The sequence below is a fragment of the Corythoichthys intestinalis genome, chromosome 19 (genome assembly GCF_030265065.1).
Source record: "Corythoichthys intestinalis isolate RoL2023-P3 chromosome 19, ASM3026506v1, whole genome shotgun sequence".
NCBI lineage: Eukaryota > Metazoa > Chordata > Actinopteri > Syngnathiformes > Syngnathidae > Corythoichthys > Corythoichthys intestinalis.
In genome coordinates, this window is record NC_080413.1 from 16,196,705 (window position 1) to 16,267,987 (window position 71,283).

Here is a 71,283-nt window from a genome sequence, read left to right on the forward strand (position 1 = left end):
TTATTTTTTATTTGTTTGTACATTCATTTGTTATTGGGAGGAATAAAGTGTTTTTTATTTAAATTATAATAATAATTAAAGGTAGTTGAAGTAGCTACTTGCTAGATCTAGCGATTAATGTGCTGATTCAGCATTGATAGCTACTAGTAGGTTGAAAACAAGTAACCTTTGAACTGCACTTTGTTGCTCCCGCCAGCAGAGGGAAGCAGTGACAGATTATCTAATTTGGCTCTACAGAAATGATGATGATCACTGTTGTTTTAATTACTGTATGTTTACTTTTAATACATTCCAAAAGGTAGTTGTTGCATGATTATTGGGAGGGAAAACACAATAAATATGTTTTGAACACAATACTTTGAAAGTGTTTCATTAATTTCCCCTATGAATTATCATTAGACATTAAAAAAAAAAAAAAAAAAAAAACATTCACAATTAATTGAAATTAACTATGTATGTGGTCGGTTTTAAGATTCTAGAGTTTCTTACAAGTAAAATTAGTTCAACTAAAATGATATTGTGTCAGTTCCAGAGGTGGAGAGAGTATCCAAAAGTTTTACTCAAGTAAGAGTAGCTTCAAAATAATATTACTCAAGTAAAAGTAGTGATCCAAAAAATGTACTCAAGTACAAGTAAAAAAGTATCCAGTGAAAAGAATACTCAAGTTAGGAGTAACATTTTGAGTAACTGCTTTTTTTTTTTTTTCAACAATAGTATTTTTTTTTTCTCTCTGCACAAACTTATCTATATGAACTGTTGTTATAATGATACTGTACAATAACCCATTACATAACCATATTAAGCCAAAGAAATAAATATATACATATAAATATATACTGTATATACACACACACATATATATACACACACACACATATTAGGGCTGTCAAACGATTAAAATTTTTAATCGAGTTAATTACAGCTTAAAAATTAATTAATCGTAATTAATCGCAATTCAAACCATCTATAAAATATGCCATATTTTTCTGTAAATTATTGTTGGAATGGAAAGACACAAGATGGAAATATACATTCAACATGCGGTACATAAGGACTGTATTTGTTTATTATAACAGTAAATCAACAAGATGGCATTAAGATTATTAACATTCTGTTAAAGCAATCCATGGATAGAAAGACTTGAAGTTCTTAAAAGATAAATGTTAGTACAAGTTATATTAAAACTCTCTTAATGTTTTCGTTTTAATAAAATTTGTAAAATTTTCAATCAAAAAATAAACTAGTAGCCCACCATTGTTGATGTCATAAATTACTTACACAATGCTCATGGGTGCTGCAGCCTACAAAATCAGTCGCACCCAAGCGCTAGCAGAGGGCAGCAAAACTCCATAAAACACAATTAACAAGTGGGCACTTCACTGTACTGTCATTTAAATCTGTCTGAGCGGGGCATGTGCGTTAATTGCGTCAAATATTTTAACGTGATTAATTTTAAAAAATTAATTACCGCCCATTAACGCGATAGATATATATATGTACAGTATATCATTAAAGAGAAAAAAAAATAGTAATGAAGCATTATTCGTCCTAAGAGCATGAGTGCCCTCTAGTGGAGAAAATTCTTCCTAGTTTGAATAGTGAATACTGTAGTTCTTTCATAGTCAATATTATGAAATAAAAAAGGATCATATCTCTGGTTTTCCGTGGTCAATCGGTGCCATATTAAAGCTGCGTTAAATCCGCGTCTTCGATTCATGCTGAGGGCAGCACTCTATATCAACTACTTCATTTGTTTTGGTGCTTTAAAGACACGTGATTGAACAGGCCTGCGTGATCGTAGAACGGCAAGCTTGCATCTGATTGGTGTAATGGAGTCATGTGATTATTGTTGCGACGTCTAATTGGTGAAATTAGTAGCGCTACTCTTGGCAATAGCATCGCTAGCAATAAAATCTAATATATAGAATAAGAGGAAACGAATGTAACGACTCTTGTGTAGCCCAAAGTAGCGGCGTAAGTGTAGAGTTTTTTTCTTCACAAATCTATTCCAAATCTACTCAAGTAAATGTAAAAAGTTACTCAAGTAAATGTAAAGGAGTACATGAACCGCGTTACTACCCACCTCTGGTCAGTTCGTGATTAAACACAACGTTAATTAAATGTTGAATAGACGTTGATATTGTGTCCGATGATTGAAACACAACATTGATTAAATGTTGAATAAACTTTGATATTGTGTCACTTCATGGTTGAAATACCAATCAGAGCAGACTATATGTGTTTGTATCATGTTACACGGCATATTGGATGTAGTGAGCAATCTGAGCCCACACACACGTGTGTCAATGGCAAGCACTAGTATGAAACTACACCTTTGTTTTCCACTGAACACCGTTGTGCCTTTTAGCTGTTGAAACGGCTGCTTTATACACAATATCATGTCAGGTTTTTTTTTTTTAGTAAAACAATTTAAATCAGAATTATACGTGAACCCTTCGGAATGAAATTTATTTCTGTGTGAATTCATCATTAAATGTGGTCCGATCATGACTAAATTGCAATGTAGAATTTTCTGTTCCAGGTCAATGGCTCGCCACAGGTAAAAAGAGCAGGTTCAAGTAAAAGCGTCTGTGTGGTTACTGTGTAGCTATGAGGAAGTGGTGCCATGGGGAGGTCGTGTGTGTGTGCATAGGCGGTGGGGGGCGTAATTAGGGTGTCACATGTCACTTACAGAAGAGTTAATGATGTACCGGAGTCTCGGCAGGAAGCCGCTTCGATGCTTTCTGGCCGAGTGGGGCATTGCACCATGGGGTACGCTCCTCAATGCCGGGCGCCGCAGTGAAGGTGAAAGGGGGCGTCGGCGGCAGAGGGAGCGCGGGCCCGGACTTGCTGGCGCCCCCCAGCAAGGACCTGTTGAGGAGTTTCCCCCACACCAAGCGGGTGGGCTCATACCTGGTGGGCAAGATGATCAACAAGGGTTCCTTCGCCAAGGTAATGGAAGGCCTCCACCTGGACACAGGGGAGAAGGTATGAAATGCTTTCTCACTTTTTTTTAGCTCTTTTGCTGCCATTGAAAGAAAAAGATGTTCAGTCCATTTTGATTGACTATTTTGACTTTCCAGTCAAAATAGACTGGACATCTATTACCGTTAAAGGGTGTTTTCAATTTCGCTTTGACCAACCACAACACATACTGTGTGAATACTGTACATATACCTGCGATACCTTGGCATTTTATTTCATTTCATTTAAGAACATTCATATACATTGAGTTACAAGCTTTGTCACAGGATGAATTCAACTTGTAAGTCAAAGTCATTTCTATAGTAACAAGCAAACTCACTGCATTTGTGTTTATATCTGATGACCTTTGAACTTGTTTAAAGGTGGACCTTCACCAGGAAGAACATAATAACAGTAGATTAGACGATATGATTTATATTTTGTGTTTTTTTTTTCTTAAAGTGCCCAACTTTTAACATAGCTTTACGTGATTTGTATGTATCGTTTTTTTTTGTTTTGTTTTTTTGCTCCGAAAACTATCAACACTGACTTTAAATATTGTAACCAGTGTTATTTTGGCAGCCCTTATAAATTTTGTGTTAGTTCTTTGGACCATAATACTATTTATTAGTGTTAGTCATATTTTAGTCATCTCAAAATGTGTTTGTCTTCGTCAGGGACGGCCCTAAGCAATTTGTTGCCTCAGGCAAGATTTTTCCTGGCACCCCTTGGCCGTGGTGGTTGTGTGTAGTGGGACAAATACGGCACGTGGTGGGCCTTCACTATGTACTCTCCACAATCAAAAATCTGAAATATGGTATTTACGCAAGAATCTTATTTCAAGTGGTTAAACACAACTGGGCGGCACGGTGGCTGAGTGGTTAGCACGTCTGCCTCACAGTTCTGAGATCGAGGGTTCAATCCCGGGCTTCGGCCTTCCTGTGTGGAGTTTGCATGTTCTCCCCGTGCCTGCGTGCGTTTCCTCCTCCCAAAAACATGCATGGTAGGCTGATTGAACACTCTAAATCAGCGGTCTCAAACCGACTCCACAAAGGGCCGCAGTGGGTCCTGGTTTTTGTTACAACAGATCCAGCACAAACAGTTCAACCAATGAGGTTTCTACTAACATAAGCAGCACCTGATTGCAATCAACTGATTACACTTGTAAGAAACCAGATTGGTGAAAAGGTATTTGTCTCGTTTGGTTGGAATGAAATCCAGTACCCCCTGCGGCCCTTTGAGGACCGGTTTGAGACCACTGCTCTAAATTGTCCATAGGTGTGAGTGTGTGCGTGAATGGTTGTGTGTCTCCTTGTGCCCTGCGATTGGCTGGCAACCAATTCAGGGTGTCCCCTGCCTACTGCCCGAAGTTAGCTGGGATAGGCTCCGGCACCTCCGCGACCCTCGTGAGGAATAAGCGGCATGGAAAATGAATGAATGAATGAATGAATAAACACAACTGCTTTAAGTAACTGCTAAGTTTTCTTGATAAAAAAAAAAAAAAACATATGTTTAACAACATACCTTACTGAAAGCAGCAGCAGCAGTAACCTTTGAATTGTCAAAACTTGCAAATTTTAGGTCGCCGTTCAAACGAAATATGTATATATATATATATATATATATATATATATATATATATATATATATATATATATATATATATATATATATATATATATATATATATATATATATATATATGAGTTAGAGTGGAATCACTAATGAAATAATAAGACAGCACAAAAAATGCACGTTTAGTAGGAACACAGCGCCTCCTGCCCCCGCTGGCGCCCCAGTCAACTGCTTGGTCTGCCTGATGGCAGGGCCGCCTTTGGTCACCGTCTAGATTTGTCAACAAAAACTCGACTAATTTCGTCTAGTTTAAAGTTGCCGTTTACTAAAAAAATTTCCGTCTGAAAAAAAAAAAATCCTCAAAAAAACCATCAATACCGGTAATTAAAGGTTTCCAACTACAGTATTTTGAATTAACATTGACAGACGATCGCATATTGTAGCGTCTATTAGGACAACGCGAATTTGGTGATTATAAACACTCAGCAGGAAAACAGTACATTATTTTCAATTAATTTTAGCCACCTGGACACCACGAACTGCTTGTAAAAACAAGTTGTCCGAGAGTTTAGAGGACGCTCGCCGTTATCATTAATGCTAACGCTACAAGTTACATTTCGTGTCTGATGATCACTCAGCAAAAACTTTTAAAGGCTAAAGCAACAATGCATATTCACTCTGGCCATGAAAAAAAATCTTATCATTTTGCAAACCTGCATGGAGACTGGAGACGACACACTGGTGAGTCGGGGAAGCGGGGTGAGGGTGTGCAGCACGTCACGAGTGACACAACCAAACACTGCTACTTTCAGGCTATCACATGAAATGTCACATATTGTGAACATGACGGAAACTGTTGCACATTTTCGTCTTGTTCTTGTCTCGTCAGACGAAAACTGGCATTCATCTCGTTATGTTTTAGTCTTCCAAGACACGTTTTTAGCTTGTTATCGTCATGAAAAGTATTCAGAATATTTTCGTTATCGTCATCGTTGACGAAAACAACGGATCGTAACGGTCAATTATTTTAGTGTAACTTATCAAGTTATTACATTATTATTTATTTTGTAACTCCTTGGTTGCCGCTGAAGGCAATGCCCAATCCTTTTTTACAGGGAGTTACAATGGATTGGACGTCTATCACCGTCATTTGCAGCGATTTACTTATTATGTGTATTTTCCTTACTTTCTTAAAAGCTTTTCAATGTAACTTCCTGTTTGTGCTTTAAGGTGGCCATCAAGGTGATTGACAAGAAGAAAGCCCGTCAGGATTCTTATGTGCATAAGAACATGAAGAGAGAAGCCTACATCCATCAGATGATTCGACACCCAAATGTCGTTGTTCTTTTGGAGGTATCCAAATTAAATTATTTAATTTTAATGGAAATACCGACCAATCTCTTCTGTGAAATGCATGTGTGTGTAGACCCTAGAAACGGAGAACAGCTACTACATGGTGTTAGAATTGTGTGCTGGCGGCGACCTGATGGACCGCATCTGCGACAGGAAGCGTCTGCCAGAAAAGGAAGTCCGACGATACACGCGGCAGATTTTGTCAGCGGTGGCGCATCTCCACCAGCATGGCATTGTGCACAGGTGATTCTCTCACAGGTGCACACAGTGTAAAAGATTGCAAAAGTGCTCACATAATGTACTCTTTGAAAATATGAACCCACTTTCAGGTGATTTTTGTTTTGCTTTGGCTAGCAAATGCAGATTTGAGATTAAAGTGGTTCAGATGAACTCACTTCATAAAAATCAGTTGTTTGCCAAAATTTAAGTTGGTTAAGAAAATTATTTTTCCAGCTATTTATACCACCTACAGTAGACATTTAATGTCATAAACATTAACTGATTACCTGCCATTGACACCGATGCCCAGATCGCATATTTTTGCATCCAGGTCCGAGTCACCTGATTTTGAGATTCTGCCGATACCGATCCGATACCGAAAAAAAAGGTTTATTTTTTTTAACAAAAATTCCAAATATGTTACTATCCCACCGTGCCGCCTTCTTCATGTGAATTATTTTTCAACAACAATAACGTAGGAAAATGCTTCTCTTTATTAAATGCTTCAAAGGGTGAATCCACTCACGCTACAGAGAACAGCCTCTCACTTACACAATGAATTGCCAAAACACACTTATGCAAGCTTAATGATGATTGACAGATTTGTGCCTTTGATCGTAGAGCTATCAAGCTTCTCTGGCAAGATCAAAGCAACAAACCCGTCAATCATTGTTAACTTTAAGTACCAAATGCAAGCTGGACAGTTTAGCCGCACTGCTTAGAAGGAGGGAGGGTGAGAGGCTGTGGCGCTGTACAGGCATGAAGCAGCAACACAAATATATTTTTTAAATCAACAACCAGATCCTTTTCACCCGATTCTGATCCTCTGAAAAATGGCGCAAACGGCCCGAATTCCGATCTCGTGATCGAATCAGGACATCCCTAGTCTAAATCGTCTAAACTGGCTATCAATGCTCGTCTTTCACTATCATTGACTACATGTACAATTCATTGAACGATCGATCCAAGTCAAAATGAATTTGAGGTCAGTTGCCGTCAGTGGCAGCGATTAAGTTCATTTTTAACTCATTGGCTGGTCTGAATATCAAATGTAAGGAAAATAAGTCTTGAAAATACTTTAAGTACTTTGTAGAGGGATAAAAAAAAATCTGTAACAGTAACAAAGTATTAAACTCTATACGTCCCGCCACAGATGCGTACAGACACAGGAAAGCATACGCACAAAAATGTGGCGGCAGTGTGGGACGAGAAGGTGTGACTTTAGTGCACACACACACATACGCACACCATGGCTTTCTTTTAAGAGATTTGGCTCCTCCAAAGGTGGGAATGTGATTACCAGGCAATGACCTCATCACGCTGCGCCGGCGCCATGATTCACACATCATCACGACATCACCGACTTCCTCTCTAATGAAGTCCCACAACGATTGCCAAACACACACATACACACACAGAGGCCTGATTAAAATGGATATAAATGGAAAGTTTGCACTTAGACACACTCCCTGCTCCCCCATGTTCAGGAGGTTTACCGCAAACCTTTTTTTTCTCCTTGGTGGCGACGTCTGCACTTTCCTCAGTTCTTTGTCTTCCGTCTGGCTTTGTCTCATTTCGTCCCTTTCTCAGCATCTGTTGTTGAGATGAATGAACTTGAAAGGACCGCGCGCGATTCCCAGGCTGGATGACGAGCGCAGATGTTCATTTGGCTTCAAATTCTCTGTGGGTGCTTCTCGGGACACCCAAATCAGAGTTTACACCCTAAAGGAAGGTCAAGTCAGATTTAATGTTTGAAAATAATTGCTCAAAACATATATAGATTGAGAAATGGAGAAAATGGATAAAGACACAAGTAAATTAAGCATGGTCAGGAAAGGAATTACACCATATCAAGAAAAATAAATTGGGAATATCATCAAAATGTGAGGAAAATATGTGACCATTATGTGTTGTCCTGTGTGTCAGAGATTTGAAGATCGAGAACTTTCTGCTGGACGAGCACAACAACATCAAGATCGTGGGTACGTCTGACAAGCATTACAAAGTGTTGAGAAGCATTAGACTGCTTTCAAAGTTAAAACATTAACTGTCATTGTATAAATAAGCATTTGAAAGTTGCTCAAAGTATTTTTTGCCAATGGCAAATTTTTAAAGACTTTTGATAATAGAGGAAATCATGTTTAAACATAAAAAATGCCTCCACTTATGAGCATTTTGTGACATCAGTTATACCCACGCACATACATACTGATAAACTAAAACAGGTACATGTCATAACGAGTATTAATGATGTCACAAGAAGGAGCAAGCAATTTGGGATCCTCACATTTCATTGTCTACAGTGGTACCAGCATTGATCAAATATCTGCCCTTCAAAAAGTTTTTTCAATTCATTAAACACCTGATGCCTGAATTTACATTTAACAAATACCAAAAGCATTAGATAAAGACATACATATAAATATTAAAGAAAATAATATAGAAAATAAAAAAATAAAAAAATAAAAAAAACATGCAGCAAGCAAAAATCCTAATATATAAAAAAATAAATAAAAGTAACTTTTAGATTTAAAACATTTTAATTAAAAAAAGTGATACATGAAAAATTGTTTATTATTTATTCCCCCCAAAAATACACTTCATTTTTTTAAAAATTAAAACATTGTTGTTTGATTTCTATTTTTAATTTTTTTTTTCTCCAAAAATACGATATCAAACCGATACCACTTTATACGGTTGAGGTCTTAACATTTTATGGCTAATTGTATTGTGATGCCCCACTGGATACATTCATAATGATAAATGTGACTTGAAAGGTTTTCCAATAAGCATTCTGTGAAATATAAGAGAACAACTTCAACTGAAGTTATGGGAAGAAAAAAAAACTAAATTCCACCAGTATATTTGTTGTTGTATTTAAAATATTGCAAACATCAGTTTTTTGGGGGGGTGGATGATGTGCAAGTGCAAAGGGCAAATAAGGCACTGCCAATTTGTGCCAAATCACCTATGGCTCACACAGTGTTTCTGGCTCAAAATAACAACAAAGGCACAAAGCTTAAGTACAGTGAATGATGTATGAGTATATAATTCATTATCTTTCAATCATTTATTGTTCATTTAATTTTTGAACCATCAATGCAAATGGTCAGCTCACATAACAAATCCCAAGCATCTTACTTTAGAGACATCTAACGGTCAATCAGCATAATTGCTGTGCTAGACTGTGACCAGATGCTTTTATCGGCCAATATTATCGACTCTCTTATCCCATAATAATCTTATGTTCTTACCCCGGCAACCCGATACTATCACCCAACTCAAATAATGTAAAAAAGTTATTAAAACCATCAAGTTAACATAATTTTAAATACCTCAAACATTCATGTTTTTATGCTTTTTAAGGACTAAATTTTGAAAAACCATTTACTTGTAATGCTTTTTAATGACCCGCATAAACCCTGTGCTACGTGACACTATTGACATCATTCTTTTCCGCTTGCAGACTTTGGTCTGAGTAACACGCTAAGGTCGGAGTCTTTGCCTGCCGAGCTGCTCAGCACCCAGTGCGGAAGTCCCGCCTATGCGGCCCCTGAACTACTTGCCCACCAGAAGTACGGACCCAAAGTGGACGTGTGGTCCATGTAAGTCACTCCGTTATCGTATTATATGCAGTAGGACTTGAATTTCAATTCTCATTAAGTGATGTGTGTTGTCAGAGGCGTGAGCGTGTTCGCCATGCTAACTGGCACTCTGCCGTTCACCGTGGAGCCCTTTAACATCAAACAACTGCACCACAAGATGGTGGACGGCGACATCGCGCACATACCGAGTGACGTCAGCAAAGGTCTGCCACCACAAATACTTTTATTCAGAAGTTACGTCTGCAAGCTGTGGCTCAAGAACCACATGTGGCTTTTTCCATCCTTCTGCTGTGAATTCAGTTTGTCATTAAATAGACGTCCAATCTGTTTGAAGTGGGAGGGTTGACAGTGATGGCAACCCTACCACTTCAAATGGATTGGACATCTAGTGTCATCGGCTGGCAATAAATTTAAGTTGTGGTGAGTGGGATCCAGCACCACTGGACTCTCATAAGGATAAGAACCACAGAAGATGAATGAGTGGATTTTAATTAAATAAATTGAACTCAACATTTTAAGTAAACTGGACTTAATTTTTAGTAATTAAAAAAAAAAAAAAAAAAAAAAAGCGCCAACAGGGATTAAACCCAGGCTGCCAAATATGGCAATAGTGCGCTAAATACTGACTTTTCAGTTGCTAGCGTGCCCTTTTGAAGGTATCAGGAGTGAGGCTAAGCCACACAATTTATCAACAAACTTGATCATGTCAGTTAATTTAATCAGATCCACAATCACAATTTAATAAAATTAAGAATACTGAATAAGTCACTTAAGTGGACTTTAAGAATCTGAGTGAAGTCTACTTAAAATCTTAAATTATTATGACTAATGGGAAGATATTTCTTTTACAGTGTTTGTCTGAGTGTTGAATGTTTCTGTTTTGTAAATTGACTTGCATTTTTTCATTCTGATCTCAAAGGCGCAGTGACATTCGTGCTTTCTCTGTTGGAAGCCGACCCTGACGTCAGACCCAGTGTCCGAACCGCCATGGAAGCGCCCTGGATCAACCAAGGTTATGCCAAGAGGCCACTACACACGTTCTGGCACAACAACAGGTACACTTTGTGTGCTCCTTGATTGCCTTTTTGTACGGGTTGCAAAATATCCATGTAATAGTACTGTAGTTTCCGCACTATAAGGCGCCACCCACCGAATTTTACATGAAAACGACATTTGTTCACCGATAAACCGCACTGGACTATAAGACGCAGATGTCCTCACTGTATTATGGAATATTTACACCAAAACATTAACCGGCAACACATTATTCGACAGCGGCATCATAAGACTGTCATAACACCAAATGAACCAACATGAAGCTTCATTTGGCAAATCACTGCTCTCTTGGGAGAGACAGTCAACCTCCGCTGCTACTGCTGTCAACACTGTTGTCGTCCAACATGCCTACAAGCATGCATTGCAGCGCTACAGATGTAAATAACAATCAAAATTCATGTTCTGTGCTAATTATTTCTTCAGTTACTCTTCTAGTTGTTTCATTATTAGCTAGTTATGGAATTTGTGACACTTTGACAGTGGTGCCATAAGACTGTCATACGATCATCATAATTATGACATGAAACTGCAATGAGCATTAATAAATGCTTATGAAAGACATCATTTTGTGTCATCTGGCAAATTATCTCACTTTTGAATGGATGTAAAAGATCCCAGCTAGACATAAATGGAGTTAGCGACATAATTTGTCAGATAGTGACATCTGTCATTAGCATTCATTAATGCCCATGATAATGTCATGTCACAATTATGACAGTCTTATGGCAGTCTTTTGATGCTGCGGTCAAATAAAGTGTTATCTATTAGCCCAAATAAATCAAGGAATACACCGCACTGGACTACAATCCGCAGGATTCAAAATGAGGGGAAAAAGTAGCGATTTATAGTCCGAAAATTACGGTAGTAGGATCAATTCATTCAAATTGATTGGAGATTCCTGGCCTTCAAAGGCATCGAATATGTGGACTATGTGGACTGAGTCTGCTAAATCCAGCCTGACGTTAACATGTATTCTTCCTCTTGGTTCCACCACAGAAAAAATGCATATTTATTGCTGTGGTGGTGTGAGTTTTGTAATCTGAGAGCATTGAGCAAAAGGAAATGAAGGCAAATGAAAATTGTTGTGGTCGTCGGCGTGACAGCTTTTGTGTATGAAAGTGTAACTTGAAGGCTTTTATGGAAGCGTGTGGAAATGTCATCAGTGCGAAGCCTACTCACGATGCAAAGACGCCTCTTAGCGGCAATGTTGTGGCATCATTTCTTTGATAAGTCCAATAGTTTGGAACCAGAAAGTGTCTGGGGAGAAATTGTACTTGTGATTGTTTCGTGTCTCCCGCAGGCTGCACGCCAAAGACGTGGACGCCTCGGTGCTGGCGTACATGACAAACATGCTGGGCTACTCGCCCGCAGAGGTCACGCGCACGGTCGCCAGCAATCGGCCTTCCGCCGCCATGGCCGCCTATTATTTGTTGCTATCCATGATCAACAGGATCCCAGGGGGGCTTAAGGTCAGCTAGACAGACAATCCATTGCTTTGCCAGGTTCATTACTTATTCTCCTTTTAGAGTGACACTGTCAAGGAGAAAAAGTCACCGAGCGGACGTCCAAAAGCAAACAGACTAACAGGAGAGCGGCAGAGTGGTGGGACAAGAACCCATCAGACGACACTAGGAAATGATGAGGATGAAGTCGACGGTGGAGCATCTTCTTCCTCCTTTCCAACTCTCGGAACGTCACCTGAAGCCGTCGTCACCTTGAATACAAGGGGGCCTTTGCTTCTTCCTGACGGTAAAAAAATCAATTTCTAAATGGTATACAGTATACATTTTTAAAATTGACAAATGTTTTCTGCCATGAATTTTTTTTAAAGGAAATTATATAAAACAACTAGTCCTTCTGAATAATACTACTTAATAATACACCAGTATTCTGTATTTTTCGGACTATAGGTTGCAGTTATTTCTCATAGTTTGCCCATGGTTGTGACTTATGCTACAAATACTTAAATGTGAAATTATTAAAAGGAACACCGATTAAAATGGCCTCCTAGTTCTAAATTATTATGTCTGTTCTTGGTGTTGGACCTATATCAAAATACATCTCAACCCAAAAACATGACTTATACTCCAGTGTAACTTGGTTTTTTATTCATTATGCATTTTTTTTGCTGGTGCGACTTATAATCTTTATTTTATAAAATAAAGTATTTTTTTATGTGACAAGTTTTCAAGGAAATCACAAAACAACTAGGCCTTTTGAATAATAGTAACAGCGATCCCTCATTTCTCACAGTTAATGGGGACCAGAACACGCTGCAATAAGTGAAAAACCGCGAAGCAGCCCCCCCACCCCCCACCCAAAAAAAAAAAAAAAAAAAATCTATGTGTTCAATGTACTGTACTGTATTTATTCAGGTTTAGCACTGGAAAGAGATACCGGTACATATAACACGTTTTTTCACTTTTTTCCCAAAGTGTAATTAAAAACAAAACTTTAATAAATGTTTTTAAGCACTTCAAATGTAATAATTATAAGTTTTAAAAATGTTACTTTCCCACCGATTTTTTTTAAACATGTAAAAAAAAATGCATGGCTTTATTAAATGCTTCATTGAGTCCACTCAAATCTGCTCAAGCTGCTCACTTACACATAATGAGTTCCCACAGCAACTGTTTAACAAGTTGAAAGATGATTGATGCATGCGGCGCTTTGAAGTTCGCGTCTCTGGCAAGATCAAACCCAAATGTCTGTCAATCATCGTTAACAAGCAACTCCAGTGCACTGCCTGAGCAACAAGGAGCAGGGAGAGGGAGGGACATATCTGTATTTATTTTTTCATTTGGAAAAAAATCCGCGATGGACTGAGGGTGCGAAGTAGCTAGGGATCACTGTACTATACTTAAAAAAAAAACCTCCCACACAAAATTCAGACTTTTTCAGAAAAATTATATATATACTTCAGCTCATATGCTGCCATTGACTGTGCTAGACGTTCGCTGCAAGCCCTCTCACTTCAAACGGATTGAGCGTCTACTAATGTTTAACAAATTTAAACTCACAGCTGAGGGACGTCTATAACCTTCAATGGCAGCCCCAAAAAAAAAAACAATTAAATATTTTTTACAAAGAAAATCCAGACATAAAAATACTTCTCTTTTCTTTAAAGGGTTTACATTTTGTCCTTTTTAATACTTTTTTTTCCCCCTAAAACATTAATCGAGATGTTTTGCCTCTTTTTTTGAAAAATGTTATTTTAATTACTTTTGGTAGCTAAGTTGCTAATAATTTCTATTTATCTCCTAGTGTTGGGAGCAAAACAGCCGGTTATCCATCTCTCTCCTCCAATAACTACTGCATCACACCTGTGTGACTCCGCCCCTTCCCACGTGCCCACCGACCCACCAGTAGATGGCAGCGCGCCAAAGCCAGTCCGACCTCTTCTCATCGGGACGTCGTGTTCCGACGGCGGCAGAGGACCACCGGAGGCCGTCCTAAGGTCAAAAGCGCTGCGAAAGAGCGCCGCCTCTCCCAGAATGCAACTGGACCCCTCGCAGGGAGCTCCGCCCACCACATTGCCACGCCTATGCAACCCAGGGGCGAAAAACGCACGAGGTGGGAAGGTTTTGTGGGCACCGCTGAACCCTCCAGGGCCCACCGGGCTCCGAACGAGCGCCTCCAAAACTCACCCTTTGGCAGGGAAATGCGGGAAGGCGGCGGGAACCAAGAGGACCTCGAGACGAAGGATAACGGAGCTCAGTCTGCCGCTACTTCCTGCCACGCTGCGACGTAAATCGGACAGGAAGTTGCATAGCATCAACTGCTGAGGCGTCTGCTCTTAAATGCAAAAAGATTTTTTTTTAACCAAAAAACAATTTAAAATTTTTATGATATTACATATAAAAAATCAGCTAAAATGTATCATAAATTTGAATACAAATAGTACAAAGTACTCTTTTTATTTTATTTTATTTTATTTTTTTTTTGCGAATATGACAAATCAACAAATTTACTGAAATGTTTGAAATAATTGTTTTTCTGGAAAAAAATCCTAAAAAAAAAATCTGTAAAATGGATTTCTTCGGAAAAAAATTTGACAAAAGAAAATTACGCTCATAAAAGATACACTTCCCCCAAAAATATTTTAAAAATAAATAAAAAATAAAAAAGAAAAAAACTTTGAAATTTCATTTTTTTCTAGTTTCTCTTTTAAAAAATACTTTCCTGCCATAACAAATCTTAATGTGTTTTTAAAACCTTAAACTTATTAGCTGATATTGGCGGTGATAGACCAATCTTGTGGCTTTTTTTCATCCTTCAGCTGTGACTAAGTTTATACTCGTTCATTCACTGCCAATCCTCCCACTTCAAATGGATAGGACGTCTATTGTCATCAACGGTAGCCAATCAGTTAAAAAGCTGCAGGTTATTTTTTTACCTAAAAGAAAACTAACCAAGATAACTTCATTTCCCAAGATGCACTCTTGAGCTACTTGTTGCCACGCTGCACTAAAGGAACTTTACCTCAATTTTACCCATGTGTGTCTGTGCCTCTTCTTACAGAACGATGACGCTAAAAAAGGTGTGGTGCCAAACGATTTGGAGTTGAGGGGTCCTCATGAAATGAATTCCCTGTGTGTTTCCAACATACTTGGCCAGTAAAGTTCATTCTTATTTCAGTTTTTCACTTAGAGCCAAAGTAAGAATTGTATATTTTGGAAGGATTATAAAAAGGGAAGCAAAAAATAGGCCGAAAGAAAGGCAAAGAAGACACTTTCACAGGCTGGAAAGAAAAAGAAATCCTTATCAAAGTCTGTAACAGCATGTACTGTACACTTTTCAATGGTGTTGTCTCTTTAGTCTTCATTTTTTTACTAATCTTGCACTTTTGTATCTTTATTTCCAAGTCATGTCTGTGCACACGACTGTCATTAAGCCATGCTGCTAAATCATTCATCACGCTACAAGATACTGTGCGTACTCTGTACGTGTGTGGCGTACACTGTGCCCTGTAAGGACAGATTGAAGGCACTCAGGTGGAGACACCTACACTCCAGTTACTGTCGACACACACATGCACTAAAACAGATTAAAGACTAAACAATGGTTGGATGTACACTTGCAGACCACACAAAACTACAAGCTCAATAATAATAAAAACATCTTCTTGTTAAAAGTGAGCGTTATTTTTGTTTCGGTGTCCCTAATAAAGTACATCTCATAATACGTGGCAGATTGCATGCACTTAAGTGGCTGAAGTACATATGGAAAATGCATGAATAATGTAAAGAGTACAGTGTTGATGTGTCCATGGTAACATAGTGTACACATAAGGCAACAATTGACATGGTCATGCCATAGGGGCACATGAAGGTCTCAAAACAAGTAAGAGTGCGGAGAAGGGTTTCACTCAAGTGGAAGTATTTAAAAAAAATTTTTTTTTTTTTTTACATTAATTCAAATTAAAAGGTTATTTCTTACAAAACTATAAATGTATGCATTAAGTCAAAGATTTAAAGTATTCATATTACTGAAAAACCTTTATGTAATAAATCAAATGCATTGTGCGGTAATCAAAAGATGTAAAACTTATGTCCTACAAAACATCAGGTTGTTGAAAAAAGTACAGTTTTTAAAAGATTGTCTTACTGTAATGTCATCTAAACGTTGCACTATACAGCTGTCATTAAGAAGGTGACAATATGTACAAGAAGTGAACCAGAAATGCCCCAAAATCAACAGGAAATGACCTCATATCTACAGGAAGTGACACTGGAATACCTAGAAATCAACAGGAAGTGACCCAATATATCCAGTAAATGATGTGATTATCACTTGATCAGTATTTTTTTTTCTTACATTTAAAATACAAAACCAAAATTGTGTGTACATTGCGTTCAGGGTACATTGTGTTCAGGGTCGGCCTTGGGTGACTAGGTGCCCTCGGCAAAGTGTAGCTAGGCAACCCCCCCAAATGACGACATATTCACAACTCAAAGCGTGCACGTCCATCACTGTTTACGATTCAACTGAAACGAGTGAGTAAAGGTTCCGACCAATTGATTTAAAGAGCATACGACAGGAGAAAAAAAAAAGTCTTAAATAGCATTATTATGTAAATTCGAATCATATTTTGAGACGATTCGGCTATATACAACAATTTAGCAAAGCGCAGATGACGAGAAATTAGTCTTTTAATCTGCCGGTTAGCTACGCCTACCATTATAGGGCTCAAGCGTCCCCAAGAGGTGGATGACGTCAGCGGGAGACTGGGCTCATCAGTTTTACTATACAGCCCAGTGAGGGGGAATTATTCAGAATGAGGAAAACGCGACGAAGACAGCCGCAAAATGTAATTGTTTCAGTCTCTCTACTCCAATATTTTTACAGGATATTCTTTTTATCCAAGTATTTTTCCCCAATAGCTAAATAAATGGCTTGAGAAGGACCAGTCAGCTTGTCGAGGGGGAACTATTCACAACGAGGAAAACGCGACGAAGAGATCTGCAAAATGTAATTGTTTCTGTCGCTTTACTTCAATATTTTTACAGGATATGCTTTTTATCCAAGTATTTTCCCCAAAGGCTAAATAAATGGCATGGTCATGACAAATAACAGTCTTGTGCTAAATGTAATATGAAATAATAAAAATGCACTTATTCAGGACGACATGGCAAAATTACTCCATAATGGTCAAAACTGTCGACTTTACCTTTACTGTCGCATGATATTTTATGACACCTAAATCGGACATATGTCATTTCCCTTCCCCGGCTTGGGAGAATGTTTCTTAAAGCAGCACCCGAGTGCTTGGACCTTTTCGCATTAAATGTCTTAAATGTCATATTAACAGCAACAGAAGTAAGACATTTTTTATCAATAGTGCTAGCCGCTAACTGATCCGCAACCCACCCTCTTCGATTTGTTATAAAATGCTCTGCAAGTGTAGCATGAGAATTTTTTTTTCCCAGTATTTTTTCCCTCCAAAACAATTTGGCGCCCCCTACGCCAAATGACACCCTAGGCCACCGCCTGGCTTGCCCATGTCTGTTAACCGGGAAAAATTGCAAAGTTGAGTTATCAGTCGGTACCAATCAAAGCTAAGCATTGGAAGCCGAATGACAGTTGTACCAAATAAAGTGTCAATTGAGAGCCTGTTGTATAATTGATGTCTCAAATGGTGGCTGAAGGTGTGCCGCTTTTTTCATTTAAGTGGGTGATATGACACCACAATAATCGTGTGAGCTGTGTGTCCAGTTTCTAATGACGCTCATTCATAATTGAGCGCGGCCTGCAGAGTGGATGCGTGTGTGTGGAGGGGTCACGGCGGCTAGGAGGCCATCTCGATGGACTTGGCCGTGACCTTGTTAAGTCAGAAAGGGTCAGCCGCGCACTAAACGTCCTAGCGTAATGCAACCTGAAGCCAGAGCTGTAACACACTAAACTACCTGACAAACTCAACACTATCAGATCAAATGCAGCTATTTAACAGAATGTTTGACCACATTATCAACCTGCATGTTTTGTAATGTTTAATAGCTCAACCAATTCCAAATAATGACCTAATGATACTTGCCTTATTTTTGATACCCAAAGAAACATCCCCCCAAAATTATTTTTTTGTAACCTCACAAAGGTTTACTCTTTGGCTTCCATTGACGGCAATAGGTGTTCTTAATATCAATTTCTGTCTTCTGCAAACTACCACATACTTTGTGAGCAAATACTTTTGAATAGATGTCTATTGTAGTGACCATGTTCCCAGGGTTAAATTCTACAAATTAACGTGATTATTTTGCTTTTCTGGAAATAATTCATGGTTAACTGGCACTAGTAACAAAGCTTTTGACAGTCGACGTATTTCTGCACTGCAAATTTATAATGTCTTAAATGATTTTCCTTAAATCTAGTCAAATAATTTTCTCCATCTTGTTTTGAGTTTTAAAGACTAGTTAACAGATTAACGCATCAGATTATTCCAATTACTTTAAATATAACTATTTGTTCTTATTAAGTTCATACACCTAAAAGGTAATTTTTAAGAAAAGTTTGCTTTCAAATGTTTTGAACAATATTCTTGAAATAAGAACATTACTGACATTTCAAAGCTTTTTATTTCGTAAAATAAATCTGTTGAGCTTATTTTCAGATAGCTATTTTCCTTATTTCAAGAAATCTAATTGAGCAAAATTTACTTGGAGCACAGGCAGATAATTTCACTTATTTCTAGTAGATTTAGATTGAAAACAAGAGAATTTAAATATTAGGAGGAATTTAACCTTTTAAAGAGGTGTCTTTTTGCAGTGAGTTCAATCAGAAGTCTCGGCTAACGTAGAGAAAATAGTCGTTAAAAAGACCGTACGGTGCAGTTGTTAAAATTACGAACGCTAGAGGGAGCCAAATAACTACTTTGTAATGTGACCAACAGCCGATGAGACAAACTGGACACGTTATACAAAAAAAAAAAAATACTATCAAATACGTTTAATGCATTTACGCTTTCCAATTAGTGAACTGTCACAAGATGTAAATTTGCCAAATAATCAGTTAAGGGAAGATTTAGTAAATATATGCCAAATAATCTTTATTTACATGCCCATTGTAGATCTACAGCGCGATCTGCTGACTAACTCGAATAATGCAGCCTCTATTATAAATAACGCCATCTTTGGCAATAAATTTCAGTCCAGTACTAGCTTAATAAATTATTTGTCCACACGTTTCAGTTTGAGTAGCATTTATTCAGATACTTCCAGGAGTATAAAGCACTGCAGACATATTCATTTGTTCATATTTTAATAAAAAACAAACACACAAATAATAGTGGTGTGTCCAACACAGTTAATAAAAAAACAAAAATCACTACCATGGACATTTTCTTATTATGGAGTGTGAATAGCACCACACAAATCAGCCATGTACTGATCACACTTGCTTATGACAAAACTTTACTACATAAATTTGTCAGTTTCTTTTTCCTTCACTCGAGAAGCCCAACATACAAACATCCACACTCAGATTACGGGAGACTAACAATGTGCATCATTCCTTGTTAATCAGTGTAAGAAATAATATACGACAGACACACATATAATTGACAAACATCCACTTGAGCTTCCTTGATGTGCTTGAAATGCATGCAGGTTTTCCTCGACACTTGCCAGACATTACTAGCCAATCTGCAGATATCGCCACGATCAGGCGGCGGCGTGCAATCGCTTGCTTACGACACCGATATTATTTTTTAAAACGGTTTGTTTTAAATGATTAAAAAAAAAAAAAAAAAAGCATTTGGGCGGCGTGTGCTCGCTCCCTTCAGAATGAGTCCTTTCCGTCACACGGCTTTTGGGACGCACTCTTCATTCAAGCGGCCGCCATCGCCGCGACGAAAATGACGAAAAGAAGAACGAATCGGCGTGAAGGACACGGCGCTTCCCCGTATATCACCCGCGTCCGATCACCGTCGGCACAAAACGGTTTGAATCTTAACCGCCTTATCCAGAAGTCAGGTCCGCTTACAAACAATATTAAGAATGCAAAAATAATTAATTAAGAGGTAAATGAAAAACCTGTGTCTTCTGAGAATCCCATGACAGCGTGGCTTTTTCATCAAGGCTTGTTAATATTATTATACATTCATAATACTGTAATAATGTGTGCCTGCCTGAAAGCAGACATTGTGAAGCTGTGTCTGTGACTTATGTGTGTTTGTGTAGCGGCTTCCACACCCTTAAATGGAACACATTTCCGTAGGAAACACTTGCTCCTCATTGGCTCGACACAGTGTACTAATCCGCCAATGAGGTAAGATGGAGCCCCTTGAGCGCCCCAATCACATTTAAAGAGTTGGTTAGGGTGGCTTTGTGTGCATGTGTATTTTGGGCGTACCCCACTGGATGTAGAGTATATACGGATGCCGCGGTGACGAGAGTGACGTGTCGCTGGAGGGAGTCTAGACCTCTGCTCCTGTCAAGCCGATTCGTTCCTCCTCCTGTCAATCAATGTTGGGTTTCTTTAGTGAGAAGGCCCGGATGCCAAAATGGTGGCTGAGTTGTTGGACCTGCACACAAGCAAAATTCATCATTGATCACAATGACATTAGGGTTCTGATTAGTGTTGCACAGATACGGATTCCGACGACCGGCTGAATGATGATACTGTACCGATACTACGCACACTTTTAATACTAAATTACTTTAATACTAAATTACTGCATACTTATCTATATCTGTATATAAATGGAACTTTGTGTGTGTTCGACTCCGAAATGGCTGGGCTGATTTTGACGACATTTTACCCAGTTGTACTTCATGTGTTGAGTAGTGGTCTCTGTGGGCCTCTATTTAGTGGAGAACATTCGAAACTAAAAAATTAGCATAGAAAATGCGACCCGATTGTCGAGGCGACGGCGTAATCTTTTGGGCAAAAGACGCTTCTCTTGTGACTGCAATGTCTCAGCTGGCTTTCAAACTTGACGGTTTCATGGACAAATGTGCTGTGATGATACGTTGTTGCTTTGAGTACTCCAAAATAGAGCTGTCCCGACTAGTCGACATAGTCGACGTCATCGATGACGTAAATCCGTCGACGAGCACAACATCCCGTCGACGGTTAATGAAGGGTTAAAAAAAAATACATGCGTAGAAAGTTCAGAATGTCGGATGCTCTGTATGCAAGCGGGGGAAGCGGCACAAACCCAAAAAAGCGCACCAGAGTGTCCAAAACATTGACTTATTTCAAAGAAACAACGGAGGGTACACTCTTCTGTCCTGTCTGTTAAATGCCAAGCTTGGCGGCAGGTCAGCCGTGAATAAACACCTCAAGCGCCGTCACCATTTGTAATTTTTTTCTTCTTTTTTTTGTACACCAGAGGGTGCTGTCGCCTTACTGAATAATAACGTTTCATTGACAATGGGCCCATAGTGCTATTAGTATTGTCCTTAATGCTAACTGAAAGGTTTATTTCATGTTATGGTTTATTTTATGGTATAGAAAAATTATATAAGGTTAAAAGGTCATAAATATATACAGTATATACAGTGATTGCACTCAAGGGAGAGATTGTCAATGATAAGGTAATAAATTAAGGTAAAGGCAATTCACTGATATATAAATAAGGTTTAAAAGGAAAAAGGTGAAAAGTTTTTGTTAATTTCTTATTGTGTTGTTTTATTTGTGTGCACCATAGCTCTTACAGTGTGATTACATCAAGGATGGAATAAAAGTTGTAAACCATCAGTTTAAGAGACCACCTTTTCAATCAGGGATGCTACACTAGTAAATTCTATCAGCATTTGAACTAATTGTTTATTTGTGATTTATTATTATTTATGTGTTTATTTGTACTTTAATAAATAATTTAAGTGTTCCAATATGTTTTTTGTGAATTGATAAGCGTCAACAAAAATTTCATTGCTAAATTAGTAAACAAAAACAACACTAATTTTTTTTTTTTTTAATTATTAGATTAGTCGACTAATCGTAAAAAAAGTCGGCTGACTAATCGGGAGAAAATTAGTCGTTTGGGACAGCCCTACTCCAAAACAAGACACTGACAAAAATTTTCCGGAATATTACTGAGGGATTTATTTCGGCTGGATATTCATACGGTGCAATGTTATTTATTATGTGTAACGCCTGCAATGGATCATGGGTAGTTGTGGACCTCCGTGAAGTTGTGCCCCCCCCATCAGAGGCAAATCAAAAAAATGTCATTTGTTTGTGCTGAAAACATTTTAATTTGTGCTGCTGTTGTTTTTGAGATTTTGGTACCTCTAAATACGAAGTTAATTTGTTCCAGGACCTTGTTTGTAAGTCGAAATGCTCATATGTTGAGCAGGATTTTCCCATAAGAACACATTATAATCCCATTAATTTGTTCCACAGCCCAAAAACCTACACTAAATCCTTAATAAATACTGCTGGTACTATAACAAATGGCAATTACACATTGCAAAACAAATACATTATAACTAAAAATCGGAATAATAATATAACAATAATAATAATAATTCCTGTAATAGTGTAACGAATCAGGTTCTAACGTTGAGGACGTTTTTTTCTGTACCTGAACCCACGGCGTGGCTGACGTGACACAGAAGGCTGAGAGTTTACTTTCGCTTTCAATGTTTTCTTGAGAACACCGGCAACTTTGGCGGTCAGGAGGCGTTTTGTGTTGGATAAGTTCTGAAATAAATGATGAAAAAACCTGACGAAGCTGCCGATTCCTTCGGCGATTATGTTACCGCAATAATAATTGTCATCTTAACTTATAATGACTAGCGAACGGTGGTCGGAGGAGGACCGTGGAGATGTATTGTTGAGCCAGTTCACGGATGAGCACCCCACGCTCATATTTTTCTATAATTTGCATCTTCATTTCAATGGTATGTGTCGCCTTTTTCCTTGTTTGACCATCTGTATAAACCTTTTTGAAACGTGTGTTGATTTCTCTCACAAAGAAATTTGCCATACGTCTGTCTGCGGTGCTGTGATGTCGTTGTATTTTGAGCATGTCGTCGGATGTAGTAACAAATGGCGAGTCAAATTTTACGTTGGATGTCGAAAAGATTGTGTGTCGAAGCGATCGTATCTCAAGGTACCGCTGTATTAACAATTTTTTATCGGTCAATCTGAGGTCAACCAGCCATTTTGATTAAAAATGGCAAAAATGGTGTCAATTGTTTGTGCTATGTTTGTGCTGTAAAAAAATTCGTTTGTGCTGCTATTGTTTTTGAGATATCGAGACATGAATTCCCGCAGCCCCCCATTTATTGCAAATGGACCCGAAATGGTGGCATTTGTTTCTGCTACGTTCGTGCTATGTAAAAAAAATCATTTTTATTTAATTTTTACAGCACAAAGCAGCACGACTGACACCAGTTTTAGCCATATTTAATCAAAATGGGGGGTCGATTGACCTCAGATTGACCTATTAAAGAATTGTTAATATCTCAAAAACGATAGCAGCACAAGCAACCAAAAACTTTAGCACAAATATAATATTTCTATAAATTTGCATCTGATGGGGGGGACAACTTCTCGAAGGCGGCTGCATCTTGTCCCACGGAAGAACATTTTTTTTATATTTTACCTCATCGGCTTCCATTTCATTCATTGCTATCCCACTTCAAATGGATTGGACATCTACTAGCTATAAACTCATTAAAATACACAGCACAAGGATTGGACGCCACACAATTGGACATTATCTTCGAAATGACAGATGCTCCCTTTTTCTTTATAATTGCTGTAATCAACATTGAATGAAAGTGTATGTCCTCACCACTGACACGCCGTAGTGTATGTGCGCTAGTAAGACGGCAGCCGTCCACAGGTACAGCAGCAGCGTCTCGTCAGGCGCCAGACCTGACACGGCTAGCACCACCACGCCTGCCATCGGCAGTAGCAGCCAGCTCAGCGGCTGACAACGCGTGCTACTCATTTGACACACGATCAGCTTGCACTGCAACACATAAATTTGAACAGTTACACAAAGATCACGCTGCGTAAACTATTGATTTTTTTTCTTTTCTAGTATATTAGAGAACACCCACCGTTACGTTGGCGAAGGCCGTGCCCACCATGAGGTAGTAGAGCCTGGGCTGAAGTTCCAGGATGTCGGACGGTGAAAAGAGCACCCAAATAGTGGATAGGACGAAGAGGATCACGGGCGACAGAAATGGCAGGAAGGCCTCATACAAACTGCTGTGCTTCAGCGAGTTGCTGCGGTACGCCCTGAACATTCACAACAATGTCACACGCGTGCTAAAGCTCCATGCTGATTAACAGCAGCAGAAGAGAACCTACTTGAGGACGTTGTAGAGGCTCATGGGTAACGTCACAAGGAAGGAACAGGCTGAAAGTCATCAAAAGTGAAGGGTGAACATGGTGCATTGCCAGATTGGAAAGCCGCCCAGTTCCAGGGGCGGAACTGAGGGGAGGGTCAAATTAAAATAGAATCTATCTAAAATGTCATGAGGATTTTTTTTTAATGACAAAGCTTAATACATTTTAAAGTTATCGTTTTTAGAATTATTCATTCATTCATCATCTGAGTGTAGAGTACACCCTGAACAGGTTGCCAGCCAGTCACAGTTTTAGAATGATTACTTTTATCATTATTTTATTCATTTATACATCGTAAATTACAGTGCTTCTAACGCATTTTAAGGTTATGTCATTTTTAGAATTCTATTGAATTTGACTGACGCGCTGAGAGGTGCTAAAATGCCAGATATAATCAGAGCAAAGATGCTGCTGTAAAAAAAAAAGCAATGTATTTGAACTTCATGCTATAGACATACAAGTTAAACCGTTAAAACTAATCAAAAAAGTGCCTTCAAAAACTGCCAAATTTTGTCAAAAGTAGCCCAAATTGTGTCAACCCTTCCAATGCATTTTTCTCCCACCCCGAGTCTGAAAATAGCACAATAGTGCGGCAAGCCACCCATTCTGTCAACACTGGGTACAAGTTACAGGACAAGCTGACAATGCCAGACTAGATCTCATTTTAGCTAATATCAAGGGATTAAGGTGACTAGTTTCTGTCTCACCAACAATCATAAAGGTGAAGAGGTCTCTATAGAGGAAATGGAACAGGACGGGTTGGTACCAAGAGTCCACTCCGACAACTGCCGTCACCACGTAGACCAGAGAGATGGTCTGGAAGATAAAAGTGGATGAGTCACACTAAGATAATGGACAAATAGACACTATTGCATCAACATTAACGTAGCTGGGAGTCCAATTGGGGGGGACAGAAGCACTATGCATATCCACTCATTCTTGTAATGGAGGGAAAATTGTAAAATAGTCTGGAAGTGCAGGTTTCTCTCAAAACACTGAAAAAAAAGTCATATGAAAGCTCTAATACAGACAACTTATTCATAAATGCTACAATTAGGACTTAGATGTTTGTATGATCTAGCCAAACAAAAGAACAAGTGTCAATAATTTCAATTTCACTAAAGAAGAACTCTATTTAGTTATATTAATGTTCCAATGCAATAATACACGACATAAATGGTCTATATATTGTGTAGGGGTAGAATTTCTAGTGTCAAAAAGTAAAAAATGAAATAGATGCGCTAACAAATATTAACATATACTTAGAATCGGCAAGTATTATTCAATTATTTAAATCAATGCAAGGTACGTAAAGACCTTTTCAAGCTAAAAACTGGTGATTTTTGGGCTTCCAGTTCCATTTTTATCAAGATATGTTTTGCTGATACCGATCCGATGCCCATGTTTTTAGACCAGTAAAAATAAAACCAAAAAAAATTATGTAAGCAGTAAATGACACATCATGTCTTTTGTATTAAAGCGAGCTCTGCTGGTACCGCCTCAAGAAGTGCTACGTTTACAAGCATTAGACAATGCTGCTACTATTATTAGATTCTAAATAGAAGTAGTGGACATATTGTAGTAGCGCAGTAAGTAGTGGTTTGATTTACAGCAGCCGAAAATCACAACAGTTTTCAGTATTGAAAACACACATGACTACTGGATTCGGATCCGATCTTGTGACCAAAACTGATACTCCGGTAATAGCCGTATCGGCCGCCGATATCGATGTTAAGTATCAGATTGGGACATCACTACTAAAAACTAAGATAAAATTTGAGTGGGAACGAAAAAACCTAACACCAAATCTGCTAGAGGCTTGTATTGCCTCATATCTGGCGATACAATTCGTATCACGATTCACAGGTCACGATTCGATGAATCCTGATGCTACACTTGAAAATTATTCCGACATTTGTTTACCACTTTAGAAAAAAACAAATCAAAATGGACATTAAAAGTACATTTAGATCAATTTGTTCCTGAAACTTCATCCAGCATTCAAGACAAAATGGGACTCAATACAATTTCTCTTTTTTAGTGCAAACCTGTTTTAGTCCAAACCTGCTCAAATGAAGCATTCTTAATACTTCATGCCTCCGTTTTTGCAGTAAAAGTCAAAATGAGCCCAAATTTCACTTATAAATGGACTAATCCGAGCAAAACGACCGGAAGTACCCAGTTCCCCATCGCTGAGGTGTGCCGCCCACAGCACACAGGCAACAGCAGCTAATGTTACTATTTATATTGATTGACACTGGGCTGCAATAGGTGTGTAAACAACCCAGTGATGGAGGCCAACCACTAGAGGGCAACGTACATAAATCTATACTTGATTAGTCTAATGTTGTTGTTACTTCAGTCGACTGCAAGGCAATGTTGCTACGTGCTGCCAACTACTGGAAGGGAGTAAAAGTTCAGCCATTGACTTGTAAATTTCCACAAGCAAACGTGTAAGGATTGATACGGACGGAATTTGTACCGATACGAGAATTGCGTGCCGTAATATCCCAATATATCTCAGAAACTATTCTTTTTAAAAACACCGCTAAAATCTTCAGAAAGTTTTTTGTAATATTGCAACTGCATTTTTTAATCTTCATATGATGATGAATGTACATTTTTTGACTATTATTAGCACATAATTTAATATATTCAAGTCATCCTTTATAAGGTCACAATGATCATGGGATGAAATATTCAGGCTTCATCCTCACCACTTGGCTGACATCATAGCCCCAAGGTAGGAAGAGCACGCCCGTGTTGTATTTCTCCCAGTGCGAGAGGATGAAGGAGAACAGCACCACCCAAAGAATGTAGTAAAGCGTGACCACGCCCACGCCGCTGGGGCCACGCCCAAAAATGGAGTAGACGGTGGCTACGAAAAAGATGCAGGCCCAGCTGTCGAGCCCGTGGTCAAAGAGCTCCCCGAGTGGTGTGGAGGAGTTGGTGCGGCGTGCCTGCTTGCCGTCCACACCATCTGTGAGGAGGTGACGAAAGCGCTGTCGCAGCGTTCAAATAGAGGAGATGTAAACGTGGTCACTCACCTAGCGTGTAGGCCAGAAAGTTGAAAACCCCCGCCGTCACCCAAACCCAACTAGGCACATGATCATGCCCAGCAGCTGAAACACACAAAATTGAAATGTATTGCCGTTACATTCCTGAAATGATTGCCTGTTAGTGATTAGCAAAAATCAGATAACTTAGTCCGATTAAAAAGTTATGTGGTAATGTACACTTGTCTATTGTTACTTGTAACCACACCTGAGGCGTTGAAGTCAAAGTCATAGAAGGCCAGCATGAGGAAGTTGACCACCAGGAACATGAAGCCGGTGAATGTGATGAGATTTGGGGCCAACCACTTTGGAAGAAACTACAATAAAAGTCATAATTATGCTTTATCATTTTAAAAAAATGACTTCGTAATCACAGCAACTTACTAACAAAATGTACAAAAGGTTAATATGGAATTCTTATTATTTATTTACAAATTATTGACAGTAGCAGTTGCACAAATGCAGTTTTGTCATTTATGTTCCCCAGAAAAACACCTACATTTTAAAATAAAATGTGTACAATAATGTTAGTTAGCCAATAGCCGATCACCAGTCAAATAAATGTAAGACATTTACTATGCAGAAGGTAGGGGTGGGCGATATGGCCTTAAACACGTATCACGATAAATTCAGCAGATTTACCTCGATAAGGATAAATGACGATAAAGTCGCCCAAGCAGACTGTTATCTAATTTGAAAATCTGAATCAATGCATGAAATACAGATTAACAGTTTCATGTTGATTTAGTTACCAGCATTCAATTTGATATATTTAACAATTGTACATGCAGTCTAAACATTAAGTTTATAAAAATGTATTTTAAACAATAAGAATTCAAGTATGAGCATTTATACCAGCGTGTATGGCTTGAACAATGTACATTGTCAAAATCAATATGCCTGTGCAAACATGTCATTGTAACACAAATGACTTGCAGCTTGAACAGTACACTTCAAAAAGACAATTTATTGTTAATGGTTGCTGTGACATAATTATCCAAAACAAGTGTTTACTTTATGGTTTCAGGGTCCCCCAGGGTGCATTTTTTAATAAATGCACGCATACATGAACCCCCAAACAGACAGACAGACAGACACACATTAAAGCTATATTGATCTTATGCAAATGAAACACTTAAGATTTTATGATAGCAATAATGACACAGAATTAAGCACATACAGAAAAATAGCTGGGGCCATTTCTCGGTCATATTATAAGTTTCACCGTTGGATTGTGCTTTATGCTGAATGCTTTACCATCACAAAAGCTATCAGAGAAATCACACACAGTCAGATACAAAATAACGCGACATAGTCATTGCTAGATGCAGTCCATGCCCAATCCACTCATTAAGTTCAGCCGTTTCGACAAGGTTAGAGCCGCTATCCGACTCCATCACGTTCACTTGTAGCGTTAGCCGCTAGCGGCCACTAGCGTTAGCCTGTGGCCTGGCTACCAGTAGAAAGCACTAAAAGCACCATCTCCGGAAATCGTGAGAACAAGGGAGGACAGCGGGTGAAAGCCCGTCTGGATGCCACCAAGAGTCAACTAAATGTCGGGTGAAAGTTTGGCGAACCTCCCTTAAGCCACACTCCATCACGTTTTGCTTGTAGCGTTAGCTGCTAGCGTTAGCTTACCGGGCTTCTGTTTGATTGGCTTCCTGATGATCACGTGACTCCCTACGTAAGTACATTGACTGCTTTCTTAAAGGGGAATGAACATAGACGAACAACACAGAGTCAAAGCGGGATGAAAAGACTATTTTCTTGTTTTATTAATTCACCGAATTTACCGAAATGGTCAAAATTACGTCGGTCATCGTGAAGAATTTCGGTGACGGTAAATTTTCGGTTTACCGCCCAGCTCTAGCAGAAGGCCTTTAAAAAAACCAAATGATTAGAAAAAAAAAAAAAAAAGAAAACAAGGATATTACAATATAATTTCTATGCAATTAAGGGAACTGGTCTTATGCACAACGCTGCTGAGGTAATTGCCCAGATACCAAGCTACGGCAAACACATCACTAATATGAAATATTGCTTTGGTGCAATCTTGTTGCGAACTTGTGAACTGGGGGGTTTCCGTCACTTATGCCTTTTATATCCCAAATAAAAATGTACAATGCATTTAATCCGCTGCAGGCATTAGGCGAGCCACATTATGGGAATATTTGTTAATTTCATTTCATTTACATCTCATAAAACGCTTACAATACATGTTAGCATGACTCACCTTCACCAAAAAGTTCCAGAAAGGGTGCATGATGTAGACAGACAACGGATTGGAGTCCACTGCACTGTACTGCAAAAACACACACAACGCTATGAGTGTCATTTGTTGATTCTACACATAAACACACACTGAGGCTGCCTATTTCATCTTTGTGAGTTATCATAACTTGATTCATTGATCAGACTATTTATCGCAGCCCTTTTCATATCGGCCCATTTCTAGTGGTGCTTTTTAAACACTCAATGAGACAATAATGGCATTCATTAATTCAAAAGTTGGCAAAAAATAAAAATATTGATAAATTATGGCCGACTTCCCTCCCTGCTACTAAAGTTCAACTCTTTTAATTCATATCATGAGTGTTGCAAGCATTAAGGGACCAAACTTAAAGATGCTAAGTAAGCGTGAAGACATTATGCTAATTATAGAAGCTAGCGGGAAGGACGAGGTAACCGCATTGGTCATGTGACCACAATCTGAAGCCGAAGCTGCTGCACCAACTCACCATCAGTAAGTTCATCGAATATATCAAATGGAGCATGACGCTCAGCTTACAGGCCTTCAAGCAAAGTCACACAAAGAGTGACAGTTCAAAAGGAAACATAGAGGGAACCAAATTTCAGGAGAAACCGCTCAGGGTGAGGAAATTAATCACAGCTTGGGAATTATTGATCACATTTATAGCACAGCAGACCGAATCACTTGACTTTCAGTCATTCCCCACAGTCGATTTAATTTTACATCTGACCGTTTTGTTAAACCTGGCTTCCAAAATCTCATCTTGATCTAATATTTTAAAAGGTTGGAACTAGAAGAAAAACTTTTCTAACCTCTAAACTATTTTGGGCTTAGCTACTAATCACCACTACTGTTATTAATGCTTCGGAGAACAATTTTCCTGCAGGTACTTTATATATCAGTGAAGATCTCTCACTTGTTTCAAGGCATTCTTTGACCTTTGCACGACTTTTGTTTTTAATTGTTGAAATATTAATCCATTCAGGGACCGTGGTCACTGCAGTGGACATCTATGCAAAAGTTATAATTAGATCGCTTCCGCCTTCTTCAAGTGGAAATGGATTGGACATCTATTGCTGTCAATGGCAGCCAAAAAGTTAAGCTATCAGAGTTTAATTTTTTTTTTTTTTTTTTTAAATCACAGAGCAAAATACACACAGACAACACTCATTTGAATTTCTGTCTTTGTTTTAACTTATTTTTTCACAATTTATTTTTTAATTTGCAAATAGCAAAATACATGCAGGGAACATTAATACTCTAACTCAGGGGTCCCCAAACTACGGCCCATGGGCCGAATACGGCCCGCCTCCACATTTGGTCTGGCCCCCTGAACAAAAAAAAAAAACTTGGAAAAAATGGCTTTTTTTCTGTGAAGAACCCAGAGAGGGTTATTGGTTATTATCTATTTAATTAATAGTGTTATTATTATTTATTTTTATATTATATGATTATTTTATTTACTTTTGTTCCAGAAAGGGTTATTTGATTGTGGCTTTCTGAAAAACAATAAATCTTTATATTTTGGCACTCCTGCAATCGTCACACCTTTCCTGTTACAAATTGACCCCGGCTCCTCATGAGAAAGGAAAAGTTATGTGGCCCTCACAGGAAAAAGTTTGGGGACCCCTGCTCTAACTGGATGTAAAATGGCGGCCGCAAAATATTGTGCCAAGGGCCACAAAAAATGCAGTTAATAAAAAAAAAATTGTGCATAGAAGGGTTAAACAAGTAACAGTAAAATTTGTATTAATATTTATTGAATATTTTAAACAAATAAATACTAGAACTAAAAATCAATCCCCTGCTCTAAGTGCCCCAGTAATGGCAAGGACATTTTTCTCTTTATATACAGTATATTTTATTTTAAAATGCAATATTGAGTGTGATCATTTTTACAGTGACAGTTCTCAGGGTTTCATCATGCTTACACTTCAACAATGTCACTACTGCCCATAACAACATTCAATTATGATTTTTTTGTTTGTTTAAATAATTTGCTCAATTAAAAAAAAACAGCCTTTAACTACATGTGACCCAAACTGGCAATGAAAATAATTTTAAACCTGAGCTTCGGAAAGAAAAAATGACTTATTACTGAATTTTATCACTTTAGCCAGGGACAATTTCAGTGTAAAATAACGACATTGTGGGTATTTTTAATTGCTGTCAAAAATTCTCAAATTTGATGAGACGATACGTCAGAGTTGAGCAAGATTTCTTGGGTGATATGATGAGCTGTTTAAAACCCACATACACTACTTGTACACATAGGAGCTAGCCACCTAGCATGCTACCTTGTATTTGTCGAAGCCTGCGAGTTGCTCCTGCGTCACGTATTCGTACAGAAGAGCCATCGTGGAGCAATACGTCGCCACGACGAAATGTAACAAATGACGGCTATACTCTTCGTTACGTCGGGCGGACGTTTGAGGTAAATGTTGGCGGCCGAGGCGACGTTAAGTGATCATAGAGCGAATCCAGTGTCGGTCACGCCGACTGACGTGAGATCGGAACACTCCCAGGCCGCTCCTTCACGGAATGGATGGGACGGACACCACCAGGCTGTGAACCGTACTAGCGCCATCTCTTGTTCGGATGACCACAGCACTAGTGCTAAATTCTGGATTGGGGCATAACGATTAAAAATATATACACGTACTATATCTATTTGCGATTTTTCTGCCCAACTTTGCGATTTCAATTCAATTGACGATTTTTATCAAATCAAGCGTCAGTGTAAAATTCACAAAATGATATTTAAAATCATGACACTAAATGATATCCCTTAAAACATTAGAAGCTATGCCAGAGGTGGTAAGAGTGGCCAAATATTTTATTCAAGTAAGAGCAGCGTTACTTCAAAAATAATATTACTCAAGTAAAACTAAAAGTCGTCATCCAAAGAAATTTACTCAAGTACAAGTAAAAAAGTATTTGGTGAAAAGAATAATCAAGTAATGAGTAACATTGTGAGTAACTGCTTTCAATCTTTGATTTTTATTATTATTATTTTTTTAATCAATGGTATTTTTTCTCAGCACAAGGTTATCTATATGAACTGTTATTATTATGCTGTACTACAACCTATTATATAACCACATTAAGCCAAAGAAATACAAAAAAATCATTGGATTGAAGCAAGACAACAACAAAAAACTACGGAAAGGAGGCATCATTTGTCCAAAGAGCATGAGTGTCCTCTATGGAGAAAATAGTTCCAATTTTGAATATTGAATAGTTCCATCACAGTTCCTGTTATGAAATTAAAAGAATGAGATCTCTGATGGCACTTGCAGCCAGAGGTGGGTAGAGTAGCCAAAACGTTTTACTCAACTAATGGTAGTGTTACCTCAATATCACTCAAGTAAAAGTAAATGTATAGTCAAGTAAAAAAGTATTTGGTGAAAAGACAATAAGCAATTACTCACAATATTACTCAAGTAATGAGTAACATTGTGAATAACTGCTTACCATGTTTGATTTTTTTTTTTTTTTTTCAAAAAATGTGTTTTTTTTTTTTGCTTAGCACAAAGTTATCTATATGAATTGTTAGTATTACACTGACTGTACAATAACCTATTTCATAACCATATTAAGACAAAGAAATACAAAAAAAATTATTGAATTCCGGCAAGAGAAAAAAAAAACCTCCAGAAATTAAGCATCATTCGTTCAAAGAACACAAGTGTACTCTAGTGGAAAAAACATATTTCGCATTATGACATTAAAGGATCATATGTCCGGTTTTCCGGAATCAGTGCCAAATAAAAACTGTGAGAGGTTAAAATCCCCGCTTTTTAGTCATGTTGAAGGCAGCGCTCTATGTCAAATACTTAATTTTTTAATGGTGCTTTAAAGACGCCACGTAATTGAACAGGCCGGTGTGATCAAAGAACGGTAAGCTTGAGTCTGATTGGTATAATGGAGTCCTGTAATTATTGTTGCGATGTCGCATTGGTGGAACTGGTAAAGCTCCTGTTGGCATTGCTGGCACAAAAAAATGACTAAACTAATATGCAGTATAAAGAGGGAAAATGTAACGAGTAGTGTAGCCCAAAGTAGCGGAGTAAGAGTAGCGTCTGTTCTTCACAAATCTACTCAAGCAAAAGTAAAAAGTACAACTCAAAAAGTTAGTCAGGTAAATCTAAGAGTAAATGTAACGCTTTACTACCTACGTACTTCTGGCTATGCCTGATAATGCATGGACACTCAAGTTTTTAAATTTGGTTCCACACATATCTAAATATGTTAATGAAGTTATACTGTGTGTAAAATATTTTTACAACTGTTTATTCTATATAAATTATAGAGATACTGCATATATTTATCTGAGACTTAAAGCTGAGCTTTATGGCATAAAATTCATAATGGGATAAATTGAATCCAGTCACAGTAACGATATATTTAGATATAGTTTTGAATTATTTTAACAGTACAGTGGGGAGAACAAGTATTTGATACACTGCCAATGGGAAAACCCGTTGGCAGTGTATCAAATACTTGTTCTCCCCACTGTATGTGATATTAGAATGACAAACCTAAATACTGTATTCTCTGTTAAAGGGAGAATAAATGAACAGATTCATTAGCACAACACATCCTGGGTCAGTCATTCACACATGAAATAAATCAGTCTTGGCAATTTCAAAATTGCCAAGTCTAAATTTGCGATTTCAATGTAAAATTGATTAATTTTTTTAGCTCAAAGAGTGGATAAGCATGGCAATTTGAAAATGTTTTACTGTGATTGAGGGCCAGTCTAACAATAACATAAACCTTTTTTGTTAACAGTATAAATTCTGTTGTTATTATTATTATTGTCTTGAATATTGCTGTTGTTAAGTGTCTAATTGGTTTTGTCATTCTTTTTTAATTGCTTTTTTGTTTGTTTTATTATTTTTATTTTCTTTCTTTTGGCATATTTACAAAATAAAGCATTTGTTCATTTATTCATTCATCTTTTGTTGTCAAAAAAATGTATCGTATATTTTAATTACCAAGTAGTGATTCAGCCACCTGAATAGTTCTATGCCACGATGTCCATTCTCATTTTCTTTCAAACATGCCAAAAATAAATACATGAATAAATAAAATGAAAATAAAAAAAACGTGATGGGCTGTCGTTGACGAATATATCCATCGTTGAGATAGCCACCACTTTTAGTCAATTTTACTAGACGGAAATAAACGTTATTTGGATGGAAGATCGTGGGGAACGAACCAGAATTAAACAGGAAACAGTCAGGTAAGGGACAACATGTAAACTTCATCAATAAGTCATTCCGTTTGGCTACTTAAGAACGAGCAAGAAACTGAGCGGTACAGTGACGTCACAGAACAGCGTTGCTCTGTTACCTTGGTAACCAATTTCCTCACAGCGCAACGTGTTTCGCGTCTACTTTAGAATTTGGCTCGTCGACGTCACAAAACTTGGCCGCGTCAGAAGACACTTTTGTCCTACTCTCAACTTAGTTGACTTTGGACATGAACATGAAAAACTTCCCACGATTAAAAAGGTGAGCAGTCGACTTTAAATTGGGTTAGTTGACTTTGGACCCGAACATGAAACACTTCCCACGATTAAAAAGGTGAGGCGTCCACCTTGGGGAGAAGGTTTCTTACAAATTCATGACTCAATATTAAGACTCCCCAAATTAAAGTCACGATTAAATCCTTCATAGTTTGTATGGTTAACATAACAGTAGGGCACAGGCAGATTATTCACAATGTCGTCAAATCAACATCAAATATTGGATGATTTACTAGTCAAACTGTCAGAAACGGGAAATAGCTTGAATGAACATTTAGTCCAAAAAAAGATGTTATATGCGGATAAAGGTACTGGAATTTGATTCCAGAATAGAAGCGGGGAAAAAAAAATAATAATAATCCTTGGTCATTTGGAGCACATAACAATTCTAAATAGGATAATGAGAACAAAGTCTTGATTTTATTCATTTCAAATCAGATTTTAAATACAAGTAAATAATACAGCAGCGTCCTGGAGTTTTATATTTCCGAAAGTTCCTTGAACGCTTCAAGCGTTGCGACCAACCGGAGAGTTTTTAAAAAAAGGAAAGAAAAAAAAGGGGGAGACGGCGACTTGACATCAAAACATAAGGATATTGATCGACGTCATAATCAATATTCTTGATATTTAATCGTGCGTGGAGGAAGCGTTAATATCGAGGAAGAATGTCCACGCCGTGAATTTTGCTCCAAGTGACCGTCTTTCCTCCTAGCAACTAAGGTTAGCTTGGTGGCTAACTTGTCCTCTGTGGCTGAGTTCGGACCATTCATCGGGATCAGAGTATCCATGGAAATATTTATTCCTCAAACTGGATGGAAATCAAACGGATGTGACAGTTAAATCCTCGATGTCTGAGCGTGCTGTTTTATGGGTCAGCTGTTCGTCGAAGTGGCGGCGGTGGGACCAAACCTGAGCCATTGTTCTGTCCTACCGGATGAACATGAGCTGGTTAGTCAGAAAAAATTTACAGTCGTCACATTTTTATGGATTTATGTGAAAGTGTTCTGAAATCGGGTTTTGTTTTTGAGTAAATGTATCGTTTATTTAGAGTTGTAGTTTGTCCGCCAACCTCAGGTTGTCGCTGTTATCTGTTTATATTGTTACGCCCACCATTTCAAGTGACAAGTCAATGTTTAACCATAATATTTATTATTTTCCCAAAACATGTGACTCCCTTCTCGTTTATGTAATTTCGAAATAAGTAAGAAAAATCCTACTTTATGTAATATTTTAAATATAACTAAAAAATTTAAACAGGGAAGCTGTGAGTTCACTAAACTAATTTGATTAGAAAGCAAAGGTTACCCAAGTAAGAGTAGCGTTACTTCAAAATAATATTACTCATGTAAAAATGGTCTTCGAAAAAAAATGTATTCAAGTACATGTAAAAAGTATTTGGTGAAAAAAATACTCAAGTAATGAGTAACAACGTGAATATCTACTTAAGGTGTTTGATTTTTTTTGTTTTTTTTGTTTGTTAAACAATGCGTTTTTTTTCTCCGCTGCACAGTTATCCATAGGAACTTATTATTATACTGTACTCTAACATATTACATAAACACATTAATCCAAAGATATACAACAACAACAAAAAATTGAATTCCGGTGAGAGAGAAAATCTACAGAAATTAAGCATGATTTGTCCAAAGAGCACGAGTGTCCTCTAGTGGAGAAAACATTTCCTATTATGAAACTAAAAGAATCATATATCCGTTTTTCCGTGGTCAATGAGTGCCAAATAAAAACTGGGAGATTGAAATGCGCGCTTTCGAGTTATGTTGATGGCGGCGCTCTGTCAAATACTTCCTTTTTTACGGTGCCTTAAATACGCCACGTGATTGAACAGGCAATAGAACAGCAAGCTTGAGTCTGATTGGTATCATGGAGGCATGTGATTATAATTGCGACGTCTCATTGGTGAAACTGGTTGAGCCACTGTTGGAGTCTCTGGCAAATAAAAAATAAAAAAGGAAAATCTAATATGTAGAATGAACAGGAAAAATTTAATGACTAGTGTAGCCCAAAGTAGAGGCGTAAGACTAGCATTTCTTCACATATCTACTCAAGTACGTGTAAAAAGTCTGGCTTGGTAAAATTACTCAAAAAAAGTTACTCAAGTAAATGTAATGGAGTAAATGTAATGCAGTACTACCCACCTCTGCAAATAACTTTTCATTTTAGGGTTCATCTGGTATTGTGGTGTGTCTGAAAGCATATTAAGAGGAAGCTCCTCTCCCGGTTATGGAGGCTCGCTTTGGCAACATTGTGTTCAGCTCCAAGTTCGACTCGGGTAACTTGGCCCGTGTGGAGAAGGTGAGGTGCGCACCTAACACCTATAATGAAAGCACTCCTGCCGGGGGTGCTGCATCCAACGTCCCTGACTACGAGTTCAACGTGTGGACACAGCCAGACTGTGCTGGTACGGAGTATGAGAATGGAAACAGGTGACTACATTTACAATATTACAAGAATTTTTAAAAAATGCTGTTTCCAGAAAGTGGCTTAAAAATTAATTATATTTTCATAAGAATGGTGGAATATTTTTGTAACAAAATGCGGTGTGTTTTAGGTCATGGTTCTACTTCAGCGTGCATGGTACAGCACCAGGAAAACTGTTAAAGATCAATGTGATGAACATGAACAACCAGAGGAAGCTCTACAATCAAGGCATGGCGCCTCTCGTGAGGACTTTACCCGGAAAGAACAAATGGGAGAGGATCCGAGACAGACCCATCACTGATGTACCAAACACACCTATCAATTAATAACAGTGTTATTGTCAATAATAATGATGACACAGCTTCTGCTAATCTGGTTTTCCAGATTGTACACAACCAGTTTCTCCTGTCCTTCACTCATCATCTGCTGGATATCCGAGGAGCCACTACCTTCTTTGCCTTTTGCTTCCCTTTCTCGTACGTCGAGTGCCAGGAGATGCTGCAACGCTTGGATGAGAGTCACCTTGAAGCTGCTGAGAATGGACCCGCCAGGTAGGATTGACTGAAATAATCAAAGTGGATTGCGTAATATTTTATATATTTGAAAAACAAGGTTATAATTTAGTCTATGTAACTCTAGCAAATGAAATAGGATACATAAAAGTTTGTACAATGTATGAAATGTTTTGAGGACAAATGTTCCCAATGTGTATCAGCGCCCCAAGCGCGGTGTACTACAGGCGTGAGCTGCTGTGCCGCTCTCTGGATGGTAACCGTGTGGACCTTCTCACTGTGACCAACTGCAGCGGCATACGGGAAGATCGTGAGCATCGTCTGCCGCACCTCTTTCCCGACGTGGACATGCCTCGACCTCATCGCTTTGATAACAAAAAAGTACAAACACCCATTTTTCTGGATGTGGCCCCTTATGGAAAGCATTTCAACATTACATCTGATCTTCCTTTACACGTTTGTAGGTGTTCTTCCTGAGCAGCCGCGTGCACCCCGGAGAGACCCCGTCCTCTTTTGTTTTCAATGGCTTCCTCGACTTCATCCTGCGGGAAGACGACCCCCGAGCTCACATGCTCAGAAACATGTTTGTCTTCAAGCTTATACCCATGTTGAACCCGGATGGCGTCGTCCGAGGCCATTACAGGTTAGAACAACTACACACCTTTGTTTGTAAAAGGACACTTCTTAAGGTACACCTACACAATCTTAGATATTGCCATTCCTTTCAATAAGGGGAAGAGCATCATTGAACTCAGTGTTCTGAGTTGTGAGTGTATACACAAAACAAATGAAAATTGTATGTAAAGACACCATCATTGTCAGTTTTATGTGGGGGGGGGGGGGGGGGGGGACGTTTTCAAAGAAAAAAAATAATTTTTGAGGGGATACATTGCAAACCCTATTATTTTGGTATTAAAAAAATCCAGCATTGTAAATATTGTTGTGGAATTAATTGTGCATGTGACCATAATAAGAGTATACAGTCCATCAATATCCTGCTAAATATTCTAGTTGTGATGAAATAAAAACGTGCTTTAATCATTGGCTTACTGACCGTGTTCAATGTACAGGACTGACTCTAGAGGCGTGAACCTGAACAGGCAGTACCTGAATCCCAGCCCTGAGTTGCACCCCTCAATCTACGCCGCCAAAGCACTGCTTCAATATCACCACTTGCACAACCGCACAACGCAAAAGAATGAGCAACGCAGCGTGCCCCTCACCCAAGCCCAGTCTCCTGACGTCCAAGTCCCTCATCCTCACACCGAATCAGCAGATAAGCATGAAAATCCTGCTCTCACCCCTCTTGAAGTGAGCCTAAATCAGCGCAACATGGCAAAGGACGTCATGGTAACAGAAGAAAATGGCTGGACGGCGAAGGACGGCATCAGTAGCTCGTCCAGCCCCTCCGAAATTCCCGTAGCTACTGTTCCACCGCCAGATGGGCCACCTCAGCTTCTGCAAGACAGAACATTAACACTACCACAGGCAAAAGAAGAAGAGCAAGAATCCATTCCAACAAAGGAGGGAGGCGTTGCCTACTATGTGGACTTGCACGGCCACGCCTCCAAGAGGGGCTGCTTCATGTACGGAAACAATCTACCTAATGAGAGCCAGCAGGTATGTTAGAAAAATTACAGAATTTTAACATGACATATTGAGAAGGAATCAATTTTTTATATTGAAATTATAAAATGAAGAATGTTAGAATTTTGTTTGGTGAAAAAATGTTATTCCAAAATTTAGAACGTTTAACTGAAAATTATCTTACCATTTTACAAAAAAAAATTATGAGGAAAATACATATGGGATAGGCGGTAGCTTAGCATAAAATGAAGCGTTGTGCTTCTTCCTGTGCTCACAGGTGGAGAACATGCTGTACCCGAGGCTGATCGCCATCAACTCGCAACACTTTGACTTCATGGGTTGCAACTTCTCAGAGAAGAATATGTACGCGCGGGACAAGCGCGACGGTCAGTCAAAGGAAGGCAGCGGACGGGTCGCCATTCACAAAGCCATCGGAATCCTGCACAGGTGAAGCATATGGATGATGTCACATAATTATTCAATTTTTTTTAATGAAATGTCTCGGCTGTTTTGTTAGCTACACATTAGAGTGTAACTACAATACCGGAAAGGCTTTGAACCCCATTCCAGCGGCGTGCCACGACAACGGGCGGGCGACGCCCCCACTCATGCCGACGTTCCCGCTCAAATACACACCAGAAATCTTCGAACAGGTACAGTCAGATGAGTCACATCACATTAGCGGCAGCACAGTGTGAAAAGAACAGGGCAGGGCAGATGTGAATACGCCTTTTGTTATTCGTCAACTACATTTCCACACAGATGCACATAGAGATATCATTTATCTTAGCAAGGAGAGGCGGAGGAGCCATTTTTCAAGTGTCCCAGAGCTTGCGCAACTTAAAAAAAAAAAAAAGCACATTTATCAAGGTTTCCTTGGGTGTCATTTGTTTGTATCCGTCCACCAAAAAATCCTGATAGCAGATATTAATATGCCTGCTCCTCTGCTATTGGATGCGTTGTTGACGTCAGCGCGGCAACGCTGTGAAAATAGTACAAGTTTTTTGCCACTTTGTCCAAAACGGCAGTCACCGCTCACTTTTGCCGAGAAGACCCCACCCACATCCACAGTGAATGGGTTGCCGCTAGTGTGAAACGCTTGTGCTTGGAGAGGATCCTGAGTGTGATCCAAGCTTACAACTCTCTGTGGCCCCAATAGGTGGGGCGTGCCGTGGCTGTCTCAGCACTGGACATGGCCGAGTGCAACCCGTGGCCACGCCTGATTCTGTCTGAGCACAGCTGCCTGGGCAACTTGCGAGCGTGGGTTCTCAAGCATGTCCGCAGCACCAAGGCCCTGAGTGCACACCTCAATACCCAACCGCCGGCCAGGGCACAGAGTGGCAAAGCGTCACCACCCAAGACCTTCCTCACGTAAGTTTGCGCACTTGTTCGGAATTATCCACTCATTCTTAACTTTTAAATTCTGTATGTTTGGGTGATGACACTGCAGTGGTCTGAGCGGCACGCCACCCGAGGGAGCCTTCAGCCGGATGCGCTGCAATAGCCAGAGCAGCAGCAGCCTAACACCCTCACCTAAGATGTCCAACTCACCCAGCTTTACCTTTGGGTGCTCGCGGGCGCATTCGCAGAACAACGGGGGCGGTCGAGGCGGAGGCAACAAATCTGCTGGGCCATTGCGAGGTGAGCTGCAGTTTTACTTTACTTTGTACAGCAAAAAAATGTTAAGAACCCCTGCTTAGTTGTACAGTGGTCAGGAAAGTATAAAATATTGTTTTCTTCTGTCTCAGAAAGCAATAATGGGTAAATATTTAGTTTTGGTCAGGTTCCTTTGTATTAAAAAGGTCATGAATGTTTAGGGTAAAATGGTAAAATAATCATAACGGAATTGCATAGAAGCTTTGCCTACCTTGGAGTATAAGAGGGTGTAGCTAAGGATGGTCACAGGGCAAAAATCTCCTTAAATGTTTGACACATAAAATCTGAAGTCAAGAACAAAAAGCATTAATGTTTTAGTTAGTACATAGCTTATGTTGTATCTGACTTTATTCCAAGGTTCCTTTTCATCAGTGTGATTGATTGGTCTGCATTTCCGGGGAGTTGCTTAGCCAAATGCCAGATGCATGCCTCTTCAGCATGACCCTCCCACCCTCAGGTCCTGCATGTTTGTCAGGTGTGTGTCTGTCTCTGTAGACTCCAAAACTGCAGAGAAGAAACGCCCGCCTGCTCACCATCACCACCGTGCCGTCCTGCGTCCCCCCGGCAACAGCCACGCACCCATACACAACTTTCCCCCTCCCTCACCTCCCCGTTCCTCCTCTTCCTCTTCGTCGTCTGTGTGCGCAGCAGTGGCGGTCTCCTCGAGCATGGCAGGTGTGTACACCCTTCCGCCCCCGAACCTGCCCGCATTCCTGCCCTCCCTGCAGGCGTTGTCCCGGCCTCAGCCAGGGCTGCTTTCCAAGCATGGCCGGCACCTTCTGCCACCCGCCAACAACTCCTTCGTGAGGGAGATGAAGGACTAAATTACTTGGATTTTTAATCAACTTTTACTTGTATGTTTATATTCTATATGTTCCTGACTTCATTGGTGCTAAACACCATATTTGTAGATTTGTTATCAACTTGCAGCTACCTAAGGACCAATACTACATGGCAATGCAGATACAATACAACCTTTAATGAATGAATGAAGCATAGATTCCAAAACGGTATAATTTAGGCAGAAGTTCAGAATTTTTGACATCAGGCTTAATCTTCGAGTTAGCGGAGATTAAATTAGTCTGTGGAGTTGATTTCAAGAAATTCCGTACAGTTTGTTATTTATTTATTAATTTTAGAGCTCCGGAGTGGCTAAGCTAGCGTGAGTCAATGGTCTCTTCCTAGCATCCCAATAAAAAACGATATTAACAGATCTAACATAGTCAAATTCAAGATGCCAAAACAATGTCACACCAAACTTCCGTAATTCATCTATTACTGCGGGACTTTTTTTTTTTTTTTTTACATGTGTAACGTGACCTCAATAGAGAGGAGTGCTTCTGTCACTCGTGCTCATGCTGCATTCGAGGAAGGTAGGAAGTCGGACTTATCCCACTCAGATGGTACCAGTTGTGACCTCACAGCGTTCCAAGCGTTTTTTATTTTGGCCATCAAAAGACATGTTGACCTGCAGCAAACATGGCTTCTCATGAGCGATCAAATAGTGGAGAAAAAAATGACAGCAAAGGTAAATAGACCACACTGTAAACTGCCTTCTTTAGTTTTACTATCGACAGCCTGCTTTTCGACGGGCAGCACATTTTGTCGAGTGACGTCTGATTGAAGCAACTCGTGAAGTTGGGTTACTTTTTTTCTGACTTCGCGACTATGGCTCCTCAGTTCGAGTGGCGTTCCAATGATATTAATCATGGTCGGAGGTTGGAAATCTGATTACATTTAGAGGCTGTGAAAACAGAAGAAATGGGCAAATAATAGTTTCCACAAATTCCCCATGAAGAACGAGAAACAATACAAACTGTGGATACTTGCCGCTGGCTACGACATATGCATACCGGTGGAAAAAATGTCACTCCGCTCTGCTGCCTGTTACTATGTAGCTGGAATAAAAATGTTGCTGTTCATACTGCAGTTATTGACATGCAATGGCAAACATAGCCAACACTTGATTGCATGGGTCATCTGTGATTTTCTTGCGTGCATATGTTGTTTATTGGCATGCTAGGACGGTCTCATTGACTCGTGCTAACTTAGCCACTCCAGAGCCCTGAAACTAATAACTAAGTAACTGCACAGAATTTGTTGAAATCAACTCCACAGACTAATTAAACCCCCGCTAACTCAAAGATTACGCCTAATGTAAAAAATTCTGAACCTTCCCATTGAGTAACTCAGTGCTACTGATGGTGACAGATGTCCAACAAGGATGACAGGAAAGACTAGGGTATAACAGCGCAGGGTGAGCACGACATTTTAAGTCATGCGCTGCCAATGACGGCGATAGAAGTCATAATTGTCGCACTTTCTATTTATTTGTCACAAAAAATCTTACAATATACTGCAAATGACTTCCTTTTATTATTTATGTTTTTAATTTTGTTTTATTGACATGCTTAACATTGTGTCTTTGAGTTTTGTGGCCTCTTGTGTTGTCTTATTTATTCATTTATTTTGCAAACTAGATTTTGGTTTATAGACAAAGGAGGGTTTTGACCCAGTTATTTATATTGCACCATCAATGCAGAGAAACTTTGTTAACTGTCCTGTTCAATGTTGTGGCTTGGTATCTAGTTGCATATGTGTTAATTTGTGTTTGGAATTTGTCATATTTTGTTTGACAGGCGCCACTTTTATTTATTTTTATTTTTTTTGGTACTGGATTATTTGCAAATACGTCATTATGTTGAAGAGCAAAGTTGAGGTGTTCCCTTTTTCATTTTTCTTTATGTGGCCTACAATTGAAAACAGTATGGATGTCCTTGATCAAATTATAATGCAGTGATGTAATAATAAGGCAAGCACTTGTTCTGAAGAATTCATTTTTAACAGTATACTGTAGAGTTGTGTGCCTTTTCTTAGCCTCAGTGTGGTGCTAATTGTCACAGGCAAATGTCTTTAATGTTACTTGTGCTGCTCTTCAATAAAATAATTTTTTGAAACATCTTGACTTGTTTTTTTGACTTTACACATGTGCTCAGCAGGCCTGGGCTGTGCAGACATAAAGGCAAGTGTGGCGGCAGCCAGGTCCAAACCAGCTTTACCCGCACGTGCCGGTCGAAGTGGAAGAGGAAACCGAAACGTCGGCCATCGCACCATTACCGGGGTCAGCCTCCAGACTACTCGTTTTTATTTGTAAATTATTTGGCGTTGGATGGAGTTCTCAATGTTGTCTCCATCTGTCGCAGACTACTAAAGACAGCGGGCCTGAGCACATCCTGGCCTCGGTCAAATTTAGCAAGTGAGTACAAAACTTTTATTGTCACTATTACACTACTCATAAAAAATAATTTGGGATATGGGTTTTCAGCGTGAGATTTCAAGATGAGCGTAAGATTACTGTAACCTTTATTAGTTAACTTCATTTGACCTGTGACCTTTAGAATGTGTAAGTAAAATACTTCAAAATCTTTTTGCATTTGTTTTTAATAACATGATTTAATAGGACACAATTGAACTTTAGGAGGCCGCACGGTGGCTGAGTGGTTAGCACGTCTGCCTCACAGTTCTAAGATCAAGGGTTCAATCCCGGGCTTCGGCCTTCCTGTGTGGAGTTTGCATGTTCTCCCCGTGCCTGCGTGGGTTTCCTCCGGGAACTCCGGTTTCCTCCCACATCCCAAAAACATGCATGGTAGGCTGATTGAACACTCTAAATTGTCCGTAGGTATGAGTGTGCGCGTGAATGTCTCCTTGTGCCCTGCAATTGGCTGGCAACCAGTTCACGGTGTCCCCTGCCTACTGCCCCGAGTTAGCTGGGATAGGCTCCAGCACCTCCGCGACCCTCGTGAGGAAAAAGCGGCATGGAAAATGAATGAATGAATGAACTTTAGGGGAAAAAAATTCTATGAATTATTCTGAGTACAAACTGCACAGCCCAGCTGGTTTAATAATTGACATCAACAGCACAATGACTGAACAAACAGTAATTAAAAAGCGACAGAAAGTACTAGTAAAACTTTTCGCTTCACTATACATTTCAGGATGCAGCCAATCCGACTAACAATACTCACTACGGTCTAAAATTAATGGATACTTCTAAAATGTTGACCAAAATGCAATCCTTGGCTAAAAGAAACTTAGTTTCAGGCAGGTCATTCAAATATACTGTACTAAAATAAGTACTGGTGCACGATAATTACTGGTCCGATAATTATCTGTCCGATAATAGGAATTATGACGTCATCCCGACAAATCCAATAACATTAATAGGAAGTATATTATGTACTGTGCTGGCTTTACAGTTTACACACTAGTATGGAAAATCAGTTGACCATTTGCGGGGCATTGCTGCCACCTGCCGGTCAGAATAGTTTGATGCATCTATTTTTTGTTACAGTAGTTTGGTTCATTCACTAACACATTGTGGTGTCTAGCGGTAGCATTGACAATCGTGAATGCTTTCTGCTACGTTTCCGCCTCGGAAATATATGTCTTAAGTATTTTATGTTTATTATAACATATGGATGTGCAACATATGTTTACTTCTTTGGTGAAGGGTCATATGTACAGAACTTCATAGGTTGTTGTGTTATAGAAGCCAGCCAATGCTTTAGTAGCTCCAGCTAGTGTGCTATGTTATACATATAATAGTTGTGTATATAAGGGTATTGTGCAGTTTGTTGTATATAGAGTATTGAAAATGTGTATTTTTCTGTTGTACTTTCACAATATTAAGACGAGTGTCGTCCCATAAAAGCAAGAAAAGGAAAAGCCTTGTGGTTTATGGAAGTGCATTCATTCTTAGCTGGCTGTCGGGCAGCGCAGAAGTGAAACGCACTGTTTTGTTCATGTCATTATGAAAAATCTGGTGAGATCAAAGGCAAATCTATGTTGAATCCCCCACTAGTTGTTTTTTTTGTTTTGTTTTTTTTAAACCTCCAGGTGTTCAAAAACTCAGGTTATATATTTAAAAAATTATATATTTATTATCGTTTATCGATATTGGCTTTGAGGAGCAGGAAGTTATCGATATCGGTTTCAAAAAATGGCTATCGTGCACCCCTAGAAATAAGACTAGCCGTTACATCCATGGAGGACACACCCTGCTTCTGCCACCCTCCGTATTTAAAAAGGATTGGACGTCCACTAGTGACAATCCAATTTAAATTCACAGAAGAATGAAAACAACAAGATGAAGGGACGTCTATCATCGTCAATGGCACTGAAAATTACTGTGGTGATGTTATTATGAATTCTAACCTAAACCATTATTTTTCCCCACAAATCTGATACATGGCCATTTCTTTTTATATGCCTAGAGAAAAAGTGGACTGATATGTGTTGCCCTTGCAGGTGCGAGCTACAGCCGCACATGGGCGTACGCGTTAGAAAGACTGGGACATCTGACGGTCCCACGGCACGTCTCGTCAAAAGCCGCCCCATAATAAAAATTCAAGGTAACATTATGGTCCATAAGCTAAATATTTTAAATGCATCATGGCCTGTAGTGCAATGGAAGTTACATTGAAGTTGTAGCATAGATGTGTTTTTAACCGATTTTTACTTTTTCTGTATAACTTGTCTCAAAATGCCTTTAGCGTGAAGGGTTATTATTTCACTGTGCCTTGCAGCAGCTGACGATGAGCGAAGCAAGCAGCAGACATGTAAATCCCTCAAAACCACCGCCAGAACCCATGTTGTGAAATGAGACCCCCTCGCGGCCTAGTACGGGAACTGCACATTTCCTCAACAGACTACTGCAGAGTTGATGTTAACTGACATTTTTTCATGTGCAGTGGCTTTCATTAGACCTTTCGGTCTTTCGTAATGAATACGCAAGTTTGAAGTTACACGTTAATGTGTCTGTGTACTGCAATTGTTGTTGTTTAAGTGCCTTCACTACATAAGTATAAACGAGCGGAGATAACACGCATTTAATATCACATTTCTGTATCTTCACTATACTTGTGCTTTTACCTCATTACCAAACACTAGACTGTGATACTTTCACTTATACAAATACAGTGGTACCTTGACTTATAAGATTTTTTCAAATTATGGGCTTTTCTCCCCGAGACACTCAACCACAAAAAATGATCAGATAAGCAACTAACTGTGATATGAGCTTGGTCAAATGTATAAGTCTTGGTATCAATACATATGTATATATAGTTGACTGTTGAGCACCTTGTTAATGAACCTCATTCCGTAAGATGTTGCCTATATGAAATTTTCACTTTAATGCTGCTCCTTTATACACAATGGCTGTTGTTCAGAAGATTGTCTTTGAGTAATACTGCTGAAAATGGTTGGGAAAATGAGTTTTAAATGTTTGCTTGAACCTCCCATGAGCTGATCAAGTTCATGTGATTTTTTTTTTCTCCTTCTGTGATGAAACATTTTCCATGCAATAGCCCCTGTGGACCAATAAGTGTTGAATATTATGCTATAAAAGTATTTTGTGACCTCCTTTTTGTTGGTTTTACATCATTTATACATTGTCATCTTTGGCTGCAATATACACTATATCAGAACCACTGCTGAGGCACATCTTTCACAGTTTGAAAATTTAAATGCGCCTGTTGACAGTATGTCTTGAGCTTCACGCAAAGTAAATTTAGATTATTATTGGTATAATGTATAGATGTTTTGGTAGATTAGTCAAAATTGCCTTCAAACGTCAGAAAAAACTGCATGAAAAATGAAGGACAAGAAATCTTTTTTTTTTGCATGTTTTATTAAAAAAAAACAAAAAAACTACTGCATAATTTTTAGGAAATCATGTTGGGGGAATGTTTTAGTTTCCTTGGTGATGGTGTTAATGATGATTTCCATCTGTGGAAAGAAAAGCAATTGATGCTATTAAATATTTGAGTGTTTTCCTTTATATAGCACTACAGCATAAGGATGAATACATTTAACGTCATCCATTTTAAACAATATTTGGTTCAATTAATTAAAAAAAAAAAAAAAAAAAACACCAGGGAGATCACACATTGATATGATTTGATTTGGATTTGTTTTAGGATTTGCCATCATTCTAGTAAAACTTGGCCTCGGTTTCATCTACGTTTTAGTTTTAATTCCCATTTCTTTTCGTACCATGAAGTCTGTTGGTTGGTGAGACAGCGTTCCTCTGCCCAGGATCCGGCCAGGATTCTAGTCCTGCTTCTTGGGATTGTTGACAGCCACATAGTGGTACAGCACCACCAGGAGGAACAGGGAAACGCCAAGCATATTGGCAAAGATGGCCAACTGCACATCTGTCACCATTCTGTTGTGGAATTTTATGAGCAACAACAAATAAGATTAAAAAATGACATGAAATTAAAACTGTACTATTTCCATGTATCTGAGCAGACGTACAGAGCTTAGTTGTACTCGCTGACAATAGTGAAGTAAAGAGGTAAAAACTTTACGATATTTCGTGCAAATTGTACAAAAATGTCAGTTGAGCTAGCTGGTTAGCTTCTTGAATCTTCCCCAAAAAGAACAAGTTAATTAAACTCTGCATTGACGTACGGACCAAATAAGAAAATGTGAAGTCGTCATGAGTTCATTAAAAATGTTGGTACCTACATTATCTCTTTAATTGATTTTTCCCTAAGAAATGTGGTAAATTGCAGGAAATCTCAAGTGAAGACGAGTGCTTCAGTCTCTTCCGGTTTAAGAGGAAGGCCACGTCACTAAAACTGGACCAAATGATGCGTTCCATGACACTCGTTAATCTAAATGGTCTCCTTTTCCCTTATGCTTGTGGCCATGAAATTTGTTCTAACGGGAAAATTCTTGTGCTGAATAACATTTTGTGGAGTATAAATATGTCTCTCACCTTTTTTTATTTTTACTTTTACCAAAAATACCATTATTCACAATTGAACATAACAAATTCACGTAAAGTAAGTGAATCATCCATTACTAACCCCTCGGTGACGTTCTCATCAGCTGGAAAACGTCCAAGATGGCCGCCGCGTCGGTCGCGGGGCTCGAAGCCCACAACATGGACGAGAGAAAATTTCAATACTTCTCATCCATTAACTCCATGGCCAAAAAGATTATGCAAGAACGTGAGAAAATCAAACACAAGCACGGGTCGACGTGGGAGAAAATGTCGCCACAGGAGCAGGACAACGCCATCGACAACTGGATGATGGACCCTCACATCCGAGCTCGATACGCGATGCACCGGGTGGACCGAGAGGAGGTGGTCTGCTACCCCAAGCTTCTCATCCAGACCGGTCAGAAGATTGTCCATTTCGGGGAAGAGGTGCGTAAACCCAGCGAGCTTTTAGGCCAAACGCCTACTGCTAAACGCCAGCCACGTAGCATTTGATTGCGCACCTTTGTAGTTTATCATTTTCTACGTTTTTTAGTCCAAAGATGTATTTCAAATCACTCTGTCGTTATTAAAAGTTCATTAGATTAATGAGTTTGCAATTTTGTAATGCTGTTATTGTGTTGGGAGCAGTTTTCCGATGACGTCACGCGTGTTTGATGAAGTAGAAAATACGGATCACGTGATCGAAAAGCTTTACAGCTTTTGTATGAATACTCAATTAAATGCTTTTACTACTCCTCCGACTAGTGCTAAAACAATGTATGGATAACTTATCAAATTAATTAACAGTTTTGATAAACAGCCATTTAAAGACTTTGAAATGAAAACTCGTTCTAATCCTTTTTACTCTTTTATGTTCAGGATATAACATGGCAAGATGAGCATTCGGCCCCCTTTTCATGGGAAACCAAGGTAAACTTGATAGGTGTAGTTAGACTGTATATGATAATTACACATTGCATATTTTTATTTTACTTTGTATGTTATGCAATTTTTGTTCTCAAACAAGGAGAGGAACCAAAAGTATACAGTTTTTCTACATTGTCTTTTTTTAGAAGCCTTTGCAATATCAAGAAATGAGGATAAATGTTCGTTATCATTTTGGTATTGCTCCAGTGCTGGCCAAAAGTATTGGCACTCCTGCAATTCTGTCAGATAATGCTTACTTTCTCCCAGAAAATGATTGCAATTACAACTGCTTTGGTAGTAATATCTTCATTTATTTTGCTTGCAATGAAAAAACACAAAAGAGAATTTAAAAAAAAAAAAAAAATTTAAAACGTGTTTGACTTTGGGGACCAGGTCCTTTTTTTTTGCCCCCCATGTAAACTCTATGTTGATGCCTTTTCCCCAAAAAGCTCTACTTTTGTCTCATGTGACCAGAGAACATTCTTCCAAAACGTTTTTGGCTTTCTCAGGTAAGTTTTGCCAAACTCCAGCCTGGGTTTTTTTATGTCTCTGGGTCAGAAGTGGGGTCTTCCTGGGTATAGTACTATAGAGTCCCTTTTCAGTCAGACGCACTTGTTTGGATGTTCGTCAGGGTTCTTTATTCACCATCTGCACAACCTTTCGTTGAAATCTCTTGTCATATTTTCTTGTCCATACACATCTAGGGAGGTTAGCCACAGTGCCATGGGCTTTACACTAATTGATGACACTGCGCACGGTACATACAGGAACATTCAGGTCTTTGGAGATGGACTTTTAGCCTTGAGATTGCCCATGCTTCCTCACAATTTTGCTTCTCCAGTCCTTAAACAGTTCTTTGGTCTTCTTTCTTCTCTCCATGCTCAATGTGGTACACACAAGGACACAGGACAGAGGTTGAGTCAACTTTAATCCATTTTAATGGCTGCAAGAGGGATTTAGTTATTGCCAGCACCTGCTATGTGCCACGGGTAAGTAATAGGTGCTGTTACACAAATTGGAGAAGCATCACATGATTTTTCAAAGGGTGCTAATACTTTTGTCTGGCCCAATTTTGGAATTTTGTGTAAAATGATAAGGATTTAACTTTTTTTCCATCCTCTTTTGTGTTTTGTCATTGCAAGCAAAATAAAGATATTACGACCAATGTATTTATAATTGCAATCATTTTCTGGGAGAAATTGAGCATTATCTGACAGAATTGCATGGGTGCCAATACTTTCGGCCAGTACAGTATGTCAAAACGAAAACAAATTGATTATTTAAATACAAATTCGAATAGAACTTTACAACTAAATATTTGTTAATTTTGTTACATTTATGACTTAAATAGCATTTAGTATCTTGTTTGAAATCAGCAAGTGTATGATCAAGGATAAAAAATATAGGAATATTTTTTGTGTATTTCTAGTGATGGCCTGTTATAAGAGCACATCTTTAAGTTTTGTTGCTGTATTTCAGAGCCAGTTGGAATTCAGCTTGACACCCAGCTCTGACCATGGCGTGTCCATCTCTCAAGGGGACCCCAAACCTGCAAAGACCCCTCACTCCAATCAGTTTGGCAAGAGTGCAACTGGAGCCAAGGTACTGTACTGTATGTTTAAAATGTTTCCTGTTAGCTACATCTCCTCTGTTTATAAAAACACACAAATTGTGTGCCTTACAAAGGTGTCGGTGACTGAGAGCAGACGTCCAGAGGAAGAGTCTGCTTTCTGGAAGATCAGTGCGGAGCGATCGCGGCTGGAGGGTGAGCAAGCCGACTTCCAGTCACTGACACCCAGTCAAATCAAGTCCTTAGAGAAAGGAGAAAAGCCGCTGCCCTCGTACCTGCGCCAGGTGAGTCACTTATCACGTGCAGTGTTGTTAATCTTACTTTTAAAAAAGTAATTAATTAGTTACAAATTACTTCTCCCAAAAAGTAATTGCGTTAATAACTCAGTTAACTGAATGTAAGAGTAATTAGTTACTTGGTAAAGTAACTGGGGATAGTTTTCATGTTTTTTTTTTTTTCTCGAAAAAGAAAACAGGTCTCACAATGTGAAGTTTAAAGGGTTTTTGGGATAATTGGCCCTAGCCCAATTCTTTACCCTAAACTTAACTAGACACAGTGACAGGTAAAGCTGGGAATCTTTGGGCACCTAACAATTCGATTACGATTACGATTCAGAGGCTCCGATTCGATTATAAAACGATTATTGATGCACCCCACCTCCTTTTTTTTTTTATTTATTTATTTTTTAATTAAATGTTTTGTACATTAGTTCCAAAATTGTTCAAAAATCCTCTCAGGCTAAACCAAACTACTATTTCAGTATCAAGTTAACATATAGCAGTAAACAAATATACAAAAATAACAGTAAATAAAAAAACTCCAGTCCCCATTCTGTAACAGCAGCTTTAAACTACATTCAATTAAATTAATGTTGTGAATCAACTGTTAAAGTTGTTAAAATTGCTCCCGTTATTCCATAATTTCCCTTTTGTCTACTTTCGACATGTGAAAGTTTTAAAACTATTTTAAAGATAGATTCAAGTCAATATTTTACCGATTTAGGAGTATTTTAGATAAAAAGTTAATTAGGTTTGCTTGGAAGGTTTGCTACAACAGCCTTGCAGGGAAGTGTACTGCTTTAAGATGGCGGCCGTTTACTAACGGCCGCACTGATCTACCATAACTTTATGTGGATCATGTCCTTTGTAGCAGCTTTTTGGCAGCAGTCAGGTATGTTGTTGTGTTTTTTTATCTCGTGGCATGAGTTGAGCTAGAGCCGTGAGTTGAGCATTGGCATTACCCGAGGGGCCGGGTAATGAGAAGCATGATGTTTAGCTACTCTCGCTGCGTTCTTCCTCGTTGCGCCCCGAATACCGCGCGGCGCGCTGTGTGTGTTGTACTTCCGCTTTACTTGGCATATTTCAATAATCGGAATTTGGATGTTTGTGAATCGTTCTCGAATCTTCCACGGCCGAATCGCGAATAATCTAAGAATCGGAAATTTTGCACACCTCTAGTGACAGGGGTATTCCGGATATTGCAATAACTAGATAGTAACCTTTGCTATGTGTGGAAGTCATTTAATGTTGTGAATCAACCATTAAAGTTGTTAAAATTGCTCCCGTTATTGCATTAGTTCCCTTCTGTCTATTTTCGACATGTGTAAGTTTTAAAACTGTTTCATCATTTAAAGATAGATTTAAGTTTTGCCGATTTAGGAGCATTTTGATAAAAAGTTACTTAGGTTCGCTAGGAAGGTTCTCTACAACAGAGCCTTCCAGAGAAGTCTACTGCTTTAAGATGGCGGCTGTTTATTAACGCATCTAGTTCTATATTATACATGTTGCTAATGCCGCCATGTCTGCCATTTGCATCTAGTTCTGTATATATGTGATATCTACCGAAGCATCATGTCGGCGTAGTTTGTAGGCTATAGGCTACAGTCAAGTAGTATTGGAGCCATCTAGCATTGTAGCATCGCGTTTGCAACGGCGTCACACTCCCTTGCCTACTCCCCACTCCTGCTGTGCTCTCTCGTCTCTGTGAGTCCGTCTTTTTCAGACTTTTCTCGTCTCAGTCAACCAACATCGTGACGCATAGTAACACACGCCTTTCCCGCTTCTGTAACAGTAACGGCGTTGCCAAGATGAGAAAAGTAATTAATTAGATTACTCACTACTGAAGAAAATAACACTGTTAGTAACGCTGTTATATTCTAACACCATTATTAACAACACTGATCACGTGCAATGGTATTACTGTTTTGAATTATTGTTTCTTTTTGCATCACACAACTATGCTAGATTTGAAAAACACAAGTCCACAAAATTAATTTTAATTGCTCTATCTACAGGAGACATCTTTCCCCGCCAAAGAGCCAGAGCTCGAGCCCCATCCTGTCGTGGCGTCCAGGCCGGCCAAGCAACGAGCGCCCAAGCCGCCGGCGCCACAGCCGCCTATCGCAAAATCCCCCGCCGCTTCAATTTCCATTTCGCCAAATCCCGTCCCTCCTCTCAGTGTCTCGTCATCGGTGGCGGGCTGGGAGCGGTCGCAGAGCACCCTCCCGGTTGTCAGCTACACCGTGGACGAGGTTTTCCCCAACCCCAGCCCCCTTGCCAAAAGCCCCACAGTCCCTAGCAACAAGGAAAAAGAGGAGGACGCCTCTCCTGCTAGTCCTGCTTTTTCACAGGTAAACTTTTTACTGACCTTGTTAAATTATTGCTATCTTTTCATTGTTCTTATCCAAACTGAACCAGTTTAATAATCATTCATCATCACAATCAGTCAAAAAAAAATGTCTTTACCTTGCAGTTGAACAGCAGTAACAGCATCCTGAAGACAGGGTTTGACTTCTTGGACAACTGGTAACAGTGTAAAGGAAGGTGGTCATTGGATGACATCATCACCACTTCACCAATGACATTCCGTCGTTCAATCATGTGCCCCGATGTACTTTGTTTTTGAACGCTTCTCGCCAAACACTGCCTGTCCTCTAGACACCTTCACCGGACCTGTCCTACGGTAATTGCATTCGTGTCCATTAACATGATTGGTGTCAATAAGACACCTTACTATTAAGGAGCTTTTCTCTTGAAGTGCAAAGTCTTTAAAAAAACAACAACATGGCAACAACTTCAATGTGCTCAATTTAGTATTTGTTTAGTCAGGAAATTAGCAAAACAATTGCTTCTAGTGCATGCCATGAAGACTTGTTGATGTTGTTTGTTAGCCAGATGCTAACTGCCTTTGCTAATCTAATAAAAACCAGTTAATTTCTCATGGGGAAATATGGTAAATTATATATTTTGTTTCAACTTTAGGGCCAGCGTTTTAGATACAGTTAAGCAAACGTGTATTCTTACAAACAACCTAAAAAAGGCCAGTGGCTTTTATTCGTATTTTTAGCACTCATTTAAACGTGAAATGAATCGTCGTTGAATGAGTGTATATCAGGTACTTTTGTAGCTTTCTCACAGAAGTTAGCATCGCGTCGCATGCTCATAAGCTCCTTTTTGTATGCGCTTTGAGTGATACACGACATCTTTGTAAAGGCGTCCTAAATGCCACTAGAGAACTATTTTACTGATATGATATTAATGCACTGCTTTATAGGACTACCATGCATGTGTGCTCGCCTTGTATTCAATTATTTTGAAGTCACACATTACAATAAAGTAAGGAAAGTGAGAAAAAGACTATTTTTGAGTTGGAAATTAAAATCTTTCAACGAGATTTTTTTTTTTTTAAAAACAATATTGAAAGGAACTCTGGGTGTATGAAAACACAATTTTTTAATCCTTAATAATTGTTTTAAGTCTCTGGTTTCAGCAAAACTGCAGTCTACCATATCTGAACATGTCCTCCATTTTTAGTTTCAGTTTAAAATGATTCTCTATGAGACCCATTTTCAAAAAAATTCGTTACCAAGCCCTGGAGTGATGTTTACATGTAAAACAAACAGCAAAAACAACACTGGTGTCGTTTTTAGTTCAAAATGTTTCGCATAAACATTCCTTTAAGGCATCAAATGGTTGAATCTTGCCCAAATAGAGCAGTTTGAATGATGAGTGGAAAACTCGCTTCTCACAGATTGAAACAATGACTTGAGAATAATATAAAAAAACACACAATGTCCATGTTTTATGCCTCTACTTTTGAAAACAAAACTCATTGCTTTCCTTTGCCTGTTCAGATAAACATCTGTTTCATCTTTGTCAGCTATTTTCAGACGTCTCGTCATCAGTTATTTCTGTTTCAACTCTTTGATTTACTCACATAAATGAGAGCATATGAAACATCTTTTTACTCACAAAATTGGGAGCTATTGACTCAATTAGCTGTCTTTTACCCTCACCCAAAAAGGTATTTTAATGTCATAAATGCTCAAAAAGCCAGTCTCAGAAAAAGTAAAACTAATTCAAGAAGTGGGTATTTTCTTCAAAGGTGTATTGCACAACCATTCTAGCTCCACCCTAAGCCTTTTATATCTGGATCACTTTCCTTTTTCTGGTAAATGGGTGGAATTCCAGATCCACTCCCTCAGGGGACGAGTACAAGTGCATGAATGTCCAACCCCCCCACCGCCCAACCCCAACAATGGGACCTCCCTGAATTTTCTTCCTCATCATTAATGACAAAAAAACTGCAAAGTCAGTCAAAATTCAGAGGATTTACACACACAAAAAAAAACTTGCCGCAAGTGTAGTGACAAAGTGCGGGCACCTGGAAAAAGAGGCTATGAAACCTCATCTAATAGGTATGGTTGGATACTTTTAACATAAATAAAGCCTATTAAGTTGTCAAGCACATGCTGGGAATTGTCGAAACGGACGTAATCATGGTTGGGAGAGGTTAAACTAAACAGGAGTACATATATATTTTCGGCGAAATTACAAGGATGTCCTCTGAATTGGAAACTGATCAAGTTGGCTTTCCAGTAACTCTTCGACTGGAATATGTGGCCCCGATTGATTGCTATACCTCACTCATTTTTCCGACGAACTCCTTCACTTGGAAATGCTTTGTGAAAGTAATTTAACACAGAGCTTTAGCAGGGATGAGACACATTTCAAATAAGACGAGAACAGATGTGCTTTTCATGTTGTTATTGCCACTTGGGGAAACAAAAAACATAATGAACTTATAAAACAATATCAGACACCGACTGAATAGAGTTTACTGACCCAATTTCATTGCCTGGTTGCATCCAGTTTTTCTCCTCAGAGAATCTCACAAAAAGGGATTTTTCTGCTGTCATGTTTTGCTTTGTTTTAGATATTTTCTGCCCTCTGCAAGGACCTCATTTTGTCTTATTGAGGCTGGAAAGCAGGTTTTTCAGACACCAGGGGAAATCTGCTTTTCCTTTGCTGCTCTCACAGCTCATTAAAGTGTGAACTAATTGCATTCTAACTTTAGCAAAGCAGCAGCCTACTTATATCTCTAAAGTAGGGTGGGATGGCCATGTGTCTAGAGTGGACAGATTGCATCCTGGATTCAGTTATTCTATTTAAAAACAAATCTTAAAGAACTGTGATTTCAGACTGCAAAAGTGAGTAACTTTTACCCCTAAGCTTTGTTTGCTAATACATTAGCGACATACACCAAGTGAAAGGTTAGTTTGCGTCAACACTTGGTAACTTTGCAGTTTTAGTCGATTTTAGCGACGCTGGTGGACAAAAGTCATAGTGTTTTGCATTAAGGAAGACTACGTTTCCCATGAGGACCAGTGCTGCGTTTCTCATTAGGACCAGCGCACACCCGCACATTGTCGTAAAATTATCAATCAATCAAAAATCAATCTCCCGGTTTCCTACAGATGGATGAAACAATATTTCTCTTTCCAGCGGCTATGTTAAGGATGAATAGTAATAAGGTAATGAGTCCAGTTGTGGCTAAACAATAGCATAGGACGGTTCGCAAGTGTGTGGCTAAACCCCCCAACCCACCCGAACTTGTCAGCGCTGACGAGTTCGGTTGGGAAGGTAGGAAGACCCGATTTACGACCCTGCGCTGTAGCCTGACGTGGTCCTATTGATTTTTCAAACCCTAGCGTCACGTCAATGCATATGACGTGGCGGAAATGGACTGTGATTGGTTCGCTCAGACTGTATAACATTTTTCTAGACGCAAAAATGGACCAAGCTGACGTGAGTTTCATCGAAGAGCAAGACATCATAAAGTTTGCCTAATGGCAAGGTCAGCGATTGAATTAAAAAATGGAAGAACCACCGAGACGTGTGTGTTCGGAATCGAATGGCCACACGAAGCAGTGACCTAGTCTGCCAAAAACTGCCGGCTTTTTATCACTTTATGTCGTATTTTTGGTTGGTGCACTTCATCATTTATTGTGTACCTATGTTTGCTGTGAGTCTGTGCCTTATTTACGTGTCACACTTCAAGTATATGAAGTATAAAGCACAGCTTTGGTGTCAAAAGAGTTGTTTTGATCTTTAATTTTCAATAACGGACATTTCACACACAATACATCATCACTGATTGAGAGTGCCTTGGTGCTTTTTATGATAACATTAACATCAAGGCTTCCAACGCAGTTTGGGAAGTTCCATAGAAGCCAGAAATCTGCTATGGCTTCCCACTGGCTGGTTGTACAATAAATCAAACAAATCGGGCAGAAGGGCTTTGCAGACCTCGGACAAAACACTGGACGCAGTGCTCGACGCCAGTTTGAAGCTAGCCACTACTAGCTGGTTTTCACCCGAGGCTAGAACTCTCTCTGCGGCATCAAAAATTGGACAGACCGCCTCGAAACCATCTTCTGCGTCGCCTGCGCCTCAACATTTGTAGGATCAACATTTATTCAATGTTGATAACTGAAGATCCAAATTCAAGCGTTCCATCTTGCATTATTTTTTCTCCGTTACACTAGACAAGAGGAAGTCAACAAGCATGCCCCAAAACCATACAAACATAACGCAACACCCCTCTAGTGGCTTGGCGGTGAATTACAGAGCAGTTCGTCACCTGGCCAGAGAACCGTCGAATGACGCCGTAGTCGCTGCGCCGTCACCGCAACGCGGGAGCATAACTCAGGCTTTACTCTGTATATCCTGGTAGCTTCCCTTTTTTTCCTCCTCAGACAAAACTTTTTGTCTCTTTTGTGGCTCTGCCATCTTTGCAGAATTTGCGCGAAAGCATTCGCATCGACTTGCGTCTTTATAATGAATGGGGAAAGGGGAAAGTGATGTATGCCACAAAGCAGTCAGCACATTTGTAGTTTTTTGTGTGGGAGGTGCTGGTGAAAGCGATACGGACCCCTCAAGATATAAAAAAGGTGTCATTCAACTAGTGTCAGTCAAATGTTATGAAAGCGTTTTATAAAGATTGAAAAGTTACCTAGTGTTGCTTTAACTCTTTTTAAAATAGACCAGTCTTAAATGAAGTACTTTGTAAATCTCAAAAGTGTGGCTTGACTGCAAAGGAACAATCGTTTAATCAACATGGCAGACATAGTGCTATTTTTAGGATCCGATTTGTCTATTTTCCCCACTTAATCAGCACTTACTGTATAGTATAATAGAGCTGCCACACGGTCAATGGCCAGAGATGGCATTACACATCCTCACAGGCATTTCCTGCTTTCCTCATGACCTCATGCGCTAATGTCCATTAATCCTGGCAAACTCTCGACAGCCCATTCTGTCTCAGGGTATGGTATCACAAAGGCTGTCCCGCACACGCCCGTGCGCACACACAAGCACACATACAGTCAGCAAGTCAGCAGACTCCCAGTATTTCCCAGCTGATGGTGGAGATAAGCTTTCTCATGAGTGGAGGTGTCTATGTGTTTTGTATGTGTGAGAGAGTGCATGAAGGCCTACATTACACAGCCATACAATTTGGCCCAGGGGAAAACTAGAACAATGTAATCCTGATGCCAATCTTAAAACTGCTGTCAGAATGTCTGTAACATGGCGGTAATGTAAACAAATGTACACATTAGCCTGAAAGATGTTTTTGAGTAGCGTTTTTCCCCCCGCTTTACACAGTCTAATAATTGAAAAGCTGATTAAAATGGCATCAGAGTGTAGGTAATGAACAAATGTTTAATGATTTAGGGCGGGGGTTGGGAACCTATGTCTCTCGCGAGCCATATCTGGCTGTTTTGAGGAGTGCATCTGGCTCTCCCGTAATTTTTAAATGTCGATCCAGCCGGCTCGCTTGACATGAATGAGCTCTGATGAGCTGATGGTGCATTTACACATTGCTCTTGGAGACTTCAAACGTACGTCACAATTATATGCTTCAATTTGGTGCCCATCGGTGATCCTCCTGCCACGGATTGCACAGAGATTGGCGTTACAGAGCTCGCCTCGCGCGTTAAGTCGCCGCTTACCCAGCAGCGGGGCTGGCCCCTCCCAATTGAATGTCGAGCAAACTGCCGCACAAGTAGTCCCCGGGTTACAAATGAGTTACATTCCTACACTGGCGACGTAACCCGAATTTCCGCGTAAGTCGGAATGAACCCTTTAAGCCCCTCTATATACCCCCTAAACCTCAAAATAACTATCCAAAAACATGTATTAAACCTCATATTAATAAGATACAATAAAAAATAAGAATCCTTAAGGTACGTTGTGTTAAATGCAGTTATATTCATTTGGCTGGAGAAAGAGTGGGGGGAAGCCAGAGGGGGGATATCATGACCGTTCAGGTCGCCAGCATTAGCTCTCTCAACCCGAGCCAGCCGTCCGAACTCAAAAAGACGGATCGGGATTGCAAGAGGAGCCAGCACCGTGGGAGAAGCAACAGCAGTATTAGAACAAGGAAGCGACGGATCTCTCGGCCGAAATGAACTACAGGAAGGCGGCAACGCTGCTGGGGGAGGAGGGGGATCCTGACATGAAGAACGGCAATGGGAACTAGGTACTGTTTACGCGACTAAAAATGAAAATAAAAAAATGACTGGAGACTACGGCGTCGTAAAGTCGAAATTACCTAAGTCGAATACGTTGTAAACGGGAGTACCTGTACATAAAAAATATGTAGGGGGAAATTAAGAAAGTGAACTGTGTGGTACCTCAAGTCACATAGGCGTGGGATTGGTTTCACTTTCATGACTTTTTTGCATGTCAAATTGTCGCCACTTCCAGGAGAGCTAGACTCACGAAACAGCTGCCCTGAGATGCTCCACCTGTCTTGGCCCCTATGATGCACACATACCCCTGGTTGTAGTTTCTGTTTCCAAGAAATATACGCAGTGCCACACCATGTTCCTATTTGCTATTTTACAAGCGGTGAGTGCGCAACTGAGCAACGATGGCAATATTCCAAGTAAGGATGCTAGGGTTTCGTTGTTGTTTTCTCAATATTTATTTCAATCACAACTCGGTGACCGCTCGTAAAAGCCAAGTATCAGCTCTCTCGCGTGATGCGTTTAAATGTGTGTTCATGAAAAAACTGCTCAAAAACGATCTGGTGTGTTTCCAATATTTGGTTGTCGGTTTTGGCTAAGAGTTTTTATTTTCGGGACATCCCTAATATATATATATATATATATATATATATATATATATATACATACACATATACACACATACACACATACACACACACACACACTGTATGGCTCTTGTGGAATCACATTTTAAAATGTATTGGGTGTTTTGGCTCTCTAAGTCAAAAAGGTTCCCGACCCCTGATTTAGGCTGTTTCAAATATGATTACCAAGTACTGAAAGATAAATCACCTTCATGATAGCATAGCGGTATTGTCTGATCCTTTAAGAACTTGCTTTAATCACCTTTTATTAGTTTGTCAGATTTCATTAAAAATAACTCAATTGATTTCAAGGAAAATTTGGAGGGGCGTGACTTTTCACTTTGGGGAACGATCTCAATTCAGATTTGGTTATAGCAGTGCTTCTCAATTATTTTCTGTCACGCCCCCCTAAGGAAGACGTAAATGTTTCGCGCCCCCCCCAAACTCTCTGCCGCCACTGTAAATGGTAACATTTGTCTATAAAATTACTATTATAAATACGCATCTGCCTAACATTGTGTCCTTTTTTTCTAATAAAGAAAAAAAGTAACATAGATCAACTTATAATAAAGTATAACTTTATTAACATTGTTTTGTTTGTAACAGAGAATACTTGACGTGCATCAATTTGCCTGAATTTAAAAAAAAAAAGTCACATCCAAACTAAAAAATACACTCAAGGTACATTTTTGACCATTTGATACAGAAAAATAAAATGTAATAAAATCAGTAAATAATACCAAATTAAAATTGATTAGAAACATTCACTCATGAGGACAATATCCAAAAAATTTGACCGAAAAAACAAATCTAAATAAAAGGGGGAAAAAAAGTGTCCTTGGACAGGACAGTTTTTATTTTTGCTGCTCACAGTATTTACCTCCTTTGCAATGGTGTGGAGTTATTTTGCAATTAGCATGCTAACAATGCTCACTGGCTTACTGATATAACACTGACAAAGCAGGACGATTGTTGGCAATATTCGGCACGTTTTCACTGAAAAAATCAAGCGGCTTAACAATGAGATTGGGGTCTAATGTCTTTAAGTGGCGTCTTAATTGATTTGGCTTCTTGCTGTCTGCTATAATTATTTTTAGACACAGTAAACAGTGGTCTTTCATCATAACCCACTGTATTAAAAGTCAAAGCTAAAAGGCAAACGGCACGTAAAAAGCGCATTCACGGCGGCCGAGGTAGAACCGTAGGTGAGGGCAGTCGTCGTGACGATCCCAAGCCGAAAATGGCACTTCTCGGGCGGCGACGTGAGAACCGGACAAGACAGTGGGTCGCTGCGTGAGTGAGTCCGGTCGGAAAACGGCTTTCGAAAACAGCGGTGGCACACTGCTCTTCATATCTGTTGTCTTTGTGTGCTGAGTGCTCTTCCTTAGTTCAAAAATACTGCGCGCACTCTGAAAATGAGAGCGCCACTGCCACCTACTGAGTGGATGTGCAAGTACACTTTATTCCAGTACGGCAAAAAAAAAAATACATGTTCCCCGAGGTCACATGCGCCCCCCCTGGCATTGCTCTGCGCCCCCCCAGGGGGGCACGCCCCACTATTTGAGAAGTACTGGGTTATAGGAGTTCATTTTCACTTTTGTTACAGTCTGCTTTGGAGTCAAATGATGCAGTGCCATACCAAATCTACATGGAGCTGTATTGACACAGTTAAAACATTATTGTCTTGGTCACCATGATTTTTATGGGACCTTAAGTGTACACGCTGCTGTGCAAATTCCAAGTTAAGGTAGTCATTGTTTCCTCCACGAAACATGTCACTTTTCCTTAAAACAGTTTACATAATTGCAATATTGCTGGGGGGGGGGGGTTTAGTCCTTTTTTTCAGCCATTTCAGAAAGCAAAACTATTATTTCATGTAGTTGGATTACACATAATAAAATATTTCAAACTACTTCTTAAGCTTTGTGCTGTTAAAATTGATTTGTTGGCACCTGGAGTGCAGCGGTGGCAATCTTTAAGCACATCCATGACCATAAATGCTTGACTTGAACTCCAAACTATTTGGACTATGAGACTTGTCTGTTCACGTCGGAGGCTGGAAAAACGATTATAACCATCTATAATGTCTTTCACTGGAAGCCGAGACGTTGGCATGCCAAGAGGTCAGCAATGTTAATAGACAGCTTCAGCATTGTTTGTCTGTTCATCTGCTACCTGAGGCCAAATGCTTATCACTGTCAGGATTTTGCTGGTTTCAGTTGACAATGAAGTCATCTAACTTTTGGAAAGGTGATATTGCACATGCAAAAACCTCTAAGGTCGCTAAATCACTGGCCTTATTGTTCACTACAAAGTATACTGGGACCTATAAATCACATTGAAATCAACAATACAGTCACAAAACAAAGCCATGCAAACATCCCCTTCGACCACAGAGTGTGTATCAGATATTTCTCACTGGAATAAGATTACATTCCATGTGAGAAAAAATAAAGGGCATAGCGAGGAGGGGCTCTGATGCAAATAATAGACATATGTCGCTTCATTCCCTGGGGTTTCTTTTATGACCCATTTCCAGTCAGGAGATACCAACAATTTGAGCACCTGTGTTTTTGTGTCCCAATAATGGGCTTTTAATTCAGACAAAAGGCTGAACAGGGGTTTTGGTTTACAGTCACTCACGTGTCAGGGATACCCCCTGTTGTTTCCGAACTGCCAAGTGCAAGTGAATTCCTACATGGGATGTTAAAGCTAGAGTGCTGCATGGTATCTGGACTAGACACTAACGATTGATGTTGAAGTTACAGTATGATTCAATATTTGCAAAAATGAGACATAGGTGATAAAAAGAATTATTTATAATCATCTATGTTTAAGTCCATTTCAGAAATTTATGAACGGAAAATAACTACCTTGACCTGATATAAATAGAAAACTTAAGTGTGTGTAAATCATGCAACTTACCTTGAGGTTTTTAAACAGCAAGGACAAATGCCACCATAAGATTACTTTATTGTAAGAAACACTCCTTTAGATGAAAGATTTTGGTCAAACTATCAAAATGTAATTAATATAGACAGTGTTGTTAATGTTACTTTAAAAAAGTAATTAATTACAGTTACAAATTACTTCACTCAAATAATAATAGCGTTAGTAAGTCAGTTACCTGAATGTAAGAGTAATTATTTACTTGGCAAGGTAACTGGTGATCATTGTTATGTTTTTTTTTTTTTTTTTTCTCAAAAAAAAAAAAAAAAAAACAGGTCACACAATGTGAAGTAATGGATCAGGGTTTTTGGGACAACTAACCCTAGCCCAATTGTTTACCCTAAACTTAACAAGACACAGGGGTATCGCGATAACTAGATAGTAACCTTTGCTATGTGTGGAAATCATTTAATGTTGTGAATCAACCGTTAAAGTTGTTAAAATTGCTCCCGTTATTGCATTAGTTCCCTTCTGTCTATTTTTGACATGTGTAACTTTTAAAACTGTTTCATCATTTAAAGATAGATTTAAAATTAAGTTTTGCCAATTTAGGAGCATTTTAGATAAAATGTTACTTAGGTTCGCTAGGAAGGTTCTCTACAACAGAGCCTTCCTGAGAAGCCTACTGCTTTAAGATGGCGGCTGTTTACTAACGCATCTAGTTCTTTATTTTACATGTTGCTGATGCCGCCGTGTCTGTCATTTGCATCTAGTTCTGTATTTATGTGATATCTACCGAAGCATCATGTGGGCGTAGTTTGTAGGCTATAGGCTACAGTCAGGTATTATTGGAGCCACCTAGCATAGTAGCATCACGTATGCAATGGCGTCACACTCCCTTGCCTCCTCCCCGCTCCTGCTATGCTCTCTCGTCTCCGTGAGTCCGTCTTTTTCAGACTTTTCTCGCGTCAGTCAACCAACATCGTAACGCATAGTAACACACGCCTTTCCTGCCTCAGTAACGGTAACAACGTTGCCAAGATGAGAAAAGTAATTACTTAGATTACCCACTACTGAAGAACGCCGTTATCAACAACACTGTATAGAACCAGCTTTTGTGACAGAGTGCCTCTTATAGGTAATACCAGGGATAGTGAACCTCTTTGCTATCATGGTCCATTTTTTAAAGTCCTCAGAGGGCCATACTAGATTTATGAAAAAAACTTAATACAACAATCAAATTAATGTGGTTTTATGATGTATTAAGAGATATCGTAGTTTAAATGTTTTGGGCCATTTTTTTAACCTGTCCTGTTCAGCTGCTTAGACACGGGGAATAGGAATCGGAGTGTCCTTATGGTCTGAACAGTTTTAATGTATCACATGGGAGTTTGATATACTTCCATTGTGGTTGTTCATTATGTTTTATTCATTTGAAGAAAGCAGCGAACGGGAAGGGGTTTTGGGCGGACAGAAAGGAAGGAACCAAACAGAATAGGGGAAGAACAAACATCAACAAGAAATATGTTTTTACACGCCAATGCTACCTATGACTAGGCATGTGCCGGTGTGATATTCTGACAGTATGATAACCTTAAGCCAAAACACCACGGTTTCGCATTTAAAGCTCTGAAATGTGTTACTTTCTGGGTTTTAAAAAAAATCTTTTAAACAGGATTTTTATTTTTCATAACATATTAGCAATTTGGTACATAAGTATAATTTTTAGTTATAAAAATAAATAAGAAAATGTTCTAAATAAAATTAAAATAAATGCAGTCCTTTAAGTGAGCCTCAACACACAGCCAAAGCTCAACATTATTACCATTTGAACAAAAATCATGAAATTATTTTATATAAAAAGCGTGTGTATGACTCGTATCATATTTACATTAAACACACACTCTCTTTCTCAGCACAGTTGCCAGAGAAAGAAAAAACACGTTTTATGATCGCTAGACACACTAAACACGCTTGAGTTAACTCTCATAGCTGAAGGCAAACATTCATGACAGTGTTTACTAACCTTTAATTTTGTATAAATGCGAAATCATATTAGAGGTATTGCCTCCTCAGCAGCCATCCTATGCAAACATGTTTTACATGTCAGTTGGCCCTCCTTCTCTCTGCCGTCGTTGCTGTCTGTAACTTTTCCGAAGTACTCCCATACCAGCTATTTTGTTTTTTTGATGGAGGGAAAAAGTTCAGGAGTTTCACCTCCTTCAGCCTTCGTGTAGCACAGCTGACTCACTGACACTCAGCAACAACCAGTGGGGCTTTCTCCATGCATTTATGGGACATAAAAAATAGCTAATACCTTAAGGATGGTCTGATAGAAACTTCTTTGCGGTTTTGAAACCTTCACGTTTTCATACCACGGTATACCTTGAAACCGGTAATCGGCACATGTCTACCTATGACCATAGAGCTGCTATGGGGGCCCTGATAACCGAGGAGAAAGAGGATGGGAAGCAAAGCAAAGGACACGTAACTAGACAGCGTGGAGCGTACACAAATCAGCAAAGTGAGTGTGGAACCCAGAATTAAGTGAATCACATGTAAGTGCGGATATGTTGATATCCTATTCTATGCGCCCTGATCGCTAATCCTGGCACCAACAATCTCTCTACCTGAGTGTGTCTAATCGCACTCAGTTATGCGTGAACCCACTCATATGTGTGTTAGTCTTAACAGAGAGTTTTCAGGGCCTTGAGTTACCCAGAACTATAGTTTTATCTGAGTTTTTCTGTTTATTACTTCGCATATTTTGGACAAATGAGTGTAGTGGTGTCATTCTTTAACAAACGTTACGACATGGCAGCTGCATCTTGTTGTGCACGTCAAACTTCCTGCTTGCACTGTTCTAAATTAGGAACCTGTGGCTCGTGCGCCACATGCGGCTCTTTCATAATTCTGTTGTAGCTCACTGTGTAATTAGTATTTTATTTTGGATGTCATTCTAAAACGAAAGATTATGGTAAATGGGTTAAAATAAAACATTTAAAATATTTTGGTCATTTGAAGTAGACGTAACAAAAGAACATTTTTTTTCTAAACATGTTATCTAATGTAGGTTGCTTTGGTATCTCTTTGGGAGTTGCTCCCAAATGTCTCTTTGTGTACAAAAGGTTGCTGAACCGTTGTCTAAATGCTGATTGAGGATAAACCAGATTGGTGATGAAACACTTTGCATTATTAAGAAGCAACAATGTGATAGACATCTTTCATCTTCAAATACGAAGAGTGAACTTTGAGGCCAAATTTAATCTTTTGCAGCATTGTGCTGTTTGTAACATTTTGTAATAAGCACACAATGAGGTTAAGAAAATTAAACTTAATTTGGCTTAAATTTATGATAGTTGAATGGAGATTTTTTTTCTTGCCCGCATCACAGCTTGTTTATATGCTTTTTTTTTTTTTTATCTAATGAGAACATAACTGGAGACTCAACAACCTCTAGCAGTTCGTTGTAACCTTAAACTTCTATCACAACAAACACTGTCTTTAATGTTGTATCAGATGTTGGATCTGTGAGATTTACTTTTTGTAAATAGATATACACTTTATTTACCTGATGAAATAATTCTTTCTTGTGAGAACACATCAAATAACTATTACTATACTGAAAGTAAAATGATGAATATGTAGCATGCAGCTGTCGAGTTTCTTTCGCTCTATCTCCATGACGAATGTTTTTAGTGCTGGCCTAAAACACACAAAAAAACAGGGAGTTCTCCACAGGATATCTTTCCTTTTTTGCTATATCACATTTCTCTTCCTTTGAAGATGCATAATCTCAGCTCATCCCCGGCATGATGCCTTATCTGTTCAATTTTCCATTTGTTTTCCCACCAGGCAGTACAGTTTAGTTCCATACAAAACACATTTTACGTATTCCTCTGTCGCATAATTACATCAGTGGTTAATGTTTAGATCAGGCATCCAAACAGTAATTGAGCAATATATCAAATAATCTGAGAAAATAATCCCTTGAATTTCAGGAATGATGCTGAAACCTAAATACTTGGAAGGTGATCAATTGAGAAAAATGAACATCTGCACCCGAAACCACTTTAACGGGTTGCGTTGGTACATCTGCTAACACCCTTTGGTGTGGTTTGGCTCAGTTGGATTGACACACAAACATTGCATGAACCAAAAATGTAGATCCATTTTTATATGACATAAAGCAGAAAAACCCAACTCCCTAGACATATTTTGGATCGACGTGAAAGACTGCTAGTGTACAGTATATCCGATGTGAACCAGCATCCATCCATGCACAAGCTTATGCTTCGGTTTGAACCAACGAACCACATTACAAGAAAGATTACGCCCTTAAGATGCTGTGATGTCACACTGTTTGCGTCGCTGACACCGCCACTGCCACACGGCCTACACACTTGGAAGAAACTTGAGCTAGATCAGGGATTATCATTCTATAACGTACTGTGGTGAATCCAATTGAACGTTACCACTTGGTGGAAACATGGTTTAAGTATCTTTGATGTTAGCACTGTATTAACTGAAGTATATATTATGTGATCAGAGAAACATCTTGAGTCAGGCTCATGTTAGTGAAACTGTACTTTAAGACTTAAGCTGTTATTTTCTTGAATTTAACTGTTTTAGTGGTCATTGCAGTAGACATCTAATCAAAAGCATAGACTTCACTATCAGTTGACGGGGCTCGGGGCTAATCTGGTAGGGGGTCTATTTTCAAAAATTTTAAATTCAAATATTTTCAAAACCAAAGCTGCTAGCGACCTAAAACCAAAACAGGCACCTCCCTCAGGCATATACTAGTATGAGTCTCCATGCGCGGCGACATCAAAAAATTCAAAGTCATTCCCTGATAAAATCCCGATTAATTATTTTTAAGTTATGGTTAGTATTTAAGTTAGTATTTCAGTATGACAAAACTTAAACTTAATACTTGAGGAAAGCATGAAGAATCATGTAAATTTTACTCGGCAAAATCAAAATTTGCATTTTCTATATACAATCACAACTTATTTCGGTTGAATTCCGATGTTACTTTTGCCTCAGCACGTCTTGCAGCCTATCTGGCCCTCGTCGTTTTTAGATTGAAAGGTTACATAAAACAAAACTAGTAAAAGGCGATTTTTTTTTTTTTTTTTTTAATGGATGCAGATATGTCTGAGTTACTACTTTTTCTGCCAAAAAACAGGCAGTTGGCCAAAAACTACCTGATCATTTGACTGTAAAGTTACGCTACTGTGTATGGATACAACATGACAACCATCACAAAACAAAATGGGCTTTTTAAATTGAAATTCTTGTAAATGAAGCCGTACATCCCTGAATTTCTATGTATATTAACATAGAACAGTCTAGATTCTTGGTTAAAAGAAGAAAAAAAACAACAACAACAAACGGGCAGTTATCATTCATTTTACGTTAAAAAATGTATATAATAATTACCTTGAATCCTCAACCAAATCACTCTTTAGACAATCCTGCCTGCTTGTATGGAATAAGACATTCATCCTGTTTCCATCTAAATCCAGCGTCTGAACGCAGCTTGTGTTTGAGTTTATCACTGTGAAAGCCAACTCAGCAATGGGAAGGCGTGGCCCAATGTTTGTGGGAGTTGTCTTGTCAACTAATGGTGAAGTCTATGTCAAAAGTTATCATTAACTTAGATTGGAGGATCAGATTTTTTGACATTAGGCCTAATCTTCAAATCACCTGGGCTTTAATTAACCGGTGGAGTTGGTTTTAACAAATTCCGTGCAGTTTAATAGTTATTTGTAAGGTTCAGGGCTCCGGAGTGGCTCAACTAGTGCGAGTCAATGGGGTTTGCTAGCATACCAATAAAAAAAATGACATTAACAGGTCTAACTGTTCAAACAAAGCCATGTCGTGGTCAAAGAGTAAACAGTACAATGCATCAGGGTGATTGGTTTGGGTGATGGGGAGTCCGTTTCGTTCCCAGTTAAAAAATCAGCGTTGAAAAGAACGATATGACGTCCCTCTATCCTGCTTGCCTAGACAGCCTCCTGCAGAGCTGCTGGATTACAAATGTTGCTGTTCATACTATAATATTTGACATGCAATGGTAAGTTTTGATAACTTTATCCTGAAAACAAAACCAACACTATTGATTGCATGGGTCATCGGCGATTCTCATGTGTACATATGTTTTTTTTTTTTATAGGCATGCTAGCAAACCCCATATACTCGCGCTTGCTTAGCCACTCCAGAGCCCTATTGACGGCAGTAGATGTTCAATCTAAGTACTATTTAAATTCTACTCAAGGCTTTTTTTGATGTCCTAAAATGGATCCTTCAATTAATTTATCAGTTTTTACTGAAATTATTAATATGTGTTTTTAATGCCAATCACAAAAAACGTCCCCTCAACACTAATACTGCAATTTGTTGTCAAATAGCGTCCGCGAAATATCCTGTTGGCCACAATTGGCCCCTGGGCCACAAGTTTGAGACCCCTGTCCTATTTGAATATAATATAAACATTTAAGAAATAAAAATCATAGTTTTGTCCAAGACATGACATGACATGACCTGACCTGGTGATGTACGTAATTTGTCCTTGTAGGTTTGGAAATTAAGCCTATTTGAGTTGTGAGATGTGATATCTGCTTGTTTTACAAATCCTCGCTTTAGGCTGGAGGCTGAACCTTTGCTGTCCGTCGGAGGAGGGCGCGAGAGGGGTCGCGACCTTTCACCTTCGGCTGGCAGCTTCCTCTGCTGGCATGTCACACGTCAGAACTGAGGCGTGAAGGAACTGACAAATGGGGGCAGAAATTGAGGACACAGCATGAGAAGAGCGCTGGCCCTTAAACCGTAATTAAAAAGTATATCCTGACAATGTCACCTTGTTCATGGGTCATTTTAAAAATAATTTTAGCAACTGCCGTTTAGAAACAAATGCATTCCAAGGCTACAAATAACCAAGTTAGCATAGCTAAAGGTCAACAAGTGGGATATTGAGGAACTCAAGGTATGCCGTTAACATGCACTAAAACAATAGAGAGAAAGATATAATATTTTGAGATAATAGTAACTATTTACAGGAAAAAAATAGT

At 39.1% G+C, this 71,283-nt stretch overlaps 5 protein-coding genes across 11 annotated transcripts; 3 read left to right on the top strand and 2 right to left on the bottom strand.

The window, feature by feature from the left end:
* The first annotated feature begins 2,784 nt into the window (after window positions 1-2,784).
* On the top strand, window positions 2,785-14,819 carry LOC130907985 (hormonally up-regulated neu tumor-associated kinase homolog). The gene is made up of 10 exons (XM_057823557.1): window positions 2,785-2,988; window positions 5,770-5,892; window positions 5,966-6,135; window positions 8,038-8,093; window positions 9,578-9,716; window positions 9,792-9,919; window positions 10,636-10,771; window positions 12,073-12,241; window positions 12,299-12,521; window positions 14,037-14,819. Exons 1-10 carry the CDS (start codon window positions 2,785-2,787, stop codon window positions 14,555-14,557), a joined length of 1,869 nt encoding a protein of 622 aa, XP_057679540.1. The 3' UTR covers window positions 14,558-14,819.
* Window positions 14,820-19,450: 4,631 nt separating this feature from the next.
* selenoi (selenoprotein I) lies at window positions 19,451-32,423 on the bottom strand. 2 transcript variants are annotated; one of them, XM_057821990.1, is made up of 10 exons: window positions 32,183-32,423; window positions 29,868-29,936; window positions 27,843-27,951; window positions 27,626-27,700; window positions 27,296-27,558; window positions 25,286-25,394; window positions 24,540-24,588; window positions 24,287-24,467; window positions 24,016-24,195; window positions 19,451-20,790 (listed from the first exon to the last, which is right to left on the bottom strand). In XM_057821990.1, exons 1-10 carry the CDS (start codon window positions 32,240-32,242, stop codon window positions 20,683-20,685), a joined length of 1,203 nt encoding a protein of 400 aa, XP_057677973.1. In that variant the 5' UTR covers window positions 32,243-32,423; the 3' UTR covers window positions 19,451-20,682. The 2 variants fall into 2 exon arrangements, with proteins under 2 accessions (XP_057677973.1, XP_057677974.1); XM_057821991.1 differs by having other exon boundaries at window positions 20,725-20,790.
* Window positions 32,424-35,261: 2,838 nt separating this feature from the next.
* agbl5 (AGBL carboxypeptidase 5) lies at window positions 35,262-48,050 on the top strand. Of its 6 annotated transcripts, none has more exons than XM_057823259.1 (16): window positions 35,262-35,404; window positions 37,600-37,862; window positions 37,988-38,159; window positions 38,242-38,408; window positions 38,573-38,750; window positions 38,834-39,012; window positions 39,440-39,989; window positions 40,234-40,403; window positions 40,474-40,609; window positions 41,116-41,327; window positions 41,407-41,597; window positions 42,108-42,287; window positions 44,609-44,733; window positions 44,816-44,868; window positions 46,920-47,023; window positions 47,198-48,050. In XM_057823259.1, the coding sequence occupies exons 2-16, from the start codon at window positions 37,660-37,662 to the stop codon at window positions 47,272-47,274; spliced, it is 2,697 nt and encodes an 898-aa protein (XP_057679242.1). In that variant the 5' UTR covers window positions 35,262-35,404; window positions 37,600-37,659; the 3' UTR covers window positions 47,275-48,050. The 6 variants fall into 6 exon arrangements, with proteins under 6 accessions (XP_057679242.1, XP_057679241.1, XP_057679243.1 ...); XM_057823258.1 differs by lacking the exon at window positions 35,262-35,404 and adding an exon at window positions 35,911-36,366; XM_057823260.1 differs by lacking the exon at window positions 35,262-35,404 and adding an exon at window positions 35,911-36,366 and having other exon boundaries at window positions 44,612-44,733.
* Window positions 48,051-48,307: 257 nt separating this feature from the next.
* Window positions 48,308-48,839, bottom strand: ost4 (oligosaccharyltransferase complex subunit 4 (non-catalytic)). The gene is made up of 2 exons (XM_057823265.1): window positions 48,669-48,839; window positions 48,308-48,401 (listed from the first exon to the last, which is right to left on the bottom strand). Exon 1 carries the CDS (start codon window positions 48,837-48,839, stop codon window positions 48,726-48,728), a length of 114 nt encoding a protein of 37 aa, XP_057679248.1. The 3' UTR covers window positions 48,308-48,401; window positions 48,669-48,725.
* Window positions 48,840-49,326: 487 nt separating this feature from the next.
* Window positions 49,327-56,123, top strand: c19h1orf198 (chromosome 19 C1orf198 homolog). Its single transcript, XM_057823264.1, has 6 exons — window positions 49,327-49,833; window positions 50,266-50,316; window positions 51,793-51,915; window positions 52,000-52,167; window positions 54,177-54,512; window positions 54,635-56,123. The coding sequence occupies exons 1-6, from the start codon at window positions 49,528-49,530 to the stop codon at window positions 54,689-54,691; spliced, it is 1,041 nt and encodes a 346-aa protein (XP_057679247.1). The 5' UTR covers window positions 49,327-49,527; the 3' UTR covers window positions 54,692-56,123.
* The last annotated feature ends 15,160 nt before the right edge of the window (window positions 56,124-71,283 follow it).

Excerpts from the sequence above, each read along its gene's own strand:
- LOC130907985 (XM_057823557.1), top strand. The coding sequence starts at position 2,785 with ATGCCGGGCGCCGCAGTGAAGGTGAAAGGGGGCGTCGGCGGCAGAGGG. Across the intron at positions 9,717-9,791 it reads AAAGTGGACGTGTGGTCCAT|AGGCGTGAGCGTGTTCGCCA; the intron begins GTAAGTCACTCC and ends GTGTGTTGTCAG. Across the intron at positions 10,772-12,072 it reads ACGTTCTGGCACAACAACAG|GCTGCACGCCAAAGACGTGG; the intron begins GTACACTTTGTG and ends TGTCTCCCGCAG.
- selenoi (XM_057821991.1), bottom strand. The coding sequence starts at position 32,242 with ATGGCTCTTCTGTACGAATACGTGACGCAGGAGCAACTCGCAGGCTTC. Across the intron at positions 27,952-29,867 it reads TCTGGAACTTTTTGGTGAAG|TTTCTTCCAAAGTGGTTGGC; the intron begins GTGAGTCATGCT and ends CTTTTATTGTAG. Across the intron at positions 20,791-24,015 it reads TACACTACGGCGTGTCAGTG|GTCCAACAACTCAGCCACCA; the intron begins GTGAGGACATAC and ends GCTTGTGTGCAG.
- agbl5 (XM_057823259.1), top strand. The coding sequence starts at position 37,660 with ATGGAGGCTCGCTTTGGCAACATTGTGTTCAGCTCCAAGTTCGACTCG. Across the intron at positions 38,751-38,833 it reads ATCGCTTTGATAACAAAAAA|GTGTTCTTCCTGAGCAGCCG; the intron begins GTACAAACACCC and ends ACACGTTTGTAG. Across the intron at positions 40,610-41,115 it reads CACCAGAAATCTTCGAACAG|GTGGGGCGTGCCGTGGCTGT; the intron begins GTACAGTCAGAT and ends TGGCCCCAATAG.
- ost4 (XM_057823265.1), bottom strand. The coding sequence starts at position 48,839 with ATGGTGACAGATGTGCAGTTGGCCATCTTTGCCAATATGCTTGGCGTT.
- c19h1orf198 (XM_057823264.1), top strand. The coding sequence starts at position 49,528 with ATGGCCGCCGCGTCGGTCGCGGGGCTCGAAGCCCACAACATGGACGAG. Across the intron at positions 51,916-51,999 it reads AGAGTGCAACTGGAGCCAAG|GTGTCGGTGACTGAGAGCAG; the intron begins GTACTGTACTGT and ends TGCCTTACAAAG. Across the intron at positions 54,513-54,634 it reads CTAGTCCTGCTTTTTCACAG|TTGAACAGCAGTAACAGCAT; the intron begins GTAAACTTTTTA and ends TTTACCTTGCAG.